At 47.5% G+C, this 64,478-nt stretch overlaps 2 protein-coding genes, 1 long non-coding RNA gene and 1 pseudogene across 3 annotated transcripts; 3 read left to right on the forward strand and 1 right to left on the reverse strand.

The window, feature by feature from the left end:
- Nucleotides 1–816: 816 nt before the first annotated feature.
- Nucleotides 817–2,630, reverse strand: LOC139253744 (uncharacterized). The gene is made up of 2 exons (XR_011591970.1): nucleotides 2,565–2,630; nucleotides 817–1,314 (listed from the first exon to the last, which is right to left on the reverse strand). It is a non-coding gene; the product is annotated as an uncharacterized lncRNA (long non-coding RNA).
- A 3,117-nt stretch (nucleotides 2,631–5,747) lies between these two features.
- Nucleotides 5,748–5,951, forward strand: LOC139253757 (U2 spliceosomal RNA; annotated as a pseudogene).
- Nucleotides 5,952–23,976: 18,025 nt separating this feature from the next.
- On the forward strand, nucleotides 23,977–24,627 carry LOC139253746 (histone H1-like). Its single transcript, XM_070873534.1, has one exon. It carries the CDS (start codon nucleotides 23,977–23,979, stop codon nucleotides 24,625–24,627), a length of 651 nt encoding a protein of 216 aa, XP_070729635.1.
- Nucleotides 24,628–25,460: 833 nt separating this feature from the next.
- Nucleotides 25,461–25,772, forward strand: LOC139253743 (histone H4). Its single transcript, XM_070873532.1, has one exon. The coding sequence runs from the start codon at nucleotides 25,461–25,463 to the stop codon at nucleotides 25,770–25,772; it is 312 nt and encodes a 103-aa protein (XP_070729633.1).
- The last annotated feature ends 38,706 nt before the right edge of the window (nucleotides 25,773–64,478 follow it).

Below are 64,478 nucleotides of genomic sequence, written 5' to 3' on the forward strand. Positions count from 1 at the left end.
TTTTCTTACTCTCGATTATTTCAGTTCTCATCTAGTTCTCATTCTACCACATCAAATCCCAAGCTTGTTGTGGGTGTGAGAGACTGAACTGTAGTGTCTCACTTTACACTCCTCTGAAGTTCTGTTGATCTATCCTTTATAGACCTATCTTGCATAAGATTTTAAATCTGTTATTTTCTGTACCATTTAACCCTTTTTGGATCTGATTTTTTTTTAACTCCTCCACACATATTGCATGTGAGACCCTTTGAAATGTTCTGATCTTTGTAACTCTCATTGCTGATCTCGTTGATTGAATCTCTTGTTACTAACATACCTTGCACTATTTCTTTAATCAAGATCATTGTTTCAAAAACTTCCTTTATCAGGTCATTAGATCCTCCATTGATCCATGTCAATAAACCTTGGTTCAGGCTGGGGTTTGGGTGTAGGTTTAGGGTTAGTGGTTGGGGCTATTTGTGGATAGTCAATACGATGTTCGGTTTACGAGTTAGTGATTAAGGTTAGAAACCACAATTGACAACACCGTGTTACTAGATGCATCGATTTTAATTTCATTTTTTTTAAACCTCACGCAGACAAGTCACAAAACAGCCTCATGAATTGTTCATTCCAGAGATGTGGAGGCTGGGTCATTGAATATATTTAAGATTGAGATAGACATATTTTTGAACGATAGGGGAATCGAGGGTTATGGGGAGCAGGCAGGAAAGTGGAGTTCCCACATTCAGAACATTTAAAAGGTCTCTCATCAGTGTGATCAAGTTGGTCTGTAGTGAGTTGGGATGAACAAGTGAATCTCTTCCCACACACGGAGCAGGTGAATGGTCTTTATTGCGAGCTCGCTGGCATGTCAGCATGCTAGACAATTGAATCACATTCAACATAAGGGGCAGTTGAACAGCCTCTCCCTAGTTTTCAGCGGGATAGTTAATTGAATCCATTCCCACAGTCCCCACATTTCCACGGTTTCTCCGTGGTGCGGGTGTCCTTGTATCTCAGGTTGAACGATCAGTTGAAGCCTCGTCCACACACACAATACGTGTACAGTTTCTCCCGCTGTAAATGGTGCGCTGTTTTTCAGGCTGTGTAACTGGTAAAAGCTCCTTCCACAGTCAGTGCACTCGGGTGTGTGTGTCTCGGTGCTTTTCCAGTCACACTGATCTTTGAAATCTTTTCCCACAGACAAACATTTATTCTTCCACATGCAAAGTCTGATGATAGTCAGGTCTTGATGAATCGAGTGACTCGGTCAGAACATGAGGTGATGTTTTGTTTGTGTTTCTCGTTTGCAAATCATCCCGTTCTGATTCTCTGTAAAGGGAGTTTACAAAATACATCACTGTAATTATTAATAGAAATTCAGAACAGACAATTTTAGTTTCTACAGAACATTTTTTACTCTCTTGTTCCCCAAAGCTGTAAATCCCAATCCCACACACTCTCCCTCCTCCCTGTGCTAAACTCCAAACCCATCGCACCATCTCCATCATTTTATCCTCCGCTCCCAGTTTTCTCCCTCGCTCTACTCTGGCTGGATTCAGCTCTACAGCTCCTGTGTGCAGAATGAGAATAAAAGCAATGAACTGATGATTTTCTCTCCTGGACACTGGGCTTATTTTGATAGACCAATAGGGTGATACTGTGTTACCCCAGGGTCACCAGACAAGAATCAGAACAAGGCTTCCTTTCAGGGGCCACTAATATGGGGAGAAACATGTCGTCCAATCAAAGTGACAGAGACCCTGAAGCCCCGCCCACTCGTTGTTCCTGCCCAAAGTACTGCGCAGTCGCAGTGAGCCCCGCCCTGTCCAAGCTGGCGGCCTGTGAGCCCGCTCTCCCGGGCGGTCACTGACAGGACCCCTCACCGGGAGGTAAACACGGGGCCTGTGGGCTCTTATTTGGCACCTCAGGCCCACACCAGGTGTTTATAAAGCTTCTAAACCCACCCACAGGACCAATCCATCCCCTACACCCACAATCTGATAATTTTTATCCCAAGTAATATCGATATTATCTTGTTTACTGCTACATTGGCAGGATCCTCTTCTGTAGTGAAGACAGAAGCAATGTACTCATTTAAAACCTCAACCATGCCCTCTGCCTCCACACGAATATCTCCTTTTTAATCCCTAACCAGCCCTTGATTAAGGGGATAGATCAGACAGCGGTTCTGAAACAAACACTGCGGCCCGATAAGCCAATCAGCTATTTATGCAGAATGTTAAACCCCAGCCTGGAACAGCAGTTTACAAAAGCCCTGACTGTGAGTCCAGGATAGACTCTCAACATTCTCTCCTCCTGGTTCCTGGCCCAGGGAAAGGCCGCGCATGCGCCCTGCTGCCCCCCTGGGGCCTGTCACCGGGAGAAAGCCCCGCAACTGCCGGGGACCCCGCTCGGGGAAAGGCCGGAGCCGCAGGTTCTTGTTCGGGGCCTGAGGCCAGCACCGGGTGTGTGTGAAGCGGATAATGCAGAGTGTTGTCTCTCGGGCCTGAGCCCACACTCAGTGTATGTGAAGCCCGTGGAGTTTATTAACCTGCTCCCTCCCTCCGCCCATCTCTCACCCGCTGTCGCCACTCCACCTCCCGCAGCCCGCACATGCTCAGCTCACACTGCCCGGGTGATTGACGGCAGCTCCCAACCAATGGGAAGAGCGGGGGTGGGACTGGAGGACCGAGCGGGCGGTTGGTCCTCCAACCAATCGGAGTGTGTGAGAGGCGGAGCTTGCAGCTCCCAATGGGCGGGGCTGAGCCCGGATCTCCCTCACTGTTTGAGCATGCGCGGGCGGGGAAGACATTTTTTTTGCGCACAGATGGACGCGCATGCGCGGTACGTCTCGATGTGTTACAATGGCACCATACAGACCCGGAGCTTTCCTTTCATCATCATCATAGGCGGTCCCTTGAACCAGGATGACTTGCTTCCACACGAGGTCACAGATGTTTCAATGAAGGACCCGATGTTCCAGTCCTGAACTCCAATTGAGGGGGTGGAGGATGCCTGTGTGTGGATTAACGTGTGCTGAACGTTGCACACCAGCCACCACACGGGCTTGACAGAGCTAGGTCTTGGTCCAGTGGCAAAGGGTAATGATTGATGGATGTTTTTGTGACTGGAAGGATGTTTCCAGTGGGGTTTCGCAAGGCTCAGTACTGGGTCCCTTGCTTTTTGTGCTTTATATATCAACGATTTAGATTTGAATATAGGGAGTATGATTAAGAAGTTTGCGGACAACACTAAAATTGGCTGTGTGGTTATAATGAAGAGGAAAGTCATGGGCTGCAGGAGGATATCAATCTACTGGTCAGGTGGGCAGAGCAGTGGCAAATGGAATTTAATTTAGAGAAGTGTGAGGTGATGTACTTTTGGAGGGCTAATAAAGAAAGGGTATCAACATTAAGTGGTAGGCCACTTAATAGTGTAGATGAACAAAAGGACCTTGGAGTGCTTGTCCACAGATCCCTGAAAGTAGGTCAGGCGGATAAGGTGGTTAAGAAGGCATATGGAATACTTGCCTTTATTGGTCGAGGCACAGAATATAAGAGCAGGGAGGTTATGTTTAAATTGTATAATACTTTGATTAGGCCACAGCTGGAGTACTGCGTGCAGTTCTGGTTGCCGTATTATAGGAAGGATGTGATTGCACTAGAGAGGGAGCAGAGGAGATTTACTAGGATGCTGCCTAGAATGGAGAATCTTAGTTATAAGGACAGATTGGATAGGCTGGGTTGGTTTGTTCTCATTAGAACAGAGGAGATTGAGAGCAGACCTCATTGAGGTGTACAAAATATTGAGAGGCCTGGACATAGTGGATAGTAAGGGCCTATTTCCATTGGTGGAGGAGTCTATAACGAGAGGGTAAAGTTTTAAGGTGGTTGGTGGAAGCTTTAGAGGGATTTGAGAGAGGGCTTCTTTACGCAGAGGGTTGTGGGGATCTGGAACTCGTTGCCTGGAAGAATGGTGGATGCACAAACCCTCACCACTTTTAAGAGATGGTTGGATAGGCACTTAAAGTGCAGTAACCTGCAGGATTACGGACCTAGAGCTGGTAATTGGGATTAGACTGGATGACCTTTTGTTGGATGGTGCAGATATAATGGTAAGTACTGCAGGGAATAGAATACTGCCAGGGTGATGATCTGGACTAGTTTCGATTGCCTGGATGGGTCGGAGAGGAATTTTCTCATTTTTTCTCCCTAAATTGGCCTGGATTTTTATCTGGTTTTCGCCTCTCCCAGGAGATCACATGGCATCGGGGGTGGAGTTTGGAATGTTTCAGTATAAGAGATAGCGCAGTTGTGTGAGGTGTACTGATTGGGATGGGTACTCTTTGCCTTTCTGTCATTGTTCATAGGTTTATATGTAACCTTTAGGGCTGCTGCCCCGCGGCTCTTTGTCGGCCGGCGCGGCCAATTTTGGATCCAACTTGCTTTTTTGCCCTGGATCCCAAGGGCTTTAACCTTCATGACCATGTATACCATGTGGGACCTTATTAAATGCCTTGCTAAAGTCCATATGTACTACATCGTATGCACTACCCTCATCAACCCTCTTGGTTACCTCCTCAAAAAATCCAATCAGCGACAAGGAGAAAGGAAACAAAACAGGCTCTGGCTGGGTGGGGGGTGGGGTGGGGGGAGGTGGGAGGGAGCCAAAAATTGGCAGCGGTTACACTGTGAAATTGTTGAACTCGATGTTAAGTCCAGAGGGCTGTAAAGTGCCTAAATGAAAGATGAGGTGCTGTTCCTCAAGCTTGCGTTGAGCTTTGTTGGAGACGAAGGATGGAGAGGTCAGAGTGGGAGTGGAGTGGAGAATTAAAGTGACAGGCGACTGGAAGCTCGGTCACACTTGCGGACTGTAAGTTCATTTTGTATGTTGTTTACCCTGTCAAACCCTGTAAGAATTTTGTATGTTTCAATGAAATCACCTCTCATACTTCTGAACTCTAGATAATATAGGCCTAATCCACTCAATCTCTCGTGATCGGACGATCCCCATTTTCAGAGCATCAGTTTGGTGAACCTCTGTTGCACTCCCTCTATGGCAAGTATATCCTTCCTTAAATAAGGAGACCAAAACTGTACACAATACTCCAGGTCCAGTCTCACCAGGGCCCTATATAATTACAGTAAAACATCTTTACCCTTATACTCAAATCCTCTAGTAATAAAGGCCAACACACCATTTGCTTTATTAATTGCTTGCTGTACTTGGGTGTTAACTTTCAGTTATTCATGTACAAGGGGCACCCAGGTCCCTCTGAACACCAACATTTCCCAATCTCCCACCATTTAAAAATACTCTGTTGTTCTGTGTTTCCTACCAAAGTGGATAACATTATATTCCATTTGTCATGTTCTGAACAATATATATCAATGACTTAGACTTAAATGTTGGGGGTATGATTAAGAAGTTTGCAGATGACACTAAAATAGGCTGTGTGGCTGATAATGAAGAAGAAAGCTGCAGACTGCCGGAAGATATCAATGTACTGGTCAGGTGGGAAGAACAGTGTTAAATGGAATTCAATCAGGATAAGTGTGAGGTAATGCATTTGGGGAGGTCTAACAAGGCAAGGGAATATACATTAAATGGCACGACACTCAAAAGTGTAGAGGAACAAAGGGACCTTAGAGTGCAGGACCACAGATACCTGAAGGTAGCAGGCCAGGTAGATATGGTGGTTAAGAAGGCATATGGAATACTTACCTTTATAAGTCGTGGCATTGAATACAAGAGCAGGGAGGATCGCTTCTCGGCCTTTTGGCTAAGATCATGCGTAACTGACCTGACAGGAGAGTAACCACCATAACCCCAAGGTGGTTCTCCCTGGATCAGGAAGGTATATGCTTGCTTTTTTTGGAAATAGGAGGTGGGTGGGGTGGCTTGACCCATCCACCTCCATGGCACGAACCTGGTATTGCAGTACTTCCAGGAACGGTGCAGTGGCTCTAGGCCTTTTGGCTAAGAGCATTGGCGCAGAGTGATCCTTGATGTGTGCAAGGTGACCTCTGACGTTTGTGATTTGACAAAGAATTGGAACAATTGGCTACGAATTAAAAAAAAAAGGGAGGTATGCTTGAACTGTACAAAACACTGGTTAGGCTGCAGCTGGAGTACTGCGTGTAGTTCTTGTCACCATATTACAGGAAAGATGTGAGTGCACTGGAAAGGGTGTGGAGAAGATTTACAAGAATGTTGCCTGGACTGGAAAATTTTGGCTATGAGGAAATATTGGAGGTGCTAGGTCTGTTTTCTTTGGAACAGAGGAGGCTGAGTGGAGACCTGATTGAGGGTTATAAAATTATCTGGAGCCTGGATAGAGTGGATAGGAAGGACATGTTTCCCTTGGCAGAGGTGGTCAACAACCAGGGGACATAGATTTAAAGTAATTGGTATGAGCTTTAGAGGAAATATGAGGGGAAATTGATTTGCCCAGAGGGTGGTGGGGCTCTGGAACTCACTGCCTGAAAGGGTGGTAGAGGCAGGAACACTCACCACATTTAAAAAATACTTCGATGTGCACTTAAACATTTCCTAACATAGATGAGACTGCACATAGGGAGATTAAAGTAACAGTGACCTCAGTCTTTATTAAGACACTCCAGAGTGAGGAACAGGCCTTAGGGGCCGGCTTATATACAGTGCTCCCAAGGGATGCTGGGATCCCTTGGGATTTCAGGGGATGCACTCCCTGGTGGCGGAACATGGGAGTGCATGCTTTACAGATACACAACATCATTCCTCCCCAAGGTCAAAGTGAAAACTATTTACAAGGTGAGGCGGTCAGGAGCCTTTCTTTCCCTGGTGGACCGCCTCGGTACAAATGTCTGTTCTGGTGTGTTGGCTGTGCCCTCGCTGGGCTGGCGTGTTGTTGGCCCTGCAGGGCTGCTGGGTGAGCCTGGCCTTGCTGGGCTGTTGGGCATGATGGATCCAATTTCCTGGTCCGGGGTGGTGTCGTTGATCCTTTGGGTGTGTGTTGTGGGCTCGAAAAAGGTGGTGCCTGCTGTGGGCTGTTCAGAGCAGTCTGTGAACCGCAGCCTCGTTTGGTCCAAGTGCTTTCTGCAAATTTATCCATTGTCTAAGTTGACTACAAACACCCTGCTCCCTTCTTTGGCTATCACTGTGCCCGCGATCCACTTGGGACCATGTCCATAGTTTAGCACATACACAGGGTCATTCAGATCAATTTCCCGTGACACAATGGCGTGACCATCGTTTATATTTTGTTGCTGCCGCCTGCTCTCTACCTGATCATGCAGGTTGGGGTGAACCAGCGAGAGTCTGGTTTTAAGTATCCTTTTCATGAGTAGCTCAGCCGGGGGCACCCCCGTGAGCGAGTGGGGTCTCGTGCGGTAGCTGAGCAGTACTTGGGACAGGCGGGTTTGGAGTGAGCCTTCTGTGACTCGTTTAAGGCTCTGTTTGATTGTTTGTACTGCCCGCTCTGCCTGCCCACTGGAGGCTGGTTTAAACAGGGCCGAGGTGACATGTTTGATCCCATTGCAGGTCATGAATTCTTTAAATTCGGCACTGGTGAAACATGGCCCATTGTAACTGACCAGTATGTCAGGCAGGCTGTGAATGGCAAACATGGCCCTCAGGCTTTCAGTGGTGGCGGTGGCAGTGCTTCCCGACATTATTTCACATTCAATCCATTTTAAAAAGCATCCACCACCACCAGGAACGTTTTACCGAGAAACGGGCCCGCATAGTCGACATGGATCCTCGACCATGGCCTGGAGGGTCAGGACCACAAACTTAGTGTTGCCTCTCTTGGCACGTTGTTCAACTGAGCACACATGCGGCATTGCCGTACACAGTTCTCTAAGTCAGAGTCGATACCAGGCCACCACACGTGGGATCTGGCTATCGCTTTCATTATTACTATATCCGGGTGTGTGCTGTGGAGATCCGAGATGAACGTCTCCCTGCCCTTTTTGGGTAGCACTTCGCGGTTACCCCACAACAGGCAGTCTGCCTGAATGGGCAGCTTGTCCTTTCATTGCTGGAATGGCTTGATTAGCTCTTGCATTAATATGGGGATGCTGGCCCAGCTCCCATGCAGTACACAGTTTTTTTTTTACTAGGGACAGCAGAGGATCTTGGCTGGTCCAAGTCCTAATCTGGCGGGCCGTGACAGGTGATTCATCATTTTCAAACACTTCCATGACCATCAACAAGTCTGCGGGCTGTGCCACCATCAACAAGTTTGCAGGTTGCGCCATTTTCACCCCCGTGGTGGACAATGGTAGCCAACCGAGAGCATCTGCACAGTTCTCGATGCCTAGCCTGTGGCGGATGGTATAGTTATATGCTGATAGCGTGAGTGCCCACCTTTGTATATGGGCTGAGGCATTAGTATTTATCTTCTTGTTTTCAGCGAACAGGGATATGAGGGGCTTGTGATTGGTTTCCAGCTCAAATTTGAGGCCAAACAGCCACTGATGCATTTTCTTTACCTCGAACACACACGCTAATACCTCTTTCTCAATCATGCTGTAGGCCCTCTCGGCCTTAGACAAGCTCCTGGAGGCATACGCAACTGGTTGCAATTTGCCCGCAATGTTAGCTTGTTGTAATACACACCCGACTCCGTATGATGACCCATCACATGCTAGCACAAGTCTTTTACACGGGTTATACAGTACAAGCAGCTTGTTGGAGCATAAAATGTTTCTGGCTTTCTCAAAAGCAATTACTTGTTTTTTTCCCCATACCCAATTCTCACCTTTATGCAATAACACATGTAGAGGGTCTAAGAGGATGCTTAACACCGGTAGGAAGTTACCAAAATAGTTGAGGAGCCCCAGGAATGACTGCAGCTCCGTGATGTTCTGATAGCCTCTGTCTTGGCGTATGTGGGCCGAATGCCATCCGCCGCGATCTTTCTCCCCAAAAACTGCACTTCTGTTGCCATGAAGATGCATTTTGACCTCTTCAGCTGCAGCCCTACGCGATCCAGTTGCTGGAGGACCTCCTCCAGGTTTTGTAGGTGCTCGACGGTGTCCCGACCCGTGACCAATATTTCGTCCTGAAAAACCACCGTGCTTGGTACCGACTTGAGTAGGCTCTCCATGTTTCTCTGGAAGATCGCTGCAGCCGACCGAATTGTTGACTCTGCCCAATCTTATTATTCTCTAAGTGCATGTTACCATGTTGTTAATCATAGAATCGAGCTTTTCCCTACTACTGATGTCAGGTTAACTGCTCTGTAGTTCCCCGCTTTCTCTCTTCCCTCCTTTCTTAAATAGCTCAGTTACATTTGCTATCTTCCAAACCACAGGAACCATTCTCGACTCTATGGAATTTTGGAAGATGACAACCAATGCATCCACTAGTTCTATAGCTACCCTTTTCAATACCCTAGGATATAGGCTATCAGGTCCAGGGGATTTATCGGCTTCCAGTCCCATTAATTTCTCCAGTACCATTTTTTGATGAATATTAATTTCTTTCAGTTCCTCATTCTCGCTAGACCCTGGGTTCTCCAGTAGATCCAGCAAGTTTTTTGCACCACTTTCCATGAAGACAGACACAAAATATGCGTTTAATTTCTCTGCCATTTCCTTGTTCCCATTATAATTTCTCCTGTCTCCTGTAGGGGAAACACATTTACTTTTACTAAACTTTTCCTTTTTACATACCTCTCGAAGCATTTGCAGTCTGTTATTTTGTCTCTCACTAGTTTACTTTCATATTCTATTTTCCCTTTCTTTATCAATTTCCTGGTCCTCCTTTCTGAATTCCAAAATCTTCTCAATCCTCAGGCTTACTGCTCTTTTTGGCAACATTCTAAGCATCTTTCTGTCATCTAATACTATCTTTAACTTCTCTTGTTGGCCACGGTTGGACCACTATTCCTGTGGGATTTTTGTGCCAAAAAGGAATGTGTGTTTGTTGTAAATTATGTATTAATTCTTCAAGTGATAGCCATTGCTTTTCTACCATCATACCTTTTAATGTAGTTTCCCAATCTACCTTAACCAACTCTCCCCTCATACCTACATAGTTTCCTTTGTTTAGATTTAAGACCCAAGTTTCAGATTTAACTAAATCACTTTCAAACTTAATGTAAAATTCTATCATATTATAGTCACTCTTCCCTAAGGGCCCCTTTACTATAACGTTATTAATTAACCCTTTCTTATTGCACAATACTACATCTAAAATAACCTGTTCTCTAGTTGGTTCCTCAACATACTGATCTAGAAAACCATCTTGGATACTTTCCATGAATTCGTCCTCCACACTATTACTGCAAATTTGGTTTCCCCAGTCTATATGCAGATTAAAGTCCCCCATGATTATTGTATTACCTTTGTTACATGCACCTCTAATTTCCTGATTTATACTGTGCCTTACATTACCACTACGGTTTGGGGGCCTATAAACAACTCCTACCAATGTTTTCTGCCCCTTGCTGTTTCTTAGCTCCACCCAAACTGATTCTACTTCTTGATTTCCCGAGCTAAGATCATTTCCCTCGACTGTCTCTATCCCATCCTTTATTATCAGGGCTTCCTCTTCTCCTGTTCTATTTTGCCATCTCTTCTAAAAGTTATGTATCCTGAAATATTTAGTTCCCAACCGTGGTCACTTTGCAACCACGTCTCCGTAATGGCTATTAGATCAAACCTATTAATTTCTATCTAATTCAGCTATTCTGTTGAGAATTCTTTGTCCATTAAGATATAGTGCCTTTAGCTTGACTTTCTTCTATTTTTCCTTGATGTCTCCTTAGTCCGTAATGCCTTATTACCTTTGTTACTCTCTCTGTCTCTTCCTGACCCACTCTGCTTATTGTTATCCAAAACTCAGCTTCAGAGCCTTGACATGTCTCTTGTTGCTTTTTCTCTCTATCTAAACCGTGCTGTACTTTCCTGGATCTCCCCACCCAGCCTTCAATAGTTTAAAGCCCTGTTTACTGCCTTAGTTATTCGATTCACCAGGACACTGGTTCCTGCCCAGCTCAAGTGGAACCCATGGCAAGGGAACAGCTCCCTCTTTGCCCAGTGCTGGTGCCAGTGTCTGTAAAGAAAAACCCCTGCCTCCCACACCACTCTTTGAACCATGCATTTACTGTTCTAATCTGCTTATCCCTGTAACAATTAGTGTGGGGTTCAAGTAACAATCCAGAGATTATTACCTTTGAGGTTCAGCTTTTTCATTTGGACCCCAACTCCTCCATCTCTTTCAGCAGAACCTAGTCCTACCTATGTCGTTGGTCCCTACATGGTCCACGACAACTGCATCCTCCCTTTCCCACTCCAAGGTCTGACTCTGATCTGCCCCAGGGAGGGGGGCAGTGAGTGATGTCCCTGTGGGGTGCAGTGTGTTCAGTGTCTGACCCTGAGCTGCCCCAGGGAGGGGGGCAGTGAGTGATGTCCCTGTGGGGTGCAGTGTGTTCAGTGTCTGACCCTGAGCTGCCCCAGTGAGGGAGGCAGTGAGTGATGTACCCTGTGGGGTGCAGTATGTTCAGTGTCTGACCCTGAGCTGCCCCAGGGAGGGGGGCAGTGTGTGATGTCCCTGTGGGGTGCAGTGTCTGACCCTGAGCTGCTCTCGTTCCTCCTGCTCGAGGGGGCAGTCACGCTCCTCTCAGTCGGAGTTAATTGGAGGGACAGCGTCATCTACTGGACACAGGAGGTATTTCAAGGCACATCATGTCCAGCGCCATCCCAGAGAAATTCAAAGCCAACCTGCAGATTCCATTAATTTTATCAATTGTTTAACAAAGTTTAGCTCAATTTGTTGCAGCTTTCAGTACTTGAAGAAATCCCTTTAAAGAGTGAAGTATAGATGTCTCCACAAGGTCCTGCAAATCCCCTGGGAGGACAGGCGCTCCAACAGCGATGTCCTCGACCAGCTAACATCCCCAGTATTGAAGCACTGACCACACTCGATCAGCTTCGCTGGGCAGGCCACATAGTACACATGCCAGATATGAGACTCCCTAAGCAAATGCTTTATGCGGAGCTCCTCCATGGTAAACGAGCCAAAGGAGGACAGCGGAAACATTATAAGGACACCCTCAAAGCCTCGTTGTTAAAGTGCGACATCACCACTGACACCTGGGAGACCCTGGCGGCAGACCGCCCGAGGTGGAGAAAGTACATCCAGGAGGACGTTGAGCTCTTCGAGTCTAGATTCCATGGAACATTTTTTCCTCTCTTGTTACATAGAAAGATAGAAAATAGGTGCAGGAGTAGGCCATTCGGCCCTTCGAGCCTGCACCACTATTCAATAAGATCATGGCTGATCATTCACCTCAGTACCCCTTTCCTGCTTTCTCTCCATACCCCTTGATCCCTTTAGCCTTAAGAGCCATATCTAACTCCCTCTTGAATATATCTAATGAACTGGCATCAACAACTCTCTGCAGTAGAGAATTCCACAGGTTAACAACTCTCTGAGTGAAGAAGTTTCTCCTCATCTCAGTCCTAAATGGCTTACCCCTTATTCTTCCTCTAAAGCTGTAAATCACTGTCCTATGCACTCTCCGTCCTCCCTGTGCTGAAATTCAAACACATTGCACGTCTGAAGACAGCGTATCCTCCACTCCCAGTTTTCACCACCAACTCTGTCTGGGTTCAGTCCCACACTCACTGGTTCCCCTCCCCTGAAAGTGCTAACTCTGGCTGGGTTCAGTTCTACACTCACTGGTTCCCCTCCCTCTCCTCCCCTGAAGGTGCTGACTCTGGCTGGGTTCAGTTCTACACCCACTGGTTCCCCTCCCCTGAAGGTGCTGACTCTGGCTGGGTTCAGTTCTACACCCACTGGTTCCTCTCCATCTCCTCCCCTGAAGGTGCTGACTCTGGCTGGGTTCACTGGGACCCTGTAGCCCGCCCATACTTTGCTCTTTTGCAAAGATGGCCACGCATGCGCTCTACATCTCGATGAATCTCGGTGGCGACGCATAAACCTGCAGCTTTCCTTTAATAATAACTTTTATTTATATAGCACCTTTAACGTAGTACAATGTCCCAAGGCACTTCACAACAGTGTTACAAGACCAGTTAGCCTAACATTTGTCGCAGGACATTTGGAAAAGCATAATTCAGTCAAGCAGAGTTAGCATGGTTTTTCTCCTGCTATGGCCCCAGCTTCTGATACACACTTATGTTTATAGATTCTGTCCCTTCCTGTTACATTTTTGTTTCCCCCAATGCTACCCTGCTCTATTGCCTTCACCTTGTTCTTTGAGCTTTTAGGTTTCTGCTCACCTGAACCCTACCCACCACTGATTAATAAAGCTCTCTCTGCAGCCCTAGTTATTCGGTTCACCAGGACTCTAACCCCAGCACATTCCAAGTGGAGTCCGTCCCAAGTATAATGTGGGAAAGTGTGAGGTTGTCTGCTTTGGCAGAAAAAATAAAAAAGCAAATTATTATTTAAATGGAGAAAAATTGCAAAGTGCTGCAGTACAGAAGGACCTGGGGGTCCTTGTGCATGAAACACAAAAAGTTAGTATGCAGGTACAGCAAGTCATCAGGAAGGCAAATGGAATGTTGGCCTTTATTGCAAGGGGATAGAGTATAAAAACAGACAAGTCCTGCTACAACTTTACAGGGTATTGGTGAGGCCACACCTGGAGTACTGCATGCAGTTTTGGTCTCATTATTTAAGAAAGGATATACTTGCACTGGATAAGATAAGATTCACTCGGTTGATTCCGGAGATGACGGGGTTGACTTATGATGAGAGGTTGAGTAGGTTGGGCCAATACTCATTGGAGTTCAGAAGAATGTGAGGTGGTTTTATTGAAACATATAAATTATGAGGGGGCTCGACAAGGTGGATGCAATGAGGATATTTCCACTCATAGGGGAAACTAGAACTAGGGGACATAGTCTCAGAATTAGGGGTCACCCATTTAAAACTGAGATGAGGAGGAATTTATTCTCTCAGGTGGTTGTAAATCTGTGGAATTCTCTGCCCCAGAGAGCTGTGGTGGCTGGGCCATTAAATATATTTAAGACGGAGATAGACCGATTTTTTGAGCGATAAGGGAATAAAGGGTTATGAGGTGCGGGCAGGGAAGTGGAGCTAAGTCCATGATCAGATCAGACATGTGCTTAAATGGCAGAGCAGGCTCGAGGGGCCAAGTAGCCTACTCCTGCTCCTATTTCTTATGTTCTTATGTTCTCATTACATAGTACCAGATCTAAGATAGCTTGCTCCCTGGTTGTTTCCACAAAGTACTGTCAAGGAAACTATCCCAGATACACTCTCTGAATTCTTCGTCAAGGCTATCTTGGCCAATTTGATTTGTTCAATCAATATGAAGATTAAAATTGCCCATGATTATTCCGGTTCCTTTTTTTACAAGCCTCCATTATTTCTTGATTTATACTCCATCCAACAGTTTAGTTACTATTAGGGGGCCTATAGACTACGCCCACCAGTGAGTGTAGTATTTATTCTGTATCTGTCAGTCTCTGGTTAGCGAATGTGGCTTTTCCTTTATACCTGTAAGTTTATGGTATGGAAGGGAGGTTTTCACTCTGTACCTGTCAATTACTGGTAAGTGAGTGTGGGTTTCATTCTGTATCGTTCATTCTCTGGTATGTGAGTGTTGGATTTACACAGTCCTTGTCATTTTCTGATATGTGAGTGTGGGTTTTACCTGTGTCTGTTTCTGATATTTGTGTGTGGGTATTACTTTATCTCTCAGACTATGGTATGTGAGTGTGAATTTTACTCTGTATATAACAGTTTTCAGAGTGTGAGTTTGGATTTCACACTATACTTGTCAGTCTCTGGTATATGTGTGGATTGTATCGGTAAATTTCAATCTCTGGTAGGTGAGTGTGGGTTTTACTTTCGGTCAGTTTCAGGTAATGTGTGCTTCTGTCTGTACCTGTCTGTTTCTGGTATTTGAATGGGGCTTCATCTGTACCTTTCAGTTTTTCTGATGTGAATGTGGGCTTTAATCTGTACCTGTCAGTTTCTGGTATGTGAGTGTGGGTTTTATTCTGTATTTGTCAGTCTATGGTACGTGAGTGTGGGTTTTACTCTGTATCCATCAGTCTATAGTATGTGAGTGTGGTTTTACTCTTATCCATCAGTCTATGGTATGTGAGTGTGTGTTTTACTCTGTATTTGTCAGTCTATGGTATGTGAGAGTGGGTTTTACTCTATCTGTCAGTCTCTGGGATTTGAGTGTGAATTTTTCTCTGTATCTGTCAGTTTCTGGTATATGGATTTGGGTATTATCTGCAAGTGTTAATCTCGGTAACATGAATGTGTATTTTTGTCTGTATCTTTCACTCTCTGGGAAGTGAGTGTGCGTTTCATTCTGTAGCTATCTGTTTCTGATATTTGAGTAAGGGTTTTAATCAGTACCTGTAGGTTTCTGTTATGGGAGTGTGGTTTTTAATTTGTATTTGTCAGTCTCTGGAATGTGAGTGTCCGTATTACTCGATCTATTGGTCTCTGGAATGTAAGTGTGGGTATTACTCTGTATCTATCAGTCTCTGGAATGTGAGTGTTGGTATTACTCTGTAATTAGCAGTCTCTGGAATGAGAGTGTGGGTATTACTCTGTATCTATCAGTCTCTGGAATGTGAGTATTACTCTGTATCTATCAGTCTCTGGAATGTGATTGTGAGTATTACTCTGTATCTATCAGTCTCTGGAATGTGAGTGTGGGTATTACTCTGTATCTATCAGTCTCTGGAATATGAGTGTGGGTATTACTCTGTATCTATCGGTCTCTGGAATGTGAGTGTGGGCATTACTCTGTATCTATCAGTCTCTGGAATGCGAGTGTGGGTATTACTCTGTATCTATCGGTCTCTGGAATGCGAGTGTGGGTATTACTCTGTATCTATCGGTCTCTGGAATGCAGAAGTGTTTTTTTTCTGTACCTCTCAGTTTCTGGTGTGTGACTAGAGTTCACTCTCTAACTATCTGTCCCTGGTATGTGATGTGAGTATTTGTCTGTAGCTGTAAGGGCCTGGTAGGAGAGTGTGGGTTTCACTCTCAATCAGTCAGACAATCTCAGGTATTGGAGGTGATTGTGATTCTTTCTCAATCTGTCATTCAATGTGTCTGAGCGTATGAATCATTATGTTAATCCCAGTCTCTGGTACTGTTTGAGAGTGTGGGATTAATTCTGTAGCTGTCAGTTTCTGTTACTGTTTGAGAGTGTGGGATTGATTATGTATCTGTTAGACTGGTGATGTGTGTGAGTGTGGTATTGATTATGTATCTGTTAGACTGGTGATGTGCGAGAGTGTGGGATTAATTATGTAATTGACAGTCTCTTGTACTGAGCTATTCTTGCTCTGTGTGTCCGTTGGATTTGGTTCCTTCTCCACCTGCTGTAGGCGGATGATAGTTTGCGATTATCGATGACTGTCTCAGGAGGAGGTTTGGTTCAGGCCATTACCTCTGTTTCTCTGCTCTTGTATGATAGCTGTTGGGTTTGAGAGTCAGTGTACAGACACCAGTGTGGATTGACACCGTGTCAGTGTCTATCTGTTCATGTGTCTGAGTAAGGGATCTGCCTTTCAATGCAATATGATTGGACTTTGGAACAACATATTATTGTACTGCTCCAAGTGACTGTGGGATTCATAGCATAACTCTGGGAATTTGGATCATTGTGGGACTGACAGCTTCTGCTATCTGTGGCAATATGATTGCGGTCAGTTCTGTGTCTCTGCGCTCTGAGAGTGATAATGTACTTACTGTGTGTGAGAAGGAGCTGCCTGCACTGTTCCTTGTGTTCTGGGTTGAGGAAAGATCAAATTTATTCTGGCTTGGTGAAGTATTTTGCTCTGAGAATAATAATAGGAGAACACTATTAGTTATGATATGGACAGGCAATGGAGAGAATACATTTATAATTCATGTGTTTGTGTATAATAAAGTAAAGTACCTGGAGAGAGGAATCTGTGATACAAACAGTGTCATTGTCCAATCTCACTGCAGTACAGCGGCACTCAGATTCACCACACCAGGTGTATAGGACGGTTCTATAGAAAGTTATCAGCATCCAGACACAACCCAAACCCAGCACTGGTCCATGAATGGGACCACCCGATTGGCACAGTCCAGGTTTATATCTCCCACTCCCATGGGACTACCTGTACATTTCTGAATCGCTTCCTGGAATATAACCACAGGTACCTGGGCTGTACAACAATTGTTCTCAGTCTATTGAAACCGAGCTGAGGGCCTGTGTCATTAACAGAATGTCATAGTTACCAAATGCTGATGTATCTGAGGGGGCGACAATGTATCTCTCGATCACCAGCAACATGGTTCTGGAGAATTCAACGCACCGAAACAAAATAACCCATTTTTGAAATGTCTCCTATCACATTCCTCTTTTGGTGTCTGCAGTAGATGCACTTTGTGAAACTCCTCACATCCAGGCTGTGTTTACACTGTTCAATGTCCAAGAACAACAGACACTGAGATTGGAACTGAATCAGGAACATTCACGACTGATTTGGGGAAAGAAAGCAGCAATGATTTGAAAGAGCGAGGTGATTTACTTTCTCTGTTACCTTACACTGAACACACACAGCCCGAGAATGGGCTCCCCCTTCCCCACTCACTCCATGTTCCAGAACTAGTTCCTGCTCCACTCTGCCTCTTACAGAAAGCCCCCGACTGCCGCTGAACTTACCCCGACTCAAAGCCCATCTGCGGACACAGTCCCAATGCGATGAGCTGCTGTAAGGAGGCTGCTGTTTGCTCCCTTACTCGGGCCCGGGATTTCTCCGCTCCCTGATGTGTTCAATGATCATCAGCCGAGCACAGAGGAAACGGCAGCCGCTGACAGAATTGGGGGAGGGGAGCTCACATGGGCCCTTCCCGTCGGTTTAAACACTGTGGGGAGGGGAGGAGCAGCGTGTATTTAGCGCATGCTCAGACCATCTTTTTGTCACAAATTAAATTAGAAAAAATGGGATTATTTCACAAATTGCTTTTATCACTAATTAAATGGGCCACATTGCGAGCATATTAGTTATCATCCGAATTACTGAAAAAATGATTGTGTGAGCCTGACACTGGAGTACGAGTGACTAAACTATTTACTCATTCCGTCAGTCTCTGGCGTGTGTTTCCCTGTCAGTTTCTGACAGGCATGTATGGGTTTTACTTGCATATTATTGCTCAGATACATGGGTGTGGGTTTCATACTGTACCCGTCCGTTTCTGCGATGTGAATGTGGGATTTATACTGTACCTCTTTGTTTCTGGTATCTGAGTGTTTGTTTTATTCTGTACCTGTCAGTTGTTGTGAAGTGAATGTGAGATTTATTCTGTACCTGTCAGTCTCTGCTATGTGAGTTGGGATTTATTGTGTACCTGTCAAATTTTGAGAAGTGAGTTTGGGTTTTATTGTCTACCTGTCAATTTCTTATATGTGAGTGTGGGTTTTATTGTGTACCTATCAGTTTCTGATATGTGTGAGTGTGCGTTTTATTCTATATCTATCAGTTTCTGGTGAGTGTGGTCTTTATCTGTATCGGTCAGTTTCGGTTATGTCTGTGTGTGTTTTATCATGTACCTGTCAGTTTCTGATATGAGTGTGTGTACTTTAACCTGTATCGTCAGCTTCTGGTATGTGAGTGTGGATATTGACCAGTATCCATCAGTTTTTCAGATTGGAGTATGGATTTTATTCTGTACCTGTCAGATTCTGGTATGGGAGTATGGGGTTTAATCGAGACCTGTCATTTTCTGATGTGTGACTGTGGTTTTAATCTGTACCTGTCAGTTTCTGGTATCTAAGTGTGGATTGCATTCTGTACCTGTCAGTTTCTGCTATGTGAATGTGGGTTTTATTCTGTTACTGCTGTGTGAGTGTAGGAATGAATATGTACCTGTCAGTTTCTGAGATGTCATTGTGTTTTTTTTCTGTACCTGTCAGTTTGTGGCAGAAGTGTGGGGTGTCAGTTTCTGGTATCTGCGTGTGGATTTTTACCTTTATATGTCAGTTTGTGCAATGTGAATGTGGGATTCATTCTGTATCTCTCATTCTGGGGTGTGTGAGTGTGTGTTTCCTCTGTACCTGCCAGTTTCTGGTATGTGTGTGTGGAATTTATTCTGCACCTGTCAGTTTTTGTATCTGTGTGTTGGTTTTATTCTGTATCTGTCAGTTTCTGGTATGTGAGAATGTGTTTTATCCTATATCTGTGAAATTTACAGATCAGAGATGAACTCAACAGACAAAAGTTTTTCATTATATTGGACAAATGCGATTCAGAAATATTTGGAGTAGAGACTAGCTATTAGTACATTATATAAACCATAACTGTCAGTGGTACAGTGTGTAAGTGTGGTATTCATTCTGTATCTATCAGTCTGTGGTACAGTGAGTGAGTGTGGGATTCACTCTGTATCTGTCAGTGAGTGGTACAGTGAGTGAGTGTGGGATTCACTCTGTATCTGTCAGTCTGTGGTACAGTGAGTGAGTGTGGGATTCACTCTGTATCTGTCAGTCTGTGGTACAGTGAGTGAGTGTGGGATTCACTCTGTATCTGTCAGTCTGTGGTACAGTGAGTGAGTGTGGGATTAACTCTGTATCTGTCAGTCTGTGGTACAGTGAGCGAGTGTGGGATTCACTCTGTATCTGTCAGTCTGTGGTACAGTGAGTGAGTGAGAGATTCATTCTGCATCTGTCAGTCAGGGGTACAGTGAGTGAATGTGAGATTTATTCTATATCTGTCATAAATGCAAGTGTTTGTTGTTGCTATAGAAATGAAGCTTTTCAGTTACTTACGGTGGTTAACATTAACGCAGAAGAAAATGTCAGAAGCAGCCTTGTGGATAACCGTCGGCAAAGTGCTGTTACTGGTGAGATCACGATTTGCTCGATGCAAACTTGGCTAATAACTCGAGAGGTGATGGAAAAGAAAGCAACATTTGGGGATGTTTGAGTGAGATGAGAAAACATAATCAGTGCGAGGAGCCCGATCAGAGAGCTGGTGGGCAAGAAGCATTGAGCTCCTGTTTACTGCCCGATGCTATTTCCAAAACAACGGGGAAGAACAGTCCTTGGATCTGGGAACTTGAGGAGGCCTTTCAGCACATGGAACTTGGAGGCAAATCATCCCTTTGAGCCTGTTACATAAGGAACAGGAAGAAGCCATTCAGTCCCTCGAGTCTGTTACAGTGGAATTGGAGGAGGCCTTTCAGCCCCTCCTGCATGTTATATAGGAACTGGAGGAGGACATTCAGCCCCTCAAGCATGTTAAATTAGGATCACAAGCAGGCCATTCAGCCCTTTGGCCCTGTGACATGGGAGCAGGAGAAAGCCATTCAACCCTTCGAGACTGTTATATCGGAACAGGAGGAGGCCATTCAGCTCCTCGAGCCTATTACATTTGGAACTGGAGAGGGCCATTCAGCTCCTTGAGCCTATTACATTTGGAACTGGAGAGGGCCATTCAGCTCTTCGAGCCAATTACATTTGGAACTGGAGAGGGTCATTCAGCTCCTTGAGCCTATTACATTTGGAACTGGAGAAGGCCATTCAGCTCCTCGAGCCTATTACATTAAGAACTGGAGAGGGCCATTCAGCAATTGGAGTTAGAAAGCAATAGGACGACACAATTCTGCCCCTCAGGTCTGTTACATTAGGAATAGGACAAGGGCATTCATCCCCGCGGGACTGTTTCATGGGAACGGGAGGAGGACATTCAGACCTGCGAGCTTGTTATATCGGAACTGGAGGAGGCCATTCAGCCCCTAGAGTCTGTTACACAGGAATAGAAGTGGCTATTCAGCCCCTGGAACCTGTTACATAAGAATTAAAGGAGACCATTCAACGCATTCTAGCCTGATACATAGGTACAGGGGGAAGTCATTCTGCCCCTAGAGTTTGTTACATATGAACAGGAGGAGGCCATTAAGCCCCTCGTGTTTATTACATTAGGAACAGGAGAAGGCCACTCAGTATCTCCAGTCTGTTAAATTGGAACAGGAGGTGGACATCAGCCCCCTCAGACCTGTTACACAGGAATAGGAGGAAGCCATTCAGCACCACAAACATGTTTAATTTGGATAACCTGTCTGTGTATCCGCACACTGTGATAGGTACCGTACCTACTGTGTGTGAGAAGGAGCTGGTTACACTGTTCCTTATGTCTCAGGTGGAGGAAACTTCACATTTGTTCCGGTTCCTTCAATTCCTTGTCTGTAGGAGAAGGTATCTCTGATCATTCAAGAACAGTAGAGGTAGAAAAGACTAAAGTGATGAATGTAATCGTTCAATTAATATTTATTATGAACATTCGCAAAGGGAAGCCAGCGATACAAACAGTGTCAGTGTCTGACTCCACTGCAGTATTGCAGCACTCAGCTTCTGCACACCAAGTGTGTTGGGCAGATTTACAGCAGTTTACTGACATCCAGACACAACCCAACCCCTGCCCTGCTTCAGGAATGGGACTACCCGATGGAGCACGGACTTTTACCAAAGCTCAGATTGCTGCTCCCCTCTCCCAGGGCACTAACCGTTCAAACAAAAACAAAGAGTCGCTGTTTAAAACATGTCCTTCACATTTCTCACCCGGTGCCTGCAATAGATGCTCTTTGTATAAATCCTCAGTGTCCGGCTCTGCTTCCACTGCTCGCTGTCCAATGACAACAAACACAGTGAGACTGGAACTAAAGCAGGAACGTTCACTACTGGTTTGCAGGGAGAAAGCAGCAATGATTATAAACAGCAGATCCTTCCCATTCTGTCTCCCTTACCCGGGACACACGCTATCCACACACAGCCCGAGAATGGCCTCTCCCTTCCCCCACTCACTCCACGCACTGAGACCAGTTCTTGCTCCACTCCGCCTGTTACACACAGACCCCGACTCCGCCTGAACTTCCCCCGGACTCAGTGCCGATCTCTGAGCCCATCTGCCCAAAGCGATGTGCTGCTGTAAGAAGGCTGCTGCTCGCTGCCTTACCCCGGGGCCGCGGTGTCTCAATTCCCGGTTGTTTAAACCACCTTCTTCCAATCACTGAGTGAATGGCACTCACAGGCAGGGCTGGGAGAGGGGAGGGCGCATGCGCTCTTCTGCTCACTGGAAATCGACACGGGGGCGGGGCTTAACCCCGCATTCGCAGCTCTCTGCAATAATTCGGCCTTTAAAAATCAAAGTGAACTTTTCCCGATTTACTTTTATCAGAATCTGAGCAAAGGAACTGGGCCTGGGGGGCAAGGACAGAGAATGTTTAAAGCTGGGGGCCTTGCCCCTTTGAGATGCTCAATTTGGGATCATTCCGTGCAGGGTGTATTTCACTTCGTGAGCCCGTCTTCACAAAGCAATCCTGCAGAAACATCGGAGGGACGGGGGGGGTAGGAGTGTTTGCTGGGACTGTGCAGGAGTTAATATCTGACAGAAACTGTCCCAGTTTAGTTTAATCAGAGTGAAACACTCAGTCACTGAGAGTAATACCGAACGACCCTGAGCTGCAAGATTACAGGGAGCACAACAGGCAAGCGAGGGTTAAATATGGGACCTTGTTTCTCTCACTCTCTGACACTGTCCCGCAGTGTGGGATTAATAATGTGTTTGTCTGTGGTACAATATCAGTGAGAGAGGGGACTGCATCTTCTGTCTCTCCAATGGGATCTTTCAGGATAAAACCGGACCTCACAGGTCAGTCTGGAACTGATACTGTGCATGTTTCTGTGTCTCACCGCCCTGCCTCCCCTGTCTCTCTCTCTCTCTCAGCCCACTCTCTCTCTGCCGCTATCCCCCTTTCTCTTGAACTGTCTGTTAAGGCGGGATTCTGTTATTTAGCGCGATGTGGAAACACTGTTGGAAGTACAACACTGAGAATGTTTCTGTTTCTCTCTCTGGTGCAATACATGACGGTGTGGCACTGTGACTGAGCGTAATATGGAGACACTGATATACAATGTAAGACTGATACTGTGCCTGTCTCTCTCTCTTTTCCGCTGATGCTGTACATGAATGTGTGATAGTATCATAGAGCGTAATAAGCAGACACAGTTAGGGAGTTTAAGACTGGTACTGTGTCTCTGTCGCTCTCTCTGATAGCCATCTCTGGGTGTTGAGTATGAGATGGATAGGACACCAGTTACAGTTAAATGTCCCTCCGTTTAGGAGGAGAGAGAGACACACAAAGAGGCTGGTGCGACGGTGAACACATAATTTATATTTTCACGTTAAGCAAACATATTTCTGCGTGCGAACAATACAACAACTTAACAGCAGATATGGGTTAAGCCAGCCTCTGCTGTGATTGGCTCCTGCCCCTGAATCTGGAACAGGCACTGTGAGGAGCGCCAGTCTCAGAGTGTTTAACACTTAGTGAGCTGGGAAACTACAACTAATCCCGAGAATCGGCAGCACAGGCCGAGCGGAGAGGAAACCCTGTGCTGGGAGCTGTAAATCTGGGACAGTTTGTGTTGTGAATGTGCAGATTGTGAACATTGTGTGAGCGAGAGTGTGTTAAAGGGACGGCCGGGTGAGACTAATGTCACTGTGTTTGTGTGTCCGTCTCATCGCCGGATTCCAGAGTCCCTCTTGTGTAAAATTCAAAGATTTCCCTGTCACAGGATCGCCCTGCTGCCCTGCTCAGATCTAAAGTGGGAATTAAACGTCAAGTTTGATGTGATTTCAAATTTCAGTCGAAAAACAGAGAAAATGTCCGCGATCGGGTGAGAGAGCGCGATCAGTGCAGCAATGAAACGGGTTTAAATCCAAATTGCTGCCTTCAATTCGGATGAAACTTTCTCGACAACAAACATCCCGGTCTTCGGGACAGAAAGAGGCCAGTCTGGGACTCTGGAGGGCCAGGGTTGAATTGGAATCGGACAGTTAATGAGGAGAGAGAAACACAGAGAGGCTGGAGGGGCGGGGAGCTGACAGCAGGATGTCTCCGCCCCGTCCGCTCGCTGCCTTTAAGTTGCTCTGTGCCGCCGCCTCCCGTTTCATTTCTGACCGAGCTCTGACTGTCAGAGAGATTTTCCACAGAGTCGCGGACATGACTGACACTGCAGCCGCCGAAACGGCTCCTCCTGCCGCCGCTGCTCAAACCAAGGCTCCCAGTAAGAAGAAGGCGGCGGCTCCCCGCTCCAAGCCAGCCGGTCCCACGTTGGGCGAACAGATCCTCAAGGTTGTGGCCGATGACAGCGATCGCAAGGGGATGTCCCTGACCGCGATAAAGAAGGCTCTGGCGGCCAAAGGCGTGGATGTGAAGAAGCGCGGGTCCCAGATCAGGTTCAGTATCAAGAGGAATGTGACAAATGGCTTCCTGGTGCAGACCAAGGGCACGGGCGCCTCGGGCTCCTTCAAAGTCGCTAAGAAGGAAAACCAGGGGAAAGTGGGAAGGAAGGTGAAGAAACCAGCAGCCAAGAAATCTCCTGCCAGGAAACCAGCAGCCAAGAAATCTCCGGCCAAGAAACCAGCAGCCAAGAAATCTCCGGCCAAGAAACCAGCAGCCAAGAAATCTCCGGCCAAGAAACCAGCAGCCAAGAAGGCGCTAACAGTAAAAAAGACACCGAAAGCGGCGGCTGGGAAGAAGTTGGTGACGAAGAAGGCCTCAGGCGCAAAGGTAAAGGCGGCCAAAAAGGTGGAAAAACCGAGGGCCAAGGCCAAATCAGCAAAACCCAAGAAAGCAGCGCCCAAAAAGTAAATAAAAAGTGCAATTTGTAAACATCTGAACCCAAAGGCTCTTCTCAGAGCCACCCACGCCTCTCAGAAAAGAGCTGATCCCCGAATCAAATGATCCCTGTCCCGGGGCCGGGCTCAGATTTCAGACAGAAATCATTGAACATGAAGCCAGGATCCCTGGTGACTCGCTGATATTGGCTGCACCCACCCCTCCCCCCAGTGTCTGCAATAAAACCCACAGAATGGGATGTCCGGCCCGGGCCTCACTGTAACTGGGGATGTGTTCGGCTCCAGTCTCAGCTCCTGGTCATTGTCATTTCACAGATTCAGTGGGAGAGTCTGTGAGACAGTGATACTGGCGGAGATACCCCGCCTCACAACTCAAACCCCAAACACCACATTCTCCAAATCAGCTGGAATAAGGTGTTTGTAAACTGCTGAACCCGTCTCTGAGAGGAAGTGTGGGGAGATGGAACAAGGTCTGAGATTGACAGGGAAGGGGCTGTATATAGGCGGGAATATTCGCGATTGTTAATTGTAACGGGACTTTATTTAAAAGCTTCTGGTTCATGGAAGCCTTGAAGATGAATTCCGAGTCTGTAAGGGTTTGTGCGGAGCGCTGTGTTTCGGTTCTATTGTGGGAAAACGGTTTGAAATTGGCGGCTGCAGAAAGCTGGAGGCGGAGCTGGAAGACCAGAGGCCGCTCTCTGCTCTGTCTGTCAATCTTGACTCTGTCTCCTCCCCTTCCCGCCTCTCTCACTCTGCGCTTTCTCAGTCAGGTTGGCTCCGGCTCTATAAAATGGAGCCGGGAGGAGCTCGCTTCTCATTCAGCGGCTGTCTGAGTGAAGAATCATCATGTCTGGTCGAGGTAAAGGTGGTAAAGGACTGGGTAAAGGCGGAGCAAAGCGGCACCGTAAAGTGCTCCGTGATAACATCCAGGGCATCACCAAACCAGCTATCCGCCGCCTGGCTCGCCGTGGCGGTGTCAAGCGGATCTCAGGCCTGATCTACGAGGAGACCCGTGGGGTGCTGAAGGTTTTCCTGGAGAATGTGATCAGGGATGCGGTCACCTACACTGAGCACGCCAAGCGCAAGACGGTCACTGCCATGGATGTGGTGTACGCTCTGAAGCGGCAGGGCCGCACTCTCTATGGATTCGGCGGCTGATTAACTCGACCCTTCTCCCTCCTCCAAACACAACACAAAGGCTCTTCTAAGAGCCACCCACCGCCTCACAGAGAGAGCAGTGACCTGGGGATGGGAGCGTGGACAATTTGGTTGGGAAATGGTTTTGGCTGTTTAATTAATGGAAAGAAATATTTGGATTTATATAGCGCCTTTCACGACCACCGAACGCCTCAAGACCAATCGAGTACTTTTGGAGTGTAGTCGCTGTAGGAATATGGGAATTATTAAATATTTTACAAGTATTGTAAATGTGAGAGATCAGAAATTTCGGCTGACAGTCACAATTACCGGGTGGGATACACAGTCCCCTTTACCCAGACATTATAGTCTTCCCTCACGGATAATTCCTGTCATGTGAGGTTTCTGTGAGAATCGGTTAAATGGGACGGCACTGGCGGGATCGATGCGGGACTTTATGTTTACAGGAAGCAGTGACCGGGGATTTATTCCCGCCCGGTACAGACCGATCAGGGAATGGAACAGAATTCAAACCGGAATGTTACAGAGAAATGGACTTGGTGACTTATAATGGGGCACAATCGCCGTTATAAAGAGCGGGATTCTTAAATTGCTGGCGGGAAATTAGAGTTTCTTTAATCTCTGTTGGTTGATACTGTGAAATTGGCGGGCTTTTTGAAATTGACCAACTGTCAGTTTCAGTTCAGCCAATCAGGGCCCAGTAATCCCCGCCCTTCATTTTCACTCTCGGTGCTTGGTTCAAACTTGATTGGCGGTCGGGCTGCAGCCAATCACAGCCCTTGGGGCGGACCCTCACACACTTTAAAAGGAAGCCCCAGAGGAGGCTCCGCATTAACAGTCCCTGTGTCCCAGATTTTTTTTTGTGTTGAGATCCGTTCAGAAAATGGCCAGGACCAAGCAGACAGCGCGCAAATCCACCGGAGGGAAAGCTCCTCGCAAACAGCTAGCGACCAAAGCGGCCCGGAAGAGCGCTCCGGCCACGGGCGGAGTGAAGAAGCCTCATCGCTACAGACCCGGCACCGTGGCTCTGAGGGAAATCCGCCGATACCAGAAATCCACCGAGCTGCTGATCCGCAAACTTCCCTTCCAGCGCCTGGTGCGGGAGATCGCTCAGGACTTCAAGACCGACCTGCGCTTCCAGAGCTCGGCAGTCATGGCCCTGCAGGAGGCCAGCGAGGCTTACCTGGTGGGGCTGTTTGAGGACACCAACCTCTGCGCCATTCACGCCAAGCGAGTCACCATCATGCCCAAAGACATCCAGCTCGCCCGCCGCATCCGCGGGGAGCGCGCCTAGACTCCCCCTGCCTCGGCTCGAAGCTTCAGCACCAAGTGCAACAACGGCTCTTTTCAGAGCCACCAAATCAGCAAAGGAAAGAGCTGCCATCTCCTGTAACCAGAGCTTCGTGTTGTTCATTAACCCATTGTAGGGACGGGCAGAGGGTGTGGGACTGATTACTGATCGTGTGTTTATATACCAACTCCGTTCACATAGGAGTTATTGACGATTAACTAATGAACCCTTTAATATTTTCAGAAACTGACATCGGCTTTGCATCGCTCTGACCTCGAGTTCCCCGGGGCAGAGCACAGATTTCCCCATTCGGTGTTGCCGGAGAATGGGGACAGGCAGATCTGGGAAGCACTGCAATTGACCCAGGTCGTGTGTGTGTACATCGCTCGCTGCTCCAGTGCGGTCTAAACTGACTGGCTTAGCAGAGAAATACACAGCCCGGGAACGGCCGGAGCTCCCGAGAACAGAAGCAGCATTCAAACTATCTCAAACCAGACCAAAATTAAACTAGGCCCTTTTATTACTACATTAATTCATCACCGCCGACTCTCTAGTTTTCAGATAGACTAAAGAATATTTGAGGAACCGGTGGCGGTATTTATACAATTGTTGAGTGACAACTGTAGTTCAATTATTCGCTGTTAACTGGAAGAGTGTATCTGAGCAGAGAACCGTAATGCAGAGACTGGGAACTGAAAACTCCCCCATACGGATAAGTGGTAAGCCATTTCGGACTGAGATGAGGAGAAACTTCTTCACTCAGAGTTGTTAACCTGTGGAATTCCCTACCGCAGAGTTGTTGATGCCAGTTCGTTAGATATATTCAAGAGGGAGTTAGATGCGGCCCTTATAACTAAAGGGATCAAGGGGTATGGAGAGAAAGCAGGAAAGGGGTACTGAGGTGAAAGATCAGCCATGATCTTATTGAATGGTGGTGCAGGCTCGAAGGACCGAATGGCCTACTCCTGCATCTATTTTCTATGTTTACAGGTCTAAAACAGACCAATCTCTAGGTACATGAATTAAAGGGCTCTGACTCCATTAAGACAGTAAGCAGCCCTTTCACAGATACTGTGGGTGGCTCTGAAAAGAGCCTTTGGGTTATTAGATTAAATCTTGTCCGCTTTATTTGGTCTTGGACGAAGTGGTGGTTTTCTTGGGCAGCAGCACAGCCTGGATATTCGGCAGCACTCCACCCTGAGCGATGGTCACCTTTCCCAGCAGCTTGTTGAGCTCCTCGTCGTTGCGAATGGCCAGCTGCAGGTGTCTGGGACTTCTTGTTGTCGCGGGCCGCATTGCCGGCCAGCTCCAGGATTTCAGCGGTCAGATACTCGAGCACAGCAGCCATGTAGACCGGGGCTCCGGCACCCACACGCTCAGCGTAGTTCCCCTTTCGCAGGAGCCTGTGAACACGGCCCACAGGGAACTGCAGTCCGGCTCGGGAGGAGCGAGACTTGGCCTTGGCCCGAGCTTTAGCGCCGGTTTTTCCTCTTCCAGACATTTCCACAAGTTCAGACAAAGAATGAGAAACTCCTCCCACATCGGCCCTTCTTATAGCTTCTGGAGGGATGCAGAGAGCGAACCTGTGATTGGTCGCCCTGAAGTGGATTTCATTGGTCTTTTCCGCTGACCAATCACCATCTGTTTAGCCCGCCAATGAAAAGAGGGCGAAAATTACTGTTCGACTTCCAACGAATCTTCAATTTCAAAAACCCCGGCAATATTTTTTACAATGCGGATTATGTTAATAAATTCACCATTAGCCAAAGATTTCCAAACACTTTTTATTTCCTTTTGTCGTATTCCATATTGCTTCCAAATTCCAGGATATTACAATTAAGATGAAATTCGGGCCCAGTTTCAAACCTTCTGTAACGGGACACATTCCAGCTCAATCTTTGTACAATTTGGGAATCACAGATCATGGATCGATCCTCCGCACAGGCGGGAGTGAGACCAGAACTGGGAGTTCTTCTGTGAAAAGAGAAGAGGGACACAGGGTTCAAACTCCCTGTTCTGGTCTCTGTAAGAACTCCCAGTCTGGGCTGTTGCACTCGGAGTCTCGGATTAATAAGCCGGTTGAGCCGAACTAGATTTTTTTTTTATATTTAAAAGGGCTTGAGAGAGAATGAGGGGACTAAAGTCTGAGTTTCACCTCCTAAAATAAGATCATAATTCATTGGCAGGCGACCACGGACAGTGTGTGCAGTTTACTGGGAGGGAAATTCATCAGCGAAGTTAAGGTTGAACCAGACAGTAAAACTTATCTGAGAATTCAAATCTAAATCTACAGCTGGAACTTTAAATGTTGTCAAACACACTTGCTCAGGAAATAACTACAGTAAATTGAGTTTAAAGGGTGATGTGTTTGTGCAGCTCTTTCAGAGACGTTGTGGGTGGCTCTTAAAAGAGCCGTTGTGTTTGGGGTTTGTTCTGTCAGGACAGCGTGGAGTTTTACTTGGAGCTGGTGTACTTGGTCACCGCCTTTGTCCCTTCCGAAACGGCGTGCTTGGCCAGCTCCCCGGGCAGCAGCAGGCGCACGGCGGTCTGGATCTCCCGAGAGCTGATGGTGGATCGCTTGTTGTAATGGGCCAGGCGGGAAGCCTCACCCGCGATGCGCTCGAAAATATCGTTCACAAAGGAGTTCATGATGCCCATGGCCTTGGAGGAGATGCCGGTGTCGGGGTGAACCTGCTTCATCACTTTGTAGATGTAGATGGAGTAACTCTCCTTTCTCGACTTCCTGCGCCTCTTGCCGCCCTTCGGTGGCGTTTTCTTGATCACTTTCTTGGCGCCTTTCTTGGCAGTAACTGATTTCTTCTCTTCAGGCATCACCTTGTTCAATCCGACCCAGACATGACGTAAACTCAGCTCGGAGCTCGCATTATATAGGCTGCCCCACACTCCGCCCACAGCCCTATGCTAATGAGGGATTGGTGAAGGCAACGATTGTGATTGGTTCATTCGCTACGTTGTCAATTTCCATTGTTCTGTAATTCTCGGATTGGATATTTAAAGAGACCAATCAGATTTACTGCTCGCCACAATCTCAAATTCTTGAATTAGGTCATCAGTTACATCCCCTCCCGAGCCATATTCTGTTATTTATCGATCTAGATGTCTGCATGTTCGACAGACATTGACCGGTTTGTATCCGAGATTGCTTGAGGGTCACTTCTGGTCAGGTCTTGGGAGTCCTTCTGTGAGGGCAAAAAACCCTCACTGTCCTTCCGCCCTGATGCTGCCTTCCTCCCACACCTTTCTTATCTGTCACTGCTGTAACTATATTAGTTGTTTCAGTATTACCTTCACTGGAATATGCCGTACCTTCTGTGCCGTAAACGGCCTATTTCCCTTAGCACAGGGGAATTAAAGTAATTGGCAGGTTTAGAGGGGAAATTTCTTCACGCAGAGGGTGGGGGTCTGGAACTCACTGCCTGAATGGGTGGTCGAGGCAGAAACCCCACCCACCCGAAGACCACCTAATAAGACTGTGTTCTTTTGCCATCTGGGGAGTGCACCCCAGCAAAACACCCACCCAGCACTGTGAGGGGAGACCTGCCCTCACAGCTTCCCTCTTTCCCACCCCCTCACTCTCTCTCTCTCTCTCTGTCTCTCCCCTCTCTCCCTGAGAGCACTTTCCTCCTAATTAAAAAATCAAGACAACTGAGCAGAGGGAGCAAGGCCCCTCCCCAATCGTTAACTAGGGGAGAGGTGTGCCTCATTAAGAGCTCCCTCTGCTCACACATTTAACAAGGCCTATTAAGACAATTAAGGTCTGTGACTCTGGGGTAAGTGTAGCCCTTAAAGGGACCCCGTGATGGCGACCCCATCCACGTCGGTGGCAGGGCCAGTTAAGACTTACGCGCAAGCGGCATCCGCAGCCACGGCGCTTCCTACGCCTCCTGCTGCCCTGCCACCATTTAGATTAATAACTAAAAAACATGGGGTCAAGAGCTACACTCACCCCACTATGAGCATCAAGGAGTGCGTGCGGGCGATGGCTGGGGTAGTCGGCACCTCGGCCATTGTCGTGGCCTCCATGGTGTCCGGGAAGGCTGTGTTCTTCCTGGGGTCGGAGCGGGCGGTGTCCCTGGCCCTGAAAAGGGGCTCATGGTGGGCGGGACATTCCAGCCGGTGGACCCTCTCGAAGCCACCGCGCAGAGTGTCATTCTTTCGAATGTCCCGCCCTTTTTTCCTGCTGAGCTCCTGCTCCCCCACCTACATCAACTGGGGGAGGCAAGGTCGGGGATTAACCCGATACCGCTTGGCCTCAGGGAGACCAGCCTGCGTCACGTGTTCTCCTTCCGCCGCCAGCTTTTTGTCCGGCTGGCGCGGGAGGAGACGACGGAGGGCACCTTCAACGTGGTGCACGAGGGGACTGCCTACCGCGTCTTTTGGATGTCGGACGGCGTGCGGTGCCATGCCTGTAGGGAGGTGGGGCATGTTCGTAAGAACTGCCCCACCTCCAAGGTTGCCAAAACACCAAAGGCGGCCAAGGCTGGCGCTGCCGCCACCCCTCCCCCTAGTAGCCTCCGCGTGGGTGCGCGGACATCGTCGGAGGCCTTTGTCTTCATGGCCTCCGGCGGGGGGTAGGGAGAGCGTCCGGGCGGAAGGAAGGCGTGGAGGAAGGTGAAATACCTCGAGACGGGTCCCCTCAGTGCGCCGGACAGCCCGATCACCACACTCGGCCTACCCGTTGTCACCGGCAAGCGACTAATTCTGCAGAGAGGCTCGGGCGCGGGCAAGAAAAACAAAAGGGGGGAGCAGAGCGGGAGGCCTCGGCACACATGGAGGTCTCCCTGCCTCCGCATCCCCCTCAGACAAAAAAGGAGGCCCCGCTCCAATGAGGCAGAGGGAGAACAACATCCCTCCACGGAGGAGTCGATGCCTGCCGCATGTCCTGCGTCCCCACCAGCGCCCCCAAACCGCGCCGTAGGCGGGGGGAATCTGTCCCCAGGGAGGGTCAGACAGTCGAGGCTGCCCAGCCTCTGCCTCCCGGGGATGGTGAGGAAGATCTACCTGTTGTGGGGGCCTGGGGCCGGCGGAGGAATGCGTCGCCGCCGGGTCGGGCGTCCCAGGGACTGAGGTGGGCGGGGCTGAAAAGGCCGAACCTGAGCCCGCCCAGCCAATATACAACATTTCCCGGGATCTGCTCGATCTGGCAGATAAAGAAAATTTTAATAATTTTAAAGAACCTACACACGCTGGGCTGGGGGCTGGCGGGGGGAAGGGGGAAGAACACCAACCCTCGCCCCCAACCTTGGAGCTGGGGGACTTGGAGGACCTGGAGCGGTTCTTCAACCAGGTCTCTCCATGTTCCCCGGTGCCTTCTGCTGCCGCTTCCTGACCCAGCATCACAATTAAAAGAGCCCAGTAGGGACTCCTCTGCCGACGATCCTGGGGCTGAGCCAGGGGCGGATGGAGTGGCCGGGCCATTTGCTGTACCTTGGGCGGTCGATGGACCAGCTGCTGGCGGCGACCTGCCGGAGGGGGATGGGGACTCGGTGGAGGGCGCGGGTGAAGATCTGGAGTCCATCGCCAGTGAGGTGGTGGATCTCCTCGTGCCCGCTGCTGAGTACCCCCTCATTCCTGTAAAGGAGCTCCGGGACTTTATGGTCCAGAGCCAGGGTCGCCGCAACCGAGCCCACCTGCCCCTGGAAAAATGGTCCGAGCTGGCGCTCCTCATCAGGTTCGTCCGCGCTGCCGCTAAAACCATGGCCGCGGGTGGGCCCTTATCAAAGGCGCAAAGCCTTGAGCTGCGCCAGTTCAAAACGTTCCTCGCTGGGCTGCTGAGGGAGTGGAGGTCAATACATGACTCCATTCCCCCGCCACAATAGATTAAGTAAAGGTTGCACTATGCTTTTGTCATGAAGATAACCATAGCCAGCCTCAACATCAATGGCAGCAGAGAGGCACGCCGTAGATTTAACAAAATTTTGCTCCTGCTGGAGGGGAAATATGCGGTGTGTGTTCTGCAAGACACCCACACCATTCCGGGAAACAAAGCCACGTGGCTCCTGGAATGGCAAGGAAAGGTCCGCATGAGCCACCTCACTGCCACTTCTTGTGGGGTGGCCAACTTGCTGGCCCCGCATTTTCAGCCGCAGATCTTGGGGTCGAGGAGCACGTGCCAGGCCGCTTGCTGCACGTCATGGTTCACCTGGGGGACGTGCCGCTCCATCTCCTGAATGTGTACACCCCTCAGCCTGGCCCGCAGCAAACGCGCTTCTTCGAAGAAGTGTCCGCTCTTCTTGGCTCCGTCGACGTCGGCAACTGCATTGTCCTCGGAGGGGATTTCAACTGCACCCTCGAGGCGAGGGACCGCTCCGGTGCCCCGCAGAGCATGACGGTGATCGAGAAGTTGAGGGACCTGGTCGGGTCCTTCGACTTGGTGGATGTCTGGTGAAATCTCCATCCCGACTCCAGCACCTTTACTTGGGTGAGGCCTGGAGTAGGATCGTCCAGAATCGACCGCCTTTACGTGTCTCGGGCATACGTTTCCTATGTTCTGGCCTCCATGCGGCCGATGCCGTGTTCGGACCACCACCTGGTGTGGGCGGAGCTCGCTTCGCTCCGCGCGAGGACGGGGTCCGCGTACTGGCATTTTAACAACCAGCTGCTGGAGGATGAGCGGTTCCAGGACTCGTTCCATCATTTCTGGGCCAACTGGAGAAGGAAGCAGGGGGTCTTCCCCTTCTTGAGGTTATGGTGGGACGTGGGCAAGGCTCACGTCCGTGTCTTCTGCAAAGAGTATGCGAGGGGGTCGACCAAGGGGCGGGTGGCCAGGGTCGGGCGCCTAGAAAAAGAGGTGCTCGACCTGGAATCCCGTGTCAGTCACGTCGTCGAGGACCCGGCCCTGCGGACGGTGTACGAAGCGAAGAAGGCCGTGCTGAAGGACCTGCAGTTCCTCGGGTCCCGAGGCGCATTCGTGAGGTCGCGGATCTGGTTCCTGCGGGATCTGGACCGCGACACCCACCATTTCTACTCACTGGAAAAAAGACAGGGTGTCCGTAAGCAGCTCTTGACGCTGCTGGCCGACGACGGCTCTCTCGTCTCAGATCCGGAGGGCGTCAGCAACAGGGCCCGAGAATATTGCGGGGCTCTGTTCTCTCCGGAGCCGTCCAATGAGGAAGCGCATTGAGTGTTTTGGGAGGACCTGCCGAAGGTCGGCCCAGAGGGTGGCGAAAATCTGGAAGCTCCGCTCAGCCTGGCGGAGCTGACCGGCGCCCTCGACCAGCTCTCGAGGGGAAAAGCCCTGGGGCTGGACAGGCTGACTGGAGTTCCACAGGGCGTTCTGGGATGTCCTGGGGGGCGAGAACACGCGGGTCCTGGGGGAAAGTCTGGCGACCGGGGAGATGCCCCTCTCTTGGTGCAGGGCAGTTATCGTCCTGCTGCCTAAGAAGGGCGATCTCCGCCTACTTAAGAACTGGCGCCCAGTCTCCCTTCTCAGCACGGACTACAAAATCTTCACCAGGGTGATGTCTGCTCGCCTTAGCGCCGTGCTGGACCACATGATCCACCCCAACCAGTCCTACACGGTCCTGGGCCGGACAATCCACGATAACATACATATGGTCCGGGACATCATCCATCACTCCCAGGAGGCTGGTCTGTCGGTCGCCTTCCTATCTCGCGATCAAGAGAAGGCGCTCAACAGGGTGGATCATGACTATCTTTTCGGAACTCTGCACGCTTTCGGTTTCGGGACGCATTTTGTCACCCGAATCCGACTTTTGTATGCCGCCACGGAGTATCTGATTAAGGTTAATGGGTCCTTGACGGCACTCCTTCGCTTTAGGAGAGGGGTGCGCTAGGGATGCCCCATGTCCGGCCAGTTATATGCCATCGGCGTGCAGCCTTCCTGCGCCTCCTGTGGACGAGGTTGATGGGACTGGCTCTGCAAGGACCTGGAATGGAGGTCGTCCTCTTGGCTTATGTCGATGATGTGCTCCTCATGGTAGAGGATCCCATTGACCTGTGGAGGATGCGTGAGTGCAAGGAGATTTACTCGGCCGCATCCTCCACCAGGATCAACTGGGAGAAATGTTCCGGACTCCTGGTGGGTCAGTGGTGGGTGGATTCCCTGCTGGAGGAGCTCAGGCCTTTTGCCTGGAGCACGACCCATCTCCTCTATCTGGGAGTCTACCTTATCCCGACGAGGAAGCCTGGCCGGCAAATTGGGAAGAGCTGGAGGCCAAGGTCACCGCTCGCCTAGAGCGCTGGACAGGACTGCTCCAAATGCTGTCCTACAGGAGTCGACTGCTAGTCATAAACCAGCTGGTGGCCGCTATGCTGTGGTACCGGCTGGTCACTTTGACCCCTCCCCCTGCGTTTGTCGCCAGGATACAGAAGAAGCTGGTGGACTGTTTCTGGAACAACAGGAAGCACTGGGTCTCTGCGGCGGTCTTGAGTATCCCGCTTAGGGAGGGCGGTCAGTCGTTGGTGTGCGTCAGCACCCAGCTAGCAACTTTCCGTCTTCAGACTCTGCAGAGATACCTTCACGTTGAGCCCCCTCTTAGGTGGTGTGCGCTGGCGACGTATTTCTTCCGCCAGCAGCACAGCCTCAACTACGACATGCAGCTCCTGTTTGTGAGCTTGGGGGGCATCAGGACTGGCTTCCAGGGGCTGCCTGTCTTTTACCAGGAACTCATCAGGGTCTGGAACAAAGTCTCCACCAAGCGCAGCTCTCCATCGGCTGGAGTGGCGGCTGTCCTGCAGGAGCCGCTGCTCGGGAATCCGTACCTCCACGACCGAGGTTTCAGGTGGCAGTCCGACGAGAGGGCTGCGGCTGGCGAGGTGACCAGGGTCAGGGACCTGCTCGATGGCGGAGGAGCGGGCTGAATGGTGCCAGACATGCTGGTACGGCGCCTAAATTCGGCCGACGTCCACCGCGCAGCCAATGCCATCGAGTCGCTAAAAACAGCTCTGGGCCCTGACTCCGTTTGGTGTGTTGAGGAGGCTCAAGCACGTGAGGAGATCCCGTCCGAACTGACCCCAGTCCAGACGGAATTCCTCATCGGCGCCAAACCCCGGAACCTCCCTCGGGAGCCGGCACCTCACAACTTGAGCCACCTCGGGGAAATCCCCTCCGTGCCTTTCAGTTCTGCATGGAGGGGTTTCCTGTACGGGCTGCTCCTGCACACTCTCAACCTTGCCATCCTCGTCTGCTGTCCGGACACGCCATGGCGTACCATCTTGCTCTCTGGAGGAGGCGGGGGTCCCCGATGGACTGCACTCTATGTGGGAGTCCTCCCATTATTTATCGGGGACTTGGCCTGGAGGGTGGTACACGGAGCAGTCCCATGCAATAAATTTTTAAGTCGGTTCATGGGCTCCCAGGCCGCCTGCAATTTCTGCAGTCTGGAAGAGTCCGTGTTCCACGTTTTTAGTGAATGCACGAGGTTGCAGCCCCTGTTCCATTATTAAAAGGGGCTGCTCCTCAATTTCTGGCTGCACTTCAATTCCACACTCCTGATCTTTGGGCACCCTGTGCGGAGGGGAGCGGGTAGGTCCGAAGGCCTCCTTGTAGGACTGCTCCTGGGCACGGCCAAGGGTGCCATCAGCCGGTCCAGGCAGCGGGCGGTCGTTCAGCCTGACTGGCTGCCTCTCTTCCGTGCTTACATCCGGGCCAGGGTGTCCCTTGAGATGGAGCACGCGGTGTCCACCAGTACGCTCGCGGCCTTCCGCGAGAGGTGGGCGCCGGAGGGACTGGAGTGTATTGTCACCCCCGGCACCAAATTTTAACATGATTTTATATGTTTTAAAGTTTAATTTGTTTTAATTGCTGGGTTTTAGTGTCCCCCTCCCCTTTTATAGGGGGCACTTGTAAATTATGGTTTTTCTGCCCAAAAAACCCCCCACAAAAATAACCCAAAAAAAAAGGGCACGTGAAAAGTGTTTGGAGTGTCCCCCAGATCAGGGGGCACTTGGATTAATTTATTATGTTTTCCCCAAAAGAGTTGTGCCATAAACGGCCTATTTCCCTTAGCACAGGGGACATAAATTTAAATTAATTGGCAGAAGGTTTAGAGGGGAAATTTCTTCACGCAGAGGCTGGGGGTCTGGAACTCACTGCCTGAATGGGTGGTCGAGGCAGAAACCCTCACCACATTTAAAACTACTTGGATGTGCACTTGAAGTGCCATAACCTGCAGGGTTACGGACCTGGAGCTGGAGCTGGAAAGTGGGATTAGGCTGGATAACCTTTTGTTGGCCGGCACGGACACGATGGGCCGAAGTGGCCTCCTTCCATGCTGGAAGCTTCGATGATAAATGTCTATAATTCTGAAACTAAAAGGATACATCATCCATCGTGCATATGCGGATTTAAAACATATAGACCTTGGCGAAAATATCTATCTATACAGAACAAAATATAAATCAACGATATCTCCCTCCACCCTAGTCCCCTCCCCTCCCCCACTCCCTGTGAGGCGGTGGTTGGCACTGAGACGAGCCTTTGCTTTGTGCTTGGGGGAGAGGGTCGCGTTGAATCCATAGAAAGAGCGGCCCTGCCGTTTCAGAGTGTACACCACATCCATGGCATTGACCGTCTTGCGCTTGGCTGCTCAGTGCAGGTCTAAACTGGCCGGCTAAAGAAGAGAAATACACAGCCCGGGAACGGCCGGAGCTCCCGGGAACAGAACCAGCATTCAAACTCTCAAAGCAGACCAGAATTAAATTAGGCCCTTTTAATAACAGCCGACTCTCTTCATACAGCTATCATTGATAGACTAAAGAATATTTAAGGAACCGGTTGCGGTATTTATACAAGTTTTGAGTCTCTGACAACTGTAGTTTAATTATTAGCTGCTAACTCGAACAGTTTGGGTGAGCAGAGAACCGTAATGCAGATACCAGGAACTGAAAACTCCCGCATACAGGTCTGAAATAGACCAATTTATCGGTACCTGAACTGAAGGTCTCCAATAATACAGTAAGCAGCCCTTTCAGATACTGTGAGTGGCTCTGAAAAGAGCCTTTGGGTTATTAGATTAAATCTTATCTGCTTTACTTGCTCTTGGACGAAGTGGTGGTTTTCTTGGGCAGCAGCACAGCCTGGATATTAGGCAGCACCCCGCCCTGAGCGATGGTCACCTTTCCCAGCAGCTTGTTGAGCTCCTCGTCGTTGCGGATGGCCAGCTGCAGGTGTCTGGGGATGATGCGGGTCTTTTTGTTGTCGCGGGCCGCGTTGCCGGCCAGCTCCAGGATTTCAGCGGTCAGATACTCGAGCACAGCAGCCATGTAGACCGGGGCTCCGGCACCCACACGCTCAGCGTAGTTCCCCTTTCGCAGGAGCCTGTGAACACGGCCCACAGGGAACTGCAGTCCAGCCCGGGAGGAGCGAGACTTGGCCTTGGCCCGAGCTTTACCGCCGGTTTTTCCTCTTCCAGACATTTCCACAATCCGCAGGTTCAGACAAAGAATGAGAAACTTCTCCCATATCTGCCCTTCTTATACCTTCTGGAGGGATGCAGGGAGCGAACTTGGGATTGGTCACTCTGTCGTGGATTTCATTGGCCGTTTCCGATGACCAATCACAGCCTGTTTAGTCCACCAATGAAAGGAGGGCGGAAATTACTGGTTCCCAACAGTCAGAATCTAACGATTTTTAAAATTCAAAATTCCCGCCAATAATTGTTAAAATTGCGGATTATGTTAGTAACTTCACCGTTAGCCATATATTTCTAAACAATTTGTTTCCTTTTATCTTATTCCATGTTTGCCTTGCAAATTCCAGCCTGTTACAATCAAGATTAAATTCGGCTTCAGCTTCAAACTGTCTGTAACGGGCGGGACTCAGTCCCCACTGATTCTGTAACGGGACACATTCCAGCTCCATCTTTGTAAAAGTGAACTTGTTTTCACAGGAGCTGCTGTGGGAGTGAGACCAGAACGGAGAGTCCTTCTGTGAAAAGAGAAGAGGGACAGAGTGTTTAAACTGCCCCTGTTCTAGTCTCTAAGAACTCCCATTCTGGGTTGTTACACTGCGGGGAGTCTCGGGTTAATAAACAGACTGAGCGCAACGGAATAAAACAAAACGTGAAAAGGGCTTGAGTGAGAATGTGACTGAAATCGGAGTTTCCTCGCCCCCCAAAATAAATTCGTCGGCAGGCACTGTGAATGAACGGGTCTGAGAACAAAGGGAAAGCGACCAGGGACGTGTTTGTAGTTGACTCTGCAGGAAATTCCAGCGACACCAAGGTCGAACGTCAGTGAAGCTGCTTATGAGAATTCAAAACTAAATCTACAGCTGGAACTGCAAAGGTTCTCTCACACAGTTGTTCGGGAAATAATTACAGTAAATTCAGTCTAAAGGGAGATGTGTTTGTGCAGCTCTTTCAATGATGTTGTGGGTGGCTCTTAAAAGAGCCGTTGTGTTTTGGGTTTGTTGTCAGGACAGCGTGTAGTTTTACTTGGAGCTGGTGTACTTGGTCACCGCCTTTGTCCCTTCCGACACGGCGTGCTTGGCCAGCTCCCCGGGCAGCAGCAGGCGCACGGCGGTCTGGATCTCCCGGGAGCTGATGGTGCGCCGTCTGTTGTAATGGGCCAGGCGGGAAGCCTCACCCGCGATGCGCTCGAAAATATCGTTCACAAACGAGTTCATGATGCCCATGGCCTTGGAGGAGATCCCGGTGTCGGGGTGAACCTGCTTCATCACTTTGTAGATGTAGATGGAGTAACTCTCTTTCCTCGACTTTCGGCGCTTCTTGCCGCCCTTCGGTGGTGTTTTCTTGATAACTTTCTTGGCACCCTTTTTCGAAGCTGGTTTCTTTTTTTTTTTTTTTTTTTTTTAAATTCATGTCCAATCGTTATCCAATCGTTACAATTCTTTGTCAAACGCCAGAGGTCACCCTGCACCAGTCAAGGATCACTCTGCGCCAATGCTCTTAGCCAAAAGGCCTAGAGCCACTGCACCGTTCCTGGAAGTACTGCAATACCAGGTTCGTGCCATGGAGGTGGATGGGTCAGGTCCCCCACACACCTCCGTGGAGGTGGATGGGTCACCAATCCCACCCACCTCCTGTTTTACAAAAATGTAAGCATATACCTTCCTGACCAGGGAGAAACCACCCGGACGTCATGGTGGCTGGTCAGGTTAGTTATGCAGATCTTAGCCAAAAGGCCGAGCTGGTTTCTTTTCCTCAGGCATCGTCTTGTTCAGTCGGGCACATATATGAAGGAAATTCTGCTCCAGGCTCGCATTATGTAGGCAGCCCCACACTCCGCCCACAGCCCTATGCTAATGAGGGATTGGTGAAGGCAATGACTGTGATTGGTTCATTGGCTGCGTTGTCAATTTCCATTGTTCTGTATCTCTCTGATTGGTCTCTTTAAACATTCAATCAGATTTATTGCTCACCACAATCTCAAATTCTTAAATGAGGTCATCAATTGCATCCCCTCCTGATTTGTACTGTTCTTTTTGTTTCTGTTCTGCTCTCAGGTAAAAATGGTTAATGAAGGCCGGACTTATGAGCAAGTTTCATTTACGTTTTTTCCTGTATATATATCTTGACAGCAAACTCGCTGCTGTGTTTGTCGATCTAGATTTTTATATGTTCGAGACATTGACCGGTTTGTAACCGAGATTGCCTGAGAGTCACTTCTGATCAGGACTTGGGAGTTCTTCTCTGAGGGCAAGGGGCCCTCACTGTCTTTCCGCCCTGATGCTGCCTTCCTCCCATCGTTTAATTCAAAGCCTTTCTTATCTGCCACTGCTGTAACATGGATGTAACAGCATGAATTTATGAAGGGGAAGTCACGTTGGACAAATTTGCTGGAATTCTTTGAGGATGTAACGAACAGGGTGGATAAAGGGGAAGCAGTGGATGTGGTGTATTTGGACTTCCAGAAGGCATTTTCAAGGTGCCACATAAAAGGTTACTTACTGCACAAGATAAAAGTTCATGGGGTTGGGGTAATATATTAGCATGGCTAGAGGATTGGCTAACGAACAGAAACCAGAGAGTCGGGATAAATGGTTCATTCTCACGTTGGCAATCAGTACCCAATGGGATGCCACAGGGATCAGTGCTGGGACCCCAACTATGAATGATCTATATTAACGACTTGGAAGAAGGGACCGAGTGTAACACAGCCAAGTTTGCTGACGATACAAAGATGGGAGGAAAAGCAATGTGTGAGGACACAAACATTCTGCAAAAGGACATAGACAGGCTAAGTGAGTAAGCAATAATTTGGCAGATTGTGTATAATATTGGAAAGTGTGAGGTCATGCACTATGGCAGAAAAAAATCAAAGAGCAAGTTATTATTTCAATGGCGAAAGATTGCAAAGTGCTGCAGTGCAGCGGGATCTGGGGGTACTTGTGCATGAAACACAAAAGGTCAGTATGCAGGTACAGCAAGTGATCAGGAAGGCCAATGGAATCTTGGCTTTTATTGCAAATGGGATGGAGTATAAAAGCAGGGAAGTCTTGCTACAGTTGTACAGGGTATTGGTGAGGCCAAACCTGGAATACTGCATTAAATTTTGCAAAAGGATATACTTGCTTTGGAGGCAGTTCAGAGAAGGTTCACAAGGTTGATTCCAGAATGAAGGAGTTGACTGATGAGGAAAGGTTGAGTAGGTTGGGCCTCGACTCATTGGAATTCAGACGATTGAGAGGTGATCTTATCGAAACATATAAGATTATGAGGAGGCTTGACAAGGTGAACGCAGAGAGGATGTTCCCACTGCTAGGGGAGACTAGAACTAGAGGGCTTAATCTTAGAATAAGAGGCCGCCCATTTAAAACTGAGATGAGGAGAAATTTCTTCTCTGAGGGTTGTGAATCTGTGGAATTCGCTGCCTCAGAGAGCTGTGGAAGCTGGGACATTGAATAAATTTAAGACAGAAACATACAGTTTCTTAAACGATCAGGGAATAAGGGTTTCTGGGGCAGGAAAGTAGACCTGAGTCCATGATCGTATTAAATGGCGGAGCAGGTTCGAGGGGCCGTATGGCCTACACCTGCTCCAATTTCTTATGTTTTTATGTTCTTATGTTCTAACTACATTAGTTGTTTCAGTATTACCTTCATCTGGAATGCCCCGTAAATGTCTATGATTCGAAAACTAAAAGGACATTCTGTCCATCGTGTATATGCTGATTTAAAACACCAACACCACAATATAGATTTTGGCAAAAAACATAACTATGCAGAACAAAATGTAAATCAACTATCTCGCCCCCGTTCCCCAGGTCACTGCTCTCTCTGTGAGGCGGTGGGTGGCTCTGAGAAGAGCCTTTGTGTTGTGCTTGGGGGAAAGGTCGCGTTGTTCAGCCGCCGAACCCATCGAGTGCGGCCCTGCTGTTTCAGAGCGTAGACCACATCCATGGCAGTGACCGTCTTGCGCTTGGCGTGCTCAGTGTCGGTGACCGCATCCCGGATCACATTCTCCAGGAAAACCTTCAGTATCACGCGGGTCTTCTCGTAGATCAGGCCCGAGATTCGCTTGACTCTGCCTTTACCCAATCCTTTGCCTCCTCATCCAGTCATGGTGATTCTTTACTCAAACCGCCGCTGAATGTTAATCTCTCGCCTTACCCATTGTCAGTTGAGACTACCAATGAAACAAGGGCGGAAATTCCTGTCAATAGTCAGGCCTCGAACGATTTTTAATTTCAAAAACACCGCCAATAATTTTTTTAAGTGCGGATTATGTTAATAAATTCACCATTAACCAAAGGTTTACAAACAGGTTTTACTTCCTTTTATTTTATTCCATATTTCCCTTACAAATTCCAGACTGTTAAAATCAGGATTAAATTCGCGTTCACTGTCAATCTGTCTGTAACGGACGGCAATCAATCCCCACTGACTCTGTAACAGGACACATTCTAGCTCAAACTGTGTAAAAGTTGGGAATCACAGATCATGGATCGATCCTCCGCACAGGGGAAAGTGAGACCAGAACTGGAAGTCCTTCTGTGAAAAGGGAAGAGGGACAGAGTGTTCACACTGCTCCCGTTCTGGTCTCTGTACGAACTCCCATTCTCGGTTTTTACACTGCGGGGAGTCCCGGGTCAATAAACGAATTGACCCGCAACAGGAATTGAAAAATAAACTCGAAAAGGGCTTGCGAGAGAATGAGGTGACTGAAATGTGAGTCTCATCCCCTAAACAAGCTCCTAATTCCTCGACAGGCGCTGTAAATGGGAACGAGCGACAAGGAACCGTGTTTGTAGCTTGAATGGCGGGAAATTCAACAGCGGCCTAACGTCGAACCGGACAGTGAAGCTGCTTATGAGAAATCAAAACTAAATCCACAGCTGGAACTGCAAAGGTTCTCAAACACACATGTTCAGGAAATAATTACAGTAAATTGAGCCTAAAGGGTGATGCGCTTGTGCAGCTCTTTCAGAGAGATTGTGGGTGGCTCTTAAAAGAGCCGTTGTGTTTGGGGTTTGTTCTGTCAGGACAGCGAGGAGTTTTACTTGGAGCTGGTGTACTTGGTCACCGCCTTTGTCCCTTCCGACACGGCGTGCTTGGCCAGCTCCCTGAGCAGCAGCAGCAGGCGCACGGCGGTCTGGATCTTCCGGGAACTGATGGTGTCAGATTCTGGTATGTGAGTGTGTATTTAATTATGTACCTATCTATCTCTGGTATATGAGTGTGGCGTTTAATCTGTACCCGTCTGTTACTGGTATATGATTGTGGGGGTTATTCTGTACCTCTCAGTTTCGGTTATGTGATTGTGGGTTTTAATCGGTACCTGTCACTCTCTAATATGTGAGTGTGGTTTTTATTCTGTACCTTGTACATGGCCTTCTTCGACCTTACAAAGGCCTTTGACACTATCAACCACGAGGGTCTATGGAGCGTTCTCTTTTGTTTCGGATGCCCCCAAAAGTTAGTCACCATCCTCTGTCTGCTCCACGGCGAGATGCAGGCTGTGATCCTTCCCAACGGACCCATCACAGAGCCAATCCATGTCCAAACTGGGGTCAAACAGGGCTGGGACTTCACCCCAACCCTCTTCTCAATCTTTCTCGCTGCCATGCTCCACCTCACAGTCAACAAGCTTACCACTAGAGTGGAACTAAACTACAGAACCAGTGGGAAGCTGTTCAACCTTCGTCGACTCCAGGCCAGGTCCAACATAAGAACATAAGAATTAGGAACAGGAGTAGGCCATCTAGCCCCTCAAGCCTGCGCCACCATTCAACAAGATCATGGCTGATCTGGCCGTGGACTCAGCTCCACTTACTCGCCCGCTCCCCGTAACCCTTAATTCCCTTATTGTTTAAAAATCTATCTATCTGTGATTTGAATACATTCAATGAGCTAGCCTCAACTGCTTCCTTGGGCAGAGAATTCCACAGATTCACAACGCTCTGGGAGAAGAAATTCCTTCTCCCAGAGGGTTGTGAATCTGTGGAATTCTCTGGAGAATTCCTTCTCCCAGAGGGTTGTGAATCTGTGGAATTCTGTGTCTGGCATGCGAATCCAAGATCACCCCAACCTCTGTCATCAAGCTACAGTTCGCAGACGACGCCTGCATCTGCGTACATACAGAGGCTGAACTCCAGGGCATAGTCGACATATTCACTGAGGAGTACGAAAGTATGGGTCTTACACTAAACATCCACAAGACAAAAGGTCCTCCACCAACCTGTCCCCACCGCACAGCACTGCCCCTCAGTCATCAAGATCCACGGTGCGACCCTGGACAACATGGACCATTTCCCATACCTCGGAAGCCTCATATCAACAAGAGCAGACATTGATGAGGAGATTCAACACCGCCTCCAGTGCACCCGTGCAGCCTTCGGCCGTCTGAAGAAGAGTGTTCAAAGACCAGGCCCTCAAATCTGCCACAAAGCTCATGGTCGACAGGGCTGTAGTAATACCCGCCCTCCTGTATGGCTCAGAGACATGGACCATGTACAGTAGACACCTCAAGTCGCTGGAGAAATATCACCAACTATGTCTCCACAAGATCCTGCAGGTCCCCTGGGAGGACAGACTCACCAACGTTAATGTTCTTGACTGGGCCAATATCCCCAGCATTGAAGCACTGACCACACTTTATCAGCTCCGCTGGGCAGGCCACATTGTTCGCATGCCAGACACAAGATTCCCAAAGCAAGCGCTCTACTCAGAATGTCTTCATGGCAAACGAGCCAAAGGCGGACAAAGGGAACGTTACAAGGACACCCTCAAAGCCTCCCTGATAAAGTGCAACATCCCCACTGACATCTGGGAGTCCCTGGCCAAAGATGGCCCTAAGTGGAGCACCTCGAGTCTCATCGCCGAGAGCATGCAGAAATCAAGCACAGGCAGCGGAAAGAGCGTGCGGCAAACCAGTCCCATCCATCCTTTCCCACAATGACTATCTGTCCCACCTGTGACAGGGACTGTGGTTCTCGTATTGTATTGTTCAGTCACCTAAGGACACATTTTTAGAGTGGAAGCAAGTCTTCTTCGATTCCGAGGGACTGCCTATGAATAAATATTCTGTACCTGTTAGTCTCTGGTATGGCTGTGGGGTTAATCTGCACCTGTCAGCTGCTTTGTGAGTGTGGATTTTATTCTGTTCCTCTTGGTTCTGGTATATGAATGTGGGTTTAATATCTAACTGTCAGTTTTTGGTATGTGAATGTGAGGTTTAATCTATACGTATCAGTTTCTGGTATGTGAGTGTGGTCTTTAACCTGTACCTGTCAATTTCGAGTATATGAATGTGGGCTTTATTCTGTAACTGTCAGTTTCTGTTATGTGACTGTATTTTATTCTGTACCTGTCAATTCCTGATGTATGACTGTGGGGTTAATCTGGAACTGTCAGTTTCTGGTATGTGAGTGTAGGTTTCTATTCTGCAACTGTCGGTTTCTGCCATATGTGTGTGGGTTTAATCTGTACCTGTCAGTATCTGATGTGTGAGTATAGGTTTTATCCTGTACCTGTCAGTGTCTGGTATGTGAGTGTGGGGTGTAATCTGTACATATCAGATTCTAATATGCGAGTGGGTTACTATTCTGTACCCGTCAGTTTCTGGTATATGAGTGCGTGTTTGTTCTGTACCTGTCAGTTTCTGATATATTAATGTGTATTTTATTCTGTACCTGTCAGTCTCTGGTATGCGAGTGTGTTCTTTTTTTCTGTAACTGTCAGTTTATGATATGTGAGTGTGCATTTTATTCTATATATTTCAATCTCTGGTATGCGAGTGTGGGGTGTAATCTGTACCTACCAGTTTCTGGTATGCAAGTGTGTATTTTATTCTGTACCTGTCAGTTTCTGGTATATGAGTGTGTATTTTATTACCTGCCCATCTCTGGGATGTGAGTGTGTGTTTAATCTATACTTGTCAGTTTCTGGTATGTGAGTGTGTGTTTTAATTTGGACCTGTCAGTTTCTGGAATATATATGTGTATTTTATTCGATACCTGTCAATTTCTGATATATGAGTGTGAGGTTTAATCTGTACCTGGCAGTTTCTGGTATGTGAGTGTGCATGATATTCTGTACCTGTCAATTTCTGATATATGAATGTGGGTTTAACCTGTACCTGTCAGTTTCTGGTATATGAGTGTGCGTTTAATCTGTACCTGTTAGTTTCTGGTATATGAGTGTGTGTTTAAATTGTACCTGTCAGTTTCTGGTATATGAGTGTGGATCTAACCTGTACCTGTCAGTTTCTGGTATACGAGTGTGGGTTTAATCTGTACCTGTCATTTCTGTATATGAGTGTGGGTTTTATTCTGTATCTGTCAGTTTCTGGTAAAAAAAATGTGGGATTAATCTGTACCTGTTAGTTTCTGGTATTGGAGTGTTGGTTTTATCCCATAGCTGTCAGTTTCTGGTATATGAGTGTGGGTTTTAATCTATACCTATCAGCTTCTGGTGTGCAAGTGTGGGTTTTATTCTGTATATTTCAGTATCTCGTATGAATCTGATCTGTTTCAATGGTGAAACAGCATCGGATCCTACCGCTCCAGTGGCCGTAAGATTCACAATGTAACTCAGCCACTTCGGATCACTGTTGGAGTGACAGCTTCTGCTGTCTGTGATAATAGGATTGAGGCCAGTTCTGTGTCTCTGTGCTCTGTGAGTGATAATGCACTCACTGTGAGAAGGAGCTGCTTGCACTTTTCCTTGTATTCCAGGTGAAGGAAATATCAGATTTATACTGGCTCAATGAAGTATTTTGCTTTGAGAATAATAATACCAGAAAAATATTAGTTATGATATGGACAACTGAGGCAGAGAATATAAAATAAAGTTGTAATGAATGGAAATGTTTATAATAAAGTAAAGTATCTGGAGAGAGGAAACCATGATACAAACAGTGTCCTTATCACAGTTAACTCAGAGACTAGGTCCTGAATTTAAAGATAGGTAACTTCGATGGTATGAGACGTGAATTGGCTAGGATAGACTGGCAAATGATACTTAAAGGGTTGACGGTGGATAGGCAATGGCAGACACTTAAAGATCGCATGGATGACCTTCAACAATTGTACATCCCTGTCTAGCGTAAAGATAAAAAAGGGGAAGGTGGCTCAACCGTGGCTAACAAGGGAAATTGGGGATAGTTTTAAAACCAAGGAAGAGGCATATAAATTGGCCAGAAAAAGCAGCAAACCTAAGGACTGGGAGAAATTTAGAATTCAGCAGAGGAGGACAAAGGGTTTAATTAGGAGGGGGAAAATAGAGTATGAGAGTAAGCTTGCTGGGAACATAAAAAGTGACTGAAAAAGCTTCTATAGATATGTGAAGAGAAAAAGATTAATGAAGACAAATGTAAGTCCCTTGCAGTCAGAATCAGGTGAATTTATAATGGGGAACAAAGAAATGGCAGAACAATTGACCAAATACTTTGGTTCTGTCTTCACGAAGGAAGACACAAATAACCTTTCGGAAATAGTAGGGGACCGAGGGTCTAGCAAGAAAGAGGAACTGAAATAAATCCTTATTAGTCAGGAAATTGTGTTAGGGAAATTGATGGGATTGAAGGCCGATAAATCCCCAGGGCCTGATAGTCTGCATCCCAGAGTACTGAAGGAAGTAGCCCTAGAAATAGTGGATACATTGGTGGTCATTTTTCCAACATTCTATAGACTCTCAATCAGTTCCTATGGATTGGAGGGTAGCTAATGTAACCCCAATTTTTAAAAAAGGAGGGAGAGAGAAAACACGGAATTATAGACCGGTTAGCCTGACATCGGTAGTGGGGAAAATGTTGGAATCAATTATTAAAGACGTAATAGCAGCGCATTTGGAAAGCAGTGACAGGATCGGTCCAAGACAGCATGGATTTATGAAAAGGAAATCATGCTTGACAAATCTTTTATAATTTTTTGAGGATGTAACTAGTGGAGTGGACAAGGGAGAACCAGTGGATATGGTGTATTTGAACTTTCAAAAAGCTTTTGACAAGGTCCCATACAAGAGATTAGTGTGCAAAATTAAAGCACATCGTATTGGGGCTAATATATTGACATGATAGAGAACTGTTTGCAGACAGGAAGCAAAGAGTAGGAATGAACGGGTCCTTTTCAGAATGGCAAGCAGTGACAAGTGGGGTACCGCAAAGTTCAGTGCTGGGACCCCAGCTATTTACAATATACATTAATGATTTGGACGAAGGAATTGAATGTAATATCTCCAAGTTTCCAGAGGACACTAAGCTGGGTGGCAGTGTGAGCTGTGAGGAGGAAGCTAAGAGGCTGCAGAATGACTTGGACAGGTTAGGTGAGTGGGCAAAAGCATGGCAAATGCAGTATAATGTAGATAAATGTGAAGTTATCCACTTTGGTGGCAAAAACAGGAAGGCAGAATATTATTTGAATGGTGACAGATTAGGAAAAGGGGAGGTGCAACGAGACCTGAGTGTCATGGTGCATCAGTCATTGAAAGTTGGCATGCAGGTACAGCAGGCAGTGAAGAAGGCAAATGGCATGTTAGCCTTCATAGCGAGAGGATTTGAGTATAGGAGGGAGGTCTTACTGCAGTTGTACAGCGCCTTGGTGAGGCCACACCTTGGGGGGGGGCATCAAACAGGAAATTAGGGGTGCGTGCAATAAAGGTGCAGCAGTTATTATGGGTGACTTTGATATGCATATAGATTGGGCTAACCAAACTGGAAGCAATACGATGGAGGAAGATTTCCTGGAGTGCATTAGGGATGGTTTTCTAGACCAATATGTCGAGGAACCAACTCGGGGGGAGGCCATCTTAGACTGGATGTTATGCAATGAGAGAGGATTAATTAGCAATCTCGTTGTGCGAGGCCCCTCGGGGAAGAGTGACCATAATACGGTGGAATTCTACATTAGGATGGAGAATGAAACAGTTAATTCAGAGACCATGGTCCAGAACTTAAAGAAGGGTAACTTTGAAGGTATGAGGTGTGAATTGTATAGGATAGATTGGCGAATGATACTTAAGGGGTTGACAGTGGATGGGCAATGGCAGACATTTAGAGACCGCATGGATGAACTACAACAATTGTACAGCCCTGTCTGGCGTAAAAATAAAAAAGGGAAGGTGGCTCAACCGTGGCTATCAAGGGAAATCAGGGATAGTATGAAAGCCAAGGAAGTGGCATACAAATTGGCCAGAAATAGCAACGAACCCGGGGAATGGGAGAAATTTAGAACTCAGCAGAGGAGGACAAAGGGTTTGATTAGGGCAGGGAAAATAGATACGAGAGGAAGCTTGCAGGGAACATTAAAACGGACTGCAAAAGCTTCTATAGATATGTAAAGAGAAAAAGGTTAGTAAAGACAAATGTAGGTTCCCTGTAGTCAGAATCAGGGGAAGTCATAACAGGGAACAAAGAAATGGCAGACCAACTGAACAAGTACTTTGGTTCGGTATTCACTAAGGAGGACACAAACAACCTTACGGATATAAAAGGGGTCAGAGGGTCTAGTAAGAAGGAGGAACTGAGGGAAATCCTTATTAGTCGGGAAATTTGGTTGGGGAAATTGATGGGATTGAAGGTCGATAAATCCCCAGGGCCTGATGGTCTGCATCCCAGAGTACTTAAGGAGGTGGCCTTGGAAATAGCAGATGTATTGACAGTCATTTTCCAACATTCCATAGAGTCTGGATCAGTTCCGATGGAGTGGAGGGTAGCCAATGTAACCCCACTTTTTAAAAAAAGGAGGGAGAGAGAAAACAGAGATTTATAGACCGGTCAGCCTGACATCGGTAGAGGGTAAAATGATGGAATCAATTATTAAGGATGTCATAGCAGCGCATTTGGAAAGAGGTGACATGATAGGCCCAAGTCAACATGGATTTGTGAAAGGGAAATCATGCTTGACAAATCTTCTGGAATTTTTTGAGGATGTTTCCAGTAGAGTGGACAAGGGAGAACCAGTTGATGTGGTGTATTTGGACTTTCAGAAGGCTTTCGACAAGGTCCCACACAAGAGATTAATGTGCAAAGTTAAAGCACATGGGATTGGGGGTAGTGTGCTGACGTGGATTGAGAACTGATTGGCAGACAGGAAGCAAAGAGTAGGAGTAAATGGGTACTTTTCAGAATGACAGGCAGTGACGAGTGGGGTACCGCAAGATTCTGTGCTGGGGCCCCAGCTGTTTACATTGTACATTAATGATTTAGACGAGGGGATTAAATGTAGTATCTCCAAATTTGCGGATGACACTAAGTTGGGTGGCAGTGTGAGCTGCGAGGAGGATGCTATGAGGCTGCAGAGTGACTTGGATAGGTTAGGTGAGTGGGCAAATGCATGGTAGATGAAGTATAATGTGGATAAATGTTTATTTTTACCACCAAAGTGGATAACCTAAGAGATAGATTATTATCTGAATGGTGACAGATTAGGAAAAGGGGAGGTGCAACGAGACCTGGGTGTCATGGTACATCAGTCATTGAAGGTTGGCATGCAGGTACAGCAGGCGGTTAAGAAAGCAAATGGCATGTTGGCCTTCTTAGCGAGGGGATTTGAGTACGGGGCAGGGAGGTGTTACTACATTTGTACAGGGCCTTGCTGAGGCCACACCTGGTGTATTGTGTACAGTTTTGGTCTCCTAACTTAAGGAAGGACATTCTTGCTATTGAGGGAGTGTAGCGAAGGTTCACCAAACTGATTCCCGGGATGGCTGAACTGACATATGAAGAAAGACTGGACCGACTAGGTATTCACTGGAATTTAAAGAATGAGAGGGGATCTCATAGAAACATATAAAATTCTGACAGGATTGGACAGGTTAGATGCAGGAAGAATATTTCTGATGTTGGGGAAGTCCAGAACCAGGAGTCACAGTCTCAGGATAAGGGGTAAGCCATTTAGGACCGAGAAGAGAACTTCTTCACTCAGAGAATTGTGAACCTGTGGAATTCTCTACCACAGAAAATTGTTGAGGCCAGTTTGTTAGATATATTCAAAAGGGAGTTAGATGTGGCCCTTACGGCTAAAGGGATCAAGGGGTATGGAGAGAAAGCAGGAATGGGGCACTGAAGTTGCATGATCAGACTTGATCATATTGAATGGTGGTGCAGGCTCGAAGGACCGTATGGCCTACTCCTGCACCTATTTTCTATGTTTCTATGTTTCTGACCTCACTGCAGTACAGCGGCACTCAGATTTTCCACACCAGGTGTGTAGGATGGTTTTATAGAAAGTTATCAGCATCCAGACACAATACAAATCCGGCACTGGTTCATGAATGGGATTACCCGATTGATACAGTCGAGATTTATAACTTCCTCTCCCACAGGACTACCTGTAAAATTCTGAATCGCTTTCTGGATTATAACTACAGGTACCTGGGCTGTACCACAATTGTTCTCAGTCTATTGGAACCAAGTTAAGGGCCTGTGCAGTCAACAGAATGTATCTTAGGGAGCGACAATGTATCTCTCGATCACCTTCAACACGGTTCTGGAGAACTCAACGCACCGAAACAAAATTACAAAATTTGAAATGTCCACTTTCACACTTCTGTCTTGGTGCCTTCAATAGATGCACTTTGTGATACTCCTCACATCCTCACTGTCAAGCTGTGTTTCCACTGTTCAATGTCCAAGAAGAGCAGACACGTTGAGATTGGGAATCAGGAACATTTACGACTGATTTGGTGAAAGAAAGCAGCAATGACTTGAAAGAGTGCGGTAATTAACTTTCTCTGTTGCCTTACACTGTACACACACAACCCGGGATATCTCCGCTCCCTTCCCCCACTCACTCCATGTTCCCAAACTACTTCCTGCTCCACTCTGCCTCTTACAAACAGCCCCCGATACCCCGACACAAAGCCCATTTACGGACACAGTCTCTATGGATTCGGCGGCTGAACAACGTGACCCTGGGGCAATTTGACTATTTTTCTGATCATTTTCTCACCAGATTGACAATCATAGAATCATGGAAATTTACAGCACGGAAGGAGGCCATGTCCATGCCAGCCAACAGGAGACTATCCAACCTAATCCCACTTCCCAGCTCTAGGTCCGCAGGTTACAGCGCCTCAAGTGCACATCCAAGTACTTTTTTAAAACGTGGTGAGGGTTTCTGCCTCAGCCACCCTTTCAGGCAGTGAGCTCCAGGCCCCCAATACCGTCTGGGTGGAGAAATCTCCCTTCAAATCACCTCTAAACCTTCTACCAATTACTTTAAATTTATGCACCTAGTTGTTAACCCCTCTGCTCGGAAATAGGCCCTTTCTATTCACTATATCTAGGCCCCTCATAATTTTATACACCTCAGTCTCCTCTGTTTCAAGGAAAACAAACCCAGCCTATCCAATCTGTTCTCATAGCTAAGATTCTCCACTCCTGGCAACATCCTCGTAAATCTCCTCTGTACCCTCTCCAGTGCAATCACATCCTTCCTGTAATGCGGTGACCAGAACTGCACGCAGTATTCTAACTGTAGCCTAACTAGTATGTTATACAGTTCAAGCATAATCACCCCTGCTCTTGTATTCTATGCCTCAGCTAATAAAAACAAGCATTCCGTATGCCTTCTTATCCACCTTATCTACCTGGCCTGCCAGCTTCAGGGATTTGTGGACATGCACTTGCTTTGTTCTTCTACACTTTTCAGTGACCTACCATTTAATGTGTATTCCCTTTCCTTGTTAGCCCTCCCCAAATGTATTACCTCACACTTCTCTGGATGGAATTCCATTTGCCACTGTTGTGCTCACCTGTGCTCAATAAGATCACCTCACATTCTTCTAAACTCCAATGAATATAGGCCTAAACTGCTCAACCTTTCTTCATAACCCCCTCATCTCACGAATCAACCTCGTGAACCTTCTCTGAACTGCCTCCAATGCAAAGAGACCAAAACTGTATAAAATACTCCAGGTGTGGTGTCACCAACACCCTGTACAGTTGTAGCAGGTCTTCCCTACTTTTATATTCCATCCCCCTTGCAAAAGAGGCCAACATTCCATTTGCCTTCTTAATTACTTGCTGTACCTGCATGCTAACTTTTTGTGTTTCATGTACAAGGACCCGCAGATCCCTCTGTACTGCAGCATTTTCTAATCCTTTCCCATTTAAAAATTTGCTTTTATATTTTTCATACCAAAGTGGATAACCTCAAATTTTCCCACATTATACTCCATCTCCAAAATTTTTGCTCATTCACTTAGCTTATCCATATCCCTTAGTCGATTCTTTGCGTCTTCCTCACAAATTGCTTTTCCACCTATCTTTGTATCATCAGCAAATTAAACTACATTACTCTCGGTCCCTTCATCCAAGTCATTAATATAGATTGTAAATAGTTGAGTTCCCTGTGGCACCCCACTAGTTAGTTTGCCAACCTGAAAATGACCTATTTATCCCAATTCTGTTTTCTGTTAGTTAGCCAATCCTCTATCCATGCCAATATATTACTCCCAATTCTGTGAGCTCTTATCTTGTGCAGTAACCTTTTATGTGGCACCTTATCGAATGCCTTCTAGAAATCCAAATACATGACACCTACTGGTTCCCCTTTATCCACCCTGCTCATTACATCCTCAAAGAACACCAATAAATTTGTCAAGCATGATTTTCCTTTCATAAAATCATGCCGACTCTGCTTGACTGTACCATGATCTTCTAAATGTCCTGCTGCTACTTCATCAATAATGGACTCCAGCATTTTCCCAATGACTGATGTTAGGCTAACAGTTTCCTGCTTTCTGTCTCCCTCCTTTCTTAAATAGGGGAATTACATTTGCTGTTTTCCAATCAAAAATCCAGGATCCAGGGATTTTTGGCAGATTACAACCAATGTAGCCGCCATCTCTGTAGCCACTTCTTTTAATACCATAGGATGCAGGCCATTAGGTCCAGGGGACTTGTCTACCTTGTCCCCTCCCCATAGCCCCTTGATTATCCATTATTGGGATGCTTTTAGTGTCTGCTACAGTGAAGACCGATACAAAATATTTGTTCAAATTCTCTGCCACTTCCGTTTTCCATTATTAATTCCCCAGTCTCATCCTCTAAGGGACCAACTTAGCTACTCTCTTCCTTTTTATATACCTATAGAATCTCTTACTGTCTCTTTTTATATTTCTTGCTAGTTTACTCTCAATCTATCTCCTTTCCCTTTTTTCTTTTTTAGTCGTCTTTTGCTCTTTTCTAAAAAGTTCCCAATCTTCTGGCCTTCCACTAATCTTCGCAACATTGTATGCTTTTGTTTTCAATTTGATGCCATCCATTACTTCTTAGAAACATAGAAAATAGGTGCAGGAGTAGGCCATTCGGCCCTTCGAGCCTGCATCACCATTCAATAAGATCATGGCTCATCATTTCCTCAGTACCCCTTTCCTGCTTTCTCTCCATACCCCTGGAGCCCTTTAGTCGTAAGGGCCATATCTAACTCCCTCTTGAATATATCCAATGAACTGGCATCAACAACTCTCTGCGGTAGGGAATTCCACAGGTTAACAACTCTCTGAGTGAAGAAGTTTCTCCTTATCTCAGTCCTAAATGGCTTACCCCTTATCCGTAGACTATGTGCCCTGGTCCTGGACTTCCCCAACATCGGGAACATTCTTTCTTCATCTAACCTGTCCAGTCCCATCAGATTTTTATATGTTTCTATGAGATCCCCTCTCATCCTTCTAAACTCCAGTGAATACAGGCCCAGTCAATCCAGTCTCTCCTCATATGTCAGTCCAGCTATCCCGGGGATCAGTCTGGTTAATCTTCGCTGCACTCCCTCAATAGCAAGAACGTCCTTCCTCAGAATCGGAGACCAAAACTGAACACAATATTCCAGGTGAGGCCTCACTAAGGCCCTGTACAACTGCAGTAAGACCTCCCTGCTCCTATACTCAAATCCCCTAGCTATGAAGGCCAACATACCATTTGCCTTCTTCAGCACCTGCTGTACCTGCATGCCAACTTTCAATGACTGATGTACCATGACATCCAGGTCTCGTTGCACCTCCCCATTTCTTAATCTGCCACCATTCAGATAATATTCTGCCTTCGTGTTTTTCCCACCAAAGTGGATAACCTCACATTTATCCACATTATACTGCATCTGCCACGCGTTTGCCCACTCACCTAACCTGTCCAAGTCACCCTGCAGCCTTTTAGCATCCTCCTCACAGCTCACACTGCCACCCAGCTTAGTGTCATCTGCAAACTTGGAGATATTACACTTAATTCCCTCATCCAAATCATTAATTTATACTGTAAATAGCTGGAGTCCCAGTACTGAGCCCTGCGGCACCCCACTAGTCACTGCCATTCTGCAAAGGACCCGTTCATCCCGACTCTGTGCTTCCTGTCTGCCAACCAGTTCTCTATCCACGTCAGTATATTACCCCCAATACCATGTGCTTTAATTTTGCACACCAATCTCTTGTGTGGGACCTTGTCAAAAGCCTTTTGAAAGTCCAAATACACCACATCCACTGGTTCTCCCTTGTCCACTCTACCAGTTACATCCTCAAAAAATTCTTAGTTAGCCATGGCTGGTTCTTCTTAAGAGTCTTTCTTTCTCACTGGAATATATCTTTGCTGAGAGTTATAAAATATCTCCTTAAATGTCTGTCACTGCTTATCTACCATCTTACCCTTCCTTTGTAATTGCCTTTATTTAAGTTCAGGGCACGAGTACGAGACCCAAGTTTCTCAGCCTCAAACTGAATTTGAAATTATACCACGTTATGATCACTCTTCCCAAGAGGATCCTTTATTATGAGATCATTAATTACACATTACCAGATCTAAAATAGTCTGCTCCCTGGTTGGCTCCACATCGTATTGTTCTAAGAACATCCCGAATACACTCTATGAACTCTTCCTTAAGGCTACCGTTGCCAATTTGATTTGTCCAATCAAAAAGATTAAAATCGCCCATGATTATTGCAGTATTTCTTACAAGCCTCCATGTGTTGTTGATTTATATGCTGTCCTACAGTGTAGCTACTGTTAGGGGGCCTATAGACTACTCCTACCAGTGATTTCTTTCCCTTATTATTTCTTATCTTGACACAAACTGGTTCTACATCTTGATCTTCTGAGAAGAAAAGGCTGGTGTTTACAACCATCTTCAGCCAGATGTGCCGAGAGGATGATCCATATTGGCCTCCTCCTAAGGAAGCCAGTCTTCAGCCAATTCGATTCACTCCATGTGATACCAAGAAACAGCTGAATGCATTGGATACAGCAAAGGCTATGAGTTCCGACAATACACCGGCTGTTGTACTGAAGACTTGTGCTCCAGAACTAGCCGCACCTCTAGCCAAGTTGTTCGAGTACAGTTACAACACTGGCATCGATGCGACAATGTGGAAAACTGCCACAAAAAGCAGGACAAATCCAATCTGGTCAATTACCGCCCCATCAGTCTATTCTCAATCATTAGCAAAGTGATGGAAGTTGTCACCAACAGTGGTATCAAGCGGCACTTACTCACCAATAACCTCTCACCGATACCCAGTTTGGGTTCCGCCAGGACCACTCGGCTCCAGACCTCATCACATCCTTGCTCCAAACATGGTCAAAAGAGCTGAATTCCAGAGGCAAAGTGAGAGTGACTGCCCTCGACATCAGGGCAGCATTTGACAGAGTGCGGCATCAAGGAGCTGTAGTAAAACTGAAGTCAATGGGAATCCGGGGGAAAACTCTATGCTGGCTGGAGTCATACCTAGCACAAAGGAAGATAGTTGTGGTAGTTGGGGGTCAATCATCACAGCCCCAGGACATCGCTGCAGGAGTTCCTCAGGGCAATGTCCTAGGCTCAACCATCTTCAGTTGCTTCATCAATGACCTTCCTTCCATTATAAGGTCAGAAGTGGGAATGTTCGCTGATGACTGCACAGTGTTCAGTTCCATTCGCAACTCCTCAGATAATGGAGCAGTCCATGCCTGCGTACAGCAAGACCTGGACAACATTCAGGCTTGGGCTGATAAGTGGCAAGTAACATTCACGCCACAAGTGCCAGGTAATGACTATCTCCAACAAGCAAGAGTCTAACCACCACCCCATAACATTCAATGGCATTACCATAACCGAATCCCCTACCATCAACATCCTTGGGGTTACCATTGACCAGAAACTTAACTGGAACAGCCACATAAATACTGTGGCAACAAGAGCAAGTCAGAGGCTGGGTATTCTATGGTGAGTGTCTCACCTCCTGACTCCCCAGAGCCTTTCCACCATCTACAAGGCACAAGTCAGGAGTGTGATGGAATACTCTCCACTTGCTTGGATGAATGCAACTGCGACAACACTCAAGAAGCTCGACACCATCCAGGACAAAGCAGCCCGCTTTATTGGCACCCATCCACCACCTTAAACATCCACTCCCTCCATCATCGATGTACCGTGGCTGCAGTGTTTACCATGTACAAGATACACTGCATCAACTCGCCAAGGCTTCTTCGGCAGCACATCCCAAACCCGCGACCTCTACCAACTAGAAGGACAAGGGCAGCAGGCGCATGGGAACACCACCACCTCCACGTTTCCTTCCAAGTCACACACCATCCTGATTTGGAAGCATATCGCCATTCCTTCATTATCGCTGGGTCAAAATCCTGGAACTCCCTCCCTAACAGTACTGTGGGAGTACCTTCACCACACGCACTGCAGCAGTTCAAGAAGATGGCTCCCCCCCATCTTCTCAAGGGCAATTATGGATGGACAATAAATGCTGGCCTTACCAGCGACGCCCACATCCCGTGAACGAATAAAAAAAAGAATCAGAACCATCTGACCTCTCAAGTCGGCGTTAAAGATTCCATGACGTTATTTCGAAGAAAAGAGAGATTTCCGGTGTCCTGGCTAACATTTATCCCTCAACCAACATCACTAAAACAGAAGCCGTGAAAAGGCTCAAAAATGGGACAGTCGGTAACAGGACATCAATTAGCCTCCTCTTGGAGAAATCAAGGAATCGACATTGTATGTAGGAAACAAAGCTGATTTATTTGACAGTTGTTTGACAGAGGGTGCAGAAAAGATTTACACGAATGATTCCAGGGATGAGGGACTTCAGTTACATGGATAGACTGGTGAAGTTGGGGTTGTTCTTCTTAGAACAGAGAAGGTTGAGAGGAGATTTGATAGAGGTGCTCTAAAATCATGAGGGGTCTGGACAGAGTAGAGAGAAAATATTCCCATTGGCGGAAGGGTTGAGAACCAGAGGACACAGATTCAAGGTGATTGGCAAAAGAACCAAAGGTGACATGAGAAAAAACTTTTCTTTAAGCAGCGAGTGGTTAGGATCTGGAATGCACGGCCTGAAAGGGTGGTGGAGGCAGATTCAATCGTGGCTTTCAAAAAGGGAATTGATAAGTACATGAAATAAAACATTTGCAGGGCCACGGGGAAAGGGCGGGGAGTGGGACTATTTACAATCTATATTAACGACTTGGAAGAAGGGACTGAGTGTAATGTAGCCAAGTTTGCTGATGATACAAAGATGAGAGGAAAAGCAATGTGTGAGGAGGACACAAAAAATTTGCAAAAGGAATAGACAAGCTAAGTGAGTGGGCAAAAATTTGGCAGATGGAGTGTAATGTTGGAAAGTCTGAGGTCATGCACTTTGGTAGAAAAAAATCAAAGAACAAGTTATTATTTAAATGGAGAAAGAATACAAAGTGCTGCAGTCCAGCAGGACCTGTGGGTACTTTGGAGGCAGTTCAGAGAAGTTTCACTCAGTTGATTCCGGAGATGAGGGGGTTGACTTATGAGGAAAGGTTGAGTAGGTTGGGTCTCTACTCATTGGAATTCAGAAGAATGAGACGTGATCTTATCAAAACGTATATGAGGGGGCTTGACAAGGTGGATGCAGAGAGGATGTTTCCACTGATGCGGGAGACTAGAACTAGAAGCCGCCCATTTAAAACAGAGATGAGGAGAAATTTCTTCTCTCAGAGAGTTGTAAATCTGTGGACTTCGCTGCCTCAGAGATGTGGAAGCTGGGACATTGAATAAATTTAAGACAGAAATAGACAGTTTCTTAAACGATAAAGGGTTATGGGGAGTGGGCAGGGAAGTGGAGCTGAGTCCACGATCAGACCAGCCATGATCTTATTGAACGGTGGAGCAGACTCGAGGGGTGGTGTGGCCTACTCCTGCTCCTACTCCTATTTCTTATGTTCTTATGACTAGCTGAAGTGCTCTTGCAGAGAGCCGGCATGGGTTCGATGGTCCAAAAGGCCTCCTACTGTGCTGTGACCATTCTATGATTCAATGATATCCAGAAAATTAAACTCCAGCCCAGATATAGGGATTAATTACACCAGCGGCAACAAACCCCAACGGTCTGAGTGAACATGTTTCAGTCCTGGATGTGATTAACGGCAACAATAACAGCAGAGTCCAACCGCTGCAGTCACTAGTGAACTCGCTGGTGTGTCAGCAGGTTGGATGACTGAGTGAATCCCTTCCCACACTCAGAGCAGGTGAATGGCCTCTCCCCAGTTGAACTCGCTGGTGTCTCAGTAGGTTGGATGATCGAGTGAAATGCTTCTCACACTCGGAGCAGGTGAATAGCCTCTCCCTAGTGTGAACTCGCTGGTGTGCTAGCAGGTAAGATGATCGAGTGAAAGCCTTCCCACACTCAGAGCAGATGAATGGCCTCTCCCCAGTGTGAATGTGTTGGTGTGTCAACAGGTCAAATGATCGAGTGAATCCTTTCCCACACACGGGACAGGTAAACGGCCTCTCCCCAGTGTGAACACGCTGGTGTTCAGTGAGCTCGGATGAACGAGTGAATCCCTTCTCACACATGGAGCAGGTGAATGGCCTCTCCTCAGTGTGAATTCGCTTGTGTACCAGCAGGTTGGATGACTGAGTGAATCCCTTCCCACACACTGGGCAGGTAAACGGCCTCTCCGCAGTGTGAACACGCTGGTGTTCAGTGAGGTCGGATGAACGAGTTAATCCCTTCCCACACACTGGGCAGGTAAACGGCCTCTCCCCAGTGTGAACACGCTGGTGTTCAGTGAGGTCGGATGAACGAGTGAATCCCTTCCCACACACGGGGCAGGTGAATGGCCTCTCTCCGTTGTGATGCCGTCGATGAGTTTCCAGCGCAGAGGGGCAATTGAATGCCTTCCCACAGTCTCCACATTCCCATGGTTTCTCCATGGTCCGGGTGTCCTTGTGTCTCTCCAGGTTGGACGATCAGTTGAAGCCTCGTCCACACACACAATATGTGAACGGTTTCTCCCCGCTGTGAATGGTGCGATGTTTTTTCAGGCTGTGTAACTGGTTAAAGCTCTTTCCACAGTCACTGCACTGGAACACTCTCACTCGGGTGTGTGTCTCGGTGCTTTACCAGTCACACTAATGTTTAATATCTTTTCTCACAGACAGAACAGACAACCGTTTCTCCTTCCACATTCAAAGGCCGATGATATACAGGTGAAAGTAAACTAGCACAAACTATAAAAACAGTCTCTACTGGTATATAAAAAGGAAAAGAGTGGCTAAAGTAAATGTTGGTGCCTTAGAGGATGAGACCGGATAATTAGTAATGGGGAACATGGAGATGGCAGAAACTCTGAACAGATATTTTCTATCAGTCTTTACGATAGAGGACACTCACAATATTTCAACAATGGATAGTCAAGGGGCTATATGGGGGGAGGAACTTAACACAATCACAATCACTAAGAAGGTGGTACTCAGTAAGATAATGGGACTAAAGGCAAATAAATCCCCTGGACCTGATGGCTTGCATCTGAGGGTCTTAAGAGAAGTAGCGGCAGGGATTGTGGATGCATTGGTTGTAATTTACCAAAATTCCCTGGATTCTGGGGAGGTCCCAGCAGATTGAAAAACTACAAATGTAACACCCCTATTTGAATAAGGAGGCAGACAAAAAGCAGGAAACTATAGACCAGTTAGCCTAACATCTGTGGTTGGGAAAATTTTGGAGTCCATTATTAAAGAAGCAGTAGCAAGACATTTGGATAAGCAAAATTCGGTCAGGTAGCGTCAGCATGGATTTATGAAGGGGAAGTCATGTTTGACAAATTTGCTTGAGTTCTTAGAGGATGTAACGAACAGGGTGGATAAAGGGGAACCAGTGGGTGTGGTGTATTTGGACTTCCAGAAGGCATTTGACAAGGTGTCACGTAAAAGGTTATTGCACAAGATAAAAGTTCACGGTGTTGGGGGTAATATATTAGCATGGATAGAGGATTGGCTAACTAACAGAACAGAGAGTCAGGATAAATGGTTCATTCTCTGGTTGGCAACCAGTAACTAGTGGGGTGCCGCAGGGATCAGTGCTGTGACCCCAACTATTTACAATTTATATTAACGACTTGGAGGAAGGGATCGAGTGTAACGTAGCCAAGTTTGCTGACGACACAAAGATGGGAGGAAAAGTAACGTGTGAGGAGGACACAAAAAATCTGAGAAGGATATAGACAGGCAAAGTGAGTGGGCAAAAATTTGGCAGATGGAGTATAATGTTGGAAAGTGTGAAGTCATGCACTTTGGCAGAAAAAAAATCAAAGAGCAAGTTATTATTTAAATGGAGAAAGATTGCCAAGTGCCGCAGTACAGTGGGACCTGGGGATACTTGTGCATTAAACACAAAAGGGTAGTATGCAGGTACAGCAAGTGATCAGGAAGGCCAATGGTATCTTGGCCTTTATTACAAAGGGGATGGAGTATAAAAGCAGGTAAGTCTTGCTACAGCTATACAAGGTATTGGTGAGGCCACAACTGGAATACTGTGTGCAGTTTTGGTTTCCATATTTACGAAAGGATATACTTGCTTTGGAGGCAGTTTAGAGAAGGTTCATTAGGTTGATTCCGGGGATGAGGGAGGGTTGACTTATGAGGAAAGGTTGAGTGGGTTGGGCCTCTACTCATTCGAGTTCAGAAGAATGAGAGGCGATCTTATCGAAACGTATAAGACTTTGAGGGGGCTCGACAAGGTGGATGCAGAGAGGATGTTTCCACTGATGGGGAGACTAGAACTAGAGGTCATGATCTTAGAATAAGGGGCCGCCCATTTAAAAAGGAGATCAGGAGAAATTTGTTATCTGAGGGTTGTAAATCTGTGGAATTCGCTGCCTCAGAGAGCTGTGGAAGCTGGGACATTGAATAAATTTAAGACAGAATTGGACAGTTTCTTAAACGATAAGGGGATAAGGGGTTATGGGGAGTAGGCGGGGAAGTGGAGCTGAGTCCATGATCAGATCAGCCATAATCTTATTGAATGGCGGAGCAGGCTCGAGGGGCCGTATGGCCTACTCCTGTTCCTATTTCTTATGTACTGTCTAACGAAACGCTCCCAGGGCAAGTGCAGCATGGGTTAGATACAGAATAAACCTCCACCTACACTGTCCCATCAGAGACTCCAAGGGCAGGTACAGCAAGTATTAAGTACAGAACACTTCAGTATATTAGAGTACTACATATCTCTAGTGATCAATGAATCAGAAATGCTTCAATATTAGTAGTTATCAATATATTTTCTTATAATTCTAAATGTTCATGAATGAATAATTGATTCTGTCAGTGATAGGCCATGCTGGGACTTCAGATTGGTCTGTGCATCGTGATCAGTGAATTGACGACGTGCTTCCGGTTCAATCTTTCCAATGGCTTTCTCACCAGATGGGAAATATTTGAACATTGAGATCTGATGGTGTCGGTATGAGTTCAGCCCCACCGAATGTACAGAGACGGGTCCATCTGCTGGGCTCTGCCTCAAACTGGAGTCACCTCTTAGATCAAAGCCCTTTACTCTAAAACACACACAAGATTCACTGTGACTGTGTTCAGAGACAGAAAGTGATCTCACTTCACATCCCATTGCACGGCCTCATGCTGGATAATTGTGCTCGGTGGTCAGACTCTCCCAGTCTCATTTCCTGTCTTACCTTGTAACCTGTGTGTACTGTCTACAGGACCGGTGTGTATCTGAGTAAATGGCACTTTCTCTTACCTTTCTCCCCAGTCGATCTATTAAAGCGCTTTCAATCGGAAGGGGCTCCCTGGTTGGTGCTCTCACAATCCTGTGCTGGTTCACCTGCTGTTGTTCCTCAGTCCACAATCCCGGTTTCCTTCCAGCTGTGGAACTTTCTCAATCACTCCGCCATTCACCGGGAGATCTAATTCTGGCAGGGCAGAAAATTAGAAGAATATTAATGTTGTGAAGTGGAATGTAGTGTAAAGTGTTTTTCCAATGTTTCAGAAAACTATATATGCCCAGTATTTCTGTTTGATTTTATCCTTTTCCTCAAGATTCCTGTCCCGCCCGTCTGGACTGACAGAAAATCACCAGAATTCTCCCCGGCTTACACGCTGTCTGATCTCACTGGGCCCATCCTCCCCGGGTTCCACACTGTCTGATCTCACCGGGCCCCCTTGGTTACACACTGTCTGATCTCACTGGGCCCCCGGGTTACACACTGTCTGATCTCACCGGGCCCCCGGGTTACACACTGTCTGACCCCACTGGGCCCCCGGGTTACACACTGTCTGACCTCACTGGGCCCCCGGGTTACACACTGTCTGACCTCACTGGGCCCCCGGGTTACACACTGTCTGACCTCACTGGGCCCCGGGTTACACACTGTCTGATCTCACTGGGCCCCCGGGTTACACACTGTCTGATCTCACTGGAAGTTTCAGTCTATCTCCCGCATGTCCCCAAACACTGAGCTGCAGGGCTGTGTGTTCAGTCCGGTGTTTTCCCTCACAGACTCACCGCGCCCGCCCGCCCGCTCTGCCTCGGCCCCAGCCGCCCACCATCAGTCCGGTTCCCTGCGGCCCCCGGTTCCTCACATTGTCCAACCGCTGGTTACAGCAAACTGCGCGGCATCCGGGGACTGGGGGTGGGGAAGGCGGTACCGAGGATGCGCACTGCCGCCACAGAGCGCGTTCGGTGCATAGTCCCGACCGTCTATTGGCTGCACGCAGCAGATTGCCAGCCACGCCCACCAATTGGAACCGGCAGCGCCAGAGCCCCGCCCACTGTGTTG

Source organism: Pristiophorus japonicus, unplaced genomic scaffold (assembly GCF_044704955.1).
Source record: "Pristiophorus japonicus isolate sPriJap1 unplaced genomic scaffold, sPriJap1.hap1 HAP1_SCAFFOLD_510, whole genome shotgun sequence".
NCBI classification, from domain to species: Eukaryota; Metazoa; Chordata; class Chondrichthyes; family Pristiophoridae; genus Pristiophorus; species Pristiophorus japonicus.

Coding starts and splice junctions, on each gene's coding strand:
- LOC139253746 (XM_070873534.1), top strand. CDS start 23,977: ATGACTGACACTGCAGCCGCCGAAACGGCTCCTCCTGCCGCCGCTGCT.
- LOC139253743 (XM_070873532.1), top strand. CDS start 25,461: ATGTCTGGTCGAGGTAAAGGTGGTAAAGGACTGGGTAAAGGCGGAGCA.